Source organism: Nycticebus coucang, chromosome 8 (assembly GCF_027406575.1).
Source record: "Nycticebus coucang isolate mNycCou1 chromosome 8, mNycCou1.pri, whole genome shotgun sequence".
NCBI classification, from domain to species: Eukaryota; Metazoa; Chordata; class Mammalia; order Primates; family Lorisidae; genus Nycticebus; species Nycticebus coucang.
This window is the reverse complement of record NC_069787.1, coordinates 66,049,051-66,121,139: the sequence shown is the minus strand read 5'-3', so window position 1 is coordinate 66,121,139 and position 72,089 is coordinate 66,049,051.

Sequence of the window (72,089 nt, the reverse complement as noted above, 5' to 3'; positions counted from 1 at the left end):
TGTAACATTCCTAATATTGAATGATTCCAGTATTAATAAGGTATACTTCAAAATAGATGGGTGGAATTAGAATGTTCCTAACACAAATAAATGATAAATTCTTGTGGTGATGGATACCCCAATCACCCTGATTTGATTATAGGACTGTATCAAAACATCACATGCACCTTCTAAATATGTACAACTCTTATGTACCCCGTACTAATTAAAAATAAAATAAAAAAGAACATATAAAGAACCCAGAATTCAAAGAGTAAATATGAACATCCCCCAAAAGAAAAGTGAGCAAAACAAAGCACCAGGAAAGGAAACCAAATGACCATTATACATAAGATTAAAAATTCAGCCTCACTAGCAGTCAAGTAATACAAATTTAAAAAAAACAGTGAACTAGCATTCTTGTTACATTAATACTGGATTAGTAAAATTAAACCCTTCCTGTTAATGCAAGTAGTGCTGTGTATGTAAACAGTCCAGAGAATTTTGTGTATTATGCAAACACTTTTACCCATTTTGTGAATTGTTTTTCTCTCAACTGTGTAGTTTTAGTAAGAACAATTTTATAAAATGGAGTATGCTTAGCTGATGACTGTGGTTCACTAAATAATGACCTGGAAAAGATGTCCATCTTGTGAGTCTTGGGACTCTGAATATGTTACCTTGCATGGCAAAAGGGACTTTGCAGGAGTGATTAAGTTAAAGATCTCGTGATGGGGTAAGCATCCTGGGTTATCCAGGTGGCCTGCTTACAAAAGGGAGGAAAGAGGATCTGGGGCAAAGCCTGAAGGTGAAGTGAGGATAGGGCCGAGGGAGAAAAGGTGCTGTACTATGTGACCATGAGCCAAGAAATGCAAACAGTTTCTAGAAGCCAGGAAAGAAAAGGAATGATTTTCTCCTAGAGCCTTCTAAAGGAATGCAGCTCTGTCGACACCTTGATTTTAGCCCACGGAGACTGAGTTTGGACTTCATACCTGTAGAACTATAAAATAATATATTAATACTGTTTTAAGTTGCTAAATGTGTGGCAATTTGTTATAACAGCAATGGGAAGCTAGTAGAATACCTAAGTGAAGGACAGAATTTTTCCCACTATTCACCGTGAAATGATCAGCAGAAAATTCCCCAGCCATGTGAGGGTTCCATTCAGTTCTCTTGACCCCAGCAGAAGATTTGCTCCTCATTGTCCAGCCAATAAACTCCCAGGGAGAAGGATAGGGTTACAGCCAGAAGTACTGAGTTTCTCAAATGAAAGTAACCAAATATGTACTGCTTAGTTCTTTCCCAGTGACTCATACCCTGAGCAGGCTGTTTTCATGATATACCCTGCTGGGCCACGATGAGGAATAATAAAGGTGCAAGCCAGGCATGGGAAGGGTAGACCTGTGCCCTTCTCCCCTGCAGGCAGGGTACGAGGGTCAAGAGGAGCAGTGGCAGCCACATTAAATGCAAAAGCAGAGAATCACTTAAATTTAGTCAAGTTTATGTTATTTCTAGTCATGCTGATGAGATACTGACACTTAAAAATACCCTGACTTTTTCAGCTGTTGTAACCTGTGCTCCTCTAGCCTGGGCTCCCTGAGTCTGACTTACGGGGCTGTTTAAGGGGAAGGGAGGGCCGCAGAAGGTTTGGTTTCCAGCGCAGTGACTGGTTTCCATCTGTCCTTGTGTAGCTGTTGATCTGTGAAGTGATTGAAAGTGTCAAATGGCCTGAGAATGAATGGCTGCAATTTTCAGTGTACTTGCTAACAGACACTTTGTTCCTGTAAGGTGCAGGAGCCAGGCCAGCCCAATATAGCTGGTTTATTTTTAATATCTCCTTGTCTTCATGTGGGTGGCTGCCTACTTCTGTGGGAGGTGGTGCATGTGGGTTCAGATATAGGCACACTTATGTAATAGAATATGTTTATCACAGAGGTGGGACAAAAGAGATTGTCTGAAAAATGAAAAAGCCCCATAGTTGGCCCATGGTGTTGAATGATAACTTTGCCAAAGATGGGATGAAAAACAGAAAGAGAAGACAAGATAGTAGAAAAATACTCTGTTACACATCACCATACACTTTGTGTTTTTATCCTGGCATAGTGGGCATACAAGAGCCAGAATTTCTGGAAGAATTAATTTTTTTTGTAGGGTTTTGGAAGCTTGTAACTTGCCTAGTTAGATTTCAGTCAGCTGCATAATGTCCACTTAAAATACAGTACAAAAATAAAACTAAAATTCTAAGTAGAAGATCACAGTGTAAAAGACATGTTTGTAATTTATTCCAATCTCCTGGCTTGCTTTTAAGGGTAGGTAGTCACTTGTTTTGCTCAAGTTTGCCTAAAGTGTCTGGGAGGTCAATGATAAAACATGTCATAGGAGATGAAGGCTATACCCACAAAAAGGAAATGTTTTGTGTCTGCCTCAGGTGCAAGTCTGTTCCAACCCACCTTTTGGGGAGCTGGTTTCTACATTTTGTGAACCAAATGACATCTTCAGCTCTCAGTGAAACAAATCATTCTTACTTAGTAGCCTGTTGCTATAATATTCCTTTACATTTATCTTTCCATGTATTTAATTTCCTTCATCTTCACTGTCATGTTCGTCATGTAGATGAAAAAACTGAATCTCTAACATCCAGGAGACTTGCTTGAGGTTGCAAATCTGGTAAATGGCAGAGTCATTTTGTCTTGAGCTACTTTTTTTTTTTTTTTGAGCAGTTCATTCTTTATTTTTGGAGAAGATAAATCTATAGTGGTTAGTCACACAGTACTTCTATGGAATAATGAGGATTTATATTTTATTATTTGATTTGCATGAACTTGTCTGAAGGGAGACTATTAATTTAGGTAATTTTCCTTTAGACATGTTTGATTTTGCTATGGTCTAAATGTTTTTGTCCCCTCTTTACCCAAATGTATATGTTAAAATTCTACCCCTGAAGGTGATAAAAGGAGGTGTGGGATCTTTGAGGGGTGATTAGGTCACAAGGGCAGAATCCCCCAGATGGGATTAGTGCCCTCATACAATAGACCTTCCAGAGCTCCCTCACTCCTCTGCCACAATGAAACTGGAGTGAGGCGACAGCTGTCTCTGTGGCAGTAGCACATTAAATATGTTGTTTCCTTAATCTTAGACTTCCCAGTTTCCAGAACTATGAGAAGTAAATTTCTCTTGTTGATAAGCCACCAAATTTAACAGTATTTTGTTATAGCTCATGTCTGACTAACATAGTTTCATCTTTGCAGTCTTAGTTTTTGGGAATTGTATAATATAATGATTTTTGCATGAAGCTCTTATGTTTTGTGTAATTTGTTATTGTTATGCTTTCTTTCTTTTAAGCCACGAGATATTGTTGGTTCTCAATTTGGGCTCTTATTACCATTGGGTTTTACTAAGCACTAGATAATAACCAAAAGATTGAAAATCTTACTTTAAAAATTCAAGCCTTTTATTATGCATTTTCTAGCACATACATTTAAGCAGCTGTGGTATATTCGAATTACCATGGGTAGTGGGTGTGTTTACTTTTATTATTTTTCTCTGGGTTTATAATTACACCATGCCTCAATATATTTTTAATAATTTTTAAAAAGTTGTTTCAAAGGCACAAAGAACAGAGCAGCAGAGATTGGTCATATAATGGCATTAATTTCAGCATCCTTTTCCTATGGTTCATAACAGTTTCCAGGTTTAATCAAACTCTCCATCCCCAAGGAACTACTTGGTTTGAAATGATTTCAGACATAAAAGTTCCTTGATCTGAATGCTTGGCAGCCTGAAGTGGAGGAAAATAAGGATTATAGTTGGAAAGAAATAGTGTTGTCATCTTTTAAAATGGCAGAATGTATGTATATTCTATTAAGCTACCCTGGAGCACATTTATGAAGATTTTAATCTTCACTTTTGTGTGTGTGTGTGTATGTGGGGGTGGGGTGGGGGTTGTTGTTCATTTTCCCTCTGAACAGGTGCGAAGGCCATGTTTTGCCAGCAGGAGCTTGGGTGATTCATTAATTTCTTCTCACTTCATGCAAGGGAGCATTTTCTCACACTTAAGGTGCTTGCAATCTGACCCACACCAACTTTATCTAGAGCCAGTGAAACAGTCCTCAAAATAGTGAAAGTGAACATGCCAAAACATACCCCTATTGGGTTATGTGGGCTCCAGAACTTCCCCTATTAAAAGGGGCAGGACAAATTAAAAAGATCTGGGATCTGTATCCAAACCAAAGACTGCATTTGAATCCCAGGTCTACCACGTAGTGGTTGTGCTAAATTGGGAAAATTAACTGCTGTAAGAATAAATTTCCTTATCTGGAATATATTGTATAGTACCTGCCTTGCAAGATTGTTTTGAGAATTAAAAAAATCATGACATAGGGCAGTGCCTGTGGCTCAAAGGAGTGGGGCCCTGGCCCCATATGCTGGAGGTGGTGGGTTCAAACCCAGCCCCGGCCACAAATTGAGCAAAAAAAAAAAAAAAAAAAAATCATGACATACACCATGTGGAACATAGAAAGCTTTTGATCTATGGAAGCTGTTTATGTAGGCGGTATTGCCTTAACTTTTCTGTTAAATTCCAGTCAGTCTGGGCTACAGATGTCCCTTTCCTGTGAAATGGTGCTAATAGGATCTGGCTTGCTTTGAGAAGAAAAGTGGTATTTCCAGGATAGGGTCTACCTGAGGAAACAAATCTGGCTTCTTCTGTCTTTATTGAAGGAACCAAGGTTTTTAGCTTTTTATTGACATATAAATTATCAAGAAGAATTTGTACAAATCTTAAATTATAACCCATATTTTATATAAATATATGTACCTGTGTAGTCACCATCAAGTTCAAGATCTGGAATGATTTCAGTACCTTGGAAAGGTTCTTTATGCCTCTTTCCAGTCAATATCCTTCATCCCACTTAGAGGTAACCATACTGAAGTTTACAACCGTAGATGCCTTTTGTTTGTTCCTAAACATATAAATAGCATCATGGAGTCCATGGTCTTTGTGTCTGGCTTCTTCTGATCAACATCATGTTTGTGAAATTCGCCCATCTATCAGTACTTCATGCCTTTCTCCTTTTAATAGATGTTTGGGTTGTTTCCAGCTCTTGACTTATCAACAGACCTACTCGTAACTTTTATTTACAAGTTTATTTTTGTGAATACACCTGCCATTTATTTTGAATGCCTAGAATTGGAATTACTGGGTCTTAATAGAACAATACAGAGTGTCCATAGTTGACTATTTTAAATTGAACATGAACTTTATGAACACCCTGTAGTTAATTTTATTGGCAGCTACCAAATTATTTCGGAAAGTGATTAGTCCAACTTCTACTCCCACAAGTGGTGTATAAAAGTTCCAGTGCACCACATTCTTCTTAACACGTTGTCATTTGAATGTTAGCCATTTCTTGTGGATTTATGGTGATAGCTTATTGTGCAGCATCTCCCTGAGTACTCATGAAGATGTGTCTTTTTAGGTGCTCTTGGCCATTTAGATATCTCTGGATAGAACCAAAGACTGTTGTTGAACAATTGCAGTTTTGGGAGATGGGGAGGTGTCCCTTTCTGTCCAGGAGAGCTAAGTGCTTCCTTGGAAATAATTGATTAAAAAAAGAAATCAAACCAATACAAATACAGTTTTATTTCTGAGATTAAGGCTAATTGATCATAAAAACAAACAAACAAAAAAAAATGGCTTCTTTTAAAAAAAAAATAAACAGAGGTCTCCTTCAGTTGGTTCCCAGAAGATCCTGTGATAGGATGTTCCTACTGCTCACAGTCTGCTGGAACACAGACATCGTTGGGGATGCTGTGTCATTATGCTCTGCTTTGTGCCTAGGGCTGGATGGCTGATTGCACATGGTAGATATGATCAGGCAGTTTAGTGGAAGACAGCTCAGAAGGGAGCTGTCTGTCAGCTTCCCTTGCATCTGTTGCTCCACAGAGGTGTTCAGAGGCCCTCAGGGTGACATCTGGCGAAAGGAGAGATTTAAGCAGAAAGTGTTGGGATGTCTATTATTTGGTAGTTGTTACTGAAAATATCCTTCAGGAAGTAGAAAGTCATAAGCAGAAATGAACACATGCCTCAGAGGATTGTAGGATTTTAAAGTGAGAAGGGCCCCAAAGGTGATCTGGTCTAAAAGTCTCATATTAACAGAGGCAAAAATAAAGATCACATGATCCTCTCAATAGATGCAGAAAAAGCATTTGATAAAATCCAGCATCCTTTTCTAATTAGAACACTGAAGAGTATAGGCATAGGTGGCACATTTCTAAAACTGATTGAAGCTATCTATGACAAACCCACAGCTAATATTTTACTGAATGGAGTAAAACTGAAAGCTTTTCCTCTTAGAACTGGAACCAGACAAGGTTGTCCTCTGTCACCTTTACTATTCGACATAGTGCTGGAAGTTCTAGCCAATACAATTAGGCAAGACAAGGAAATAAAGGGAATCCAAATGGGAGCAGAGGAGGTCATACTCTCCCTCTTTGCTGACAACATGATCTTATACTTAGAGAACCCCAAAGACTCAACCACAAGACTCCTAGAAGTCATCAAAAAATACAGTAATGTTTCAGGATATAAAATCAATGTCCACAAGTCAGTAGCCTTTGTATACACCAATAACAGTCAAGATGAGAAGCTAATTAAGGACACAACTCCCTTCACCATAGTTTCAAAGAAAATGAAATACCTAGGAATACCTAGGAATATACCTAACGAAGGAGGTGAAGGACCTCTATAAAGAAAATTATGAAATCCTCATAAAGCAAATAGCAGAGGATATTAACAAATGGAAGAACATACCATGCTCATGGATGGGAAGAATCAACATTGTTAGAATGTCTATACTTCCCAAAGCAATCTACCTATTCAATGCCATTCCTATCAAAATACCAACATCGTACTTTCCAGATTTGGAGAAAATGATTCTGCGTTTTGTATGGAATCGGAAAAAAACCCCATATAGCTAAGGCAGTTCTTAGTAATAAAAATAAAGCTGGGGGCATCAGCATACCAGATTTAGTCTATACTACAAAGCCATAGTGGTCAAGACAACATGGTACTGGCACAAAAACAGGAGACATAGACACTTGGAATAGAATTGAAAACCAAGAAATGAAACTAACATCTTACAACCACCTAATCTTTGATAAACCAAACAAGAACATACCTTGGGGGAAAGACTCCCTATTCAATAAATGGTGTTGGGAGAACTGGATGTGTACATGTAAAAGACTAAAAGTGGACCCACACCTTTCCCCACTCACAAAAATTGATTCAAGATGGATAAAGGACTTTAAGGCATGAAACAATAAAAATCCTCCAAGAAAGCATAGGAAAAACACTGGAAGATATTGGCCTGGGGAAAGACTTCATGAAGAAGACTGCCATGGCAATTGCAACAACAACAAAAATAAACAAATGGGACTTCATTAAACTGAAAAGCTTCTGTACAGCCAAGGAGACAACAACCAAAGCAAAGAGACAACCTACACAATGGGAAAGGATAGTTGCATATTTTCAATCAGACAAAAGCTTGATAACTAGGATCTATAGAGAACTCAAATTAATCCACATGAAAAAAGCCGACAATCCCATATGTCAATGGGCAAGAGACATGAATAGAACCTTCTCTAAAGATGACAGACGAATGGCTAACAAACACATGAAAAAATGTTCATCATCTCTATATATTAGAGAAATGCAAATCAAAACAACCCTGAGATATCATCTAACCCCAGTGAGAATGGCCCACATCTCAAAATCTCAAAACTGCAGAGAAGGGAACACTTTTACACTGCTGGTGGGACTGCAAACTAGTACAATCTTTCTGGAAGGAAGTATGGAGAAACCTCAAAGCACTCAAGCTAGACCTCCCATTTGATCCTTCAATCCCATTACTGGGCATCTACCCAGAAGGAAAAAAATTCTTTTATCATAAGGATGCTTATACTAGACTGTTTATTGCAGTTCAATTTACAATCGCCAAAATGTGGAAACAGCCTAAATGCCCACCAACCCAGGAATGGATTAACAAGCTGTGGTATATGTATACCATGGAATACTATTCAGCTATTAAAAAAAATGGAGACTTTATATCCTTCGTATTAACCTGGATGGAAGTGGAAGACATTATTCTTAGTAAAGCATCCCAAGAATGGAGAAGCATGAATCCTATGTACTCAATTTTGATATAAGGACAATTAATGACAATTAAGGTTATGGGGGGGTGCGGAAAAGCAGAAAGAGGGACGGAGGGAGGGTTTGGGGCCTTGGTGTGTGTCACACTTTATGGGGGCAAGACATGATTGCAAGAGGGACGTTACCTAACAATTGCAATCAGTGTAACCTGGCTTATTGTACCCTCAATGAATCCCCAACAATAAAAAAAATAAAAAAATAAATAAAAATAGAATTATGCCTAAAGGATAGTTGTGAGGGATGGCTGAAGAAGTTTGTCATAACTTCTGTAAAAGTGTAGGAATGTCGAGAGCCTTGATGCAAATTTCAGTGTATTGAGTAAGTTGCTGACTGCTGCTAATCATGAAAATTTTAACAAAACTGGGCCTTTATGATCTTATAACAAGAAGCCTGGAGGTAGGTAATTTCAAGATAGGTTAATGTAGTGGATCAGAGTGGCATTCCTGAGGACTCAGACTTCTTCCTTCATTCCACATGGAGTTCTGGGTGGACTGCCTTTTATTCCACTGAAGACAGGGAGAAGTGCTGCCATGCCTCTCTTGTATCCCATTTGAAGAATTAGGAAATCACTCCCAGAAGCCATTGGTAGACTTCTCTTTTTCTTTCTTCTTTTTATTTTACTTTTAATTGATATATAATAATTGTACATATTTATGGAGACTATAACAATGTTTCTATACACATAGCTATAGTGATCGTAGAGATCAGATCAGGATAATTAGCACATGCATCCTCTCCAACATTTACCTCCTCTTTTGTTATCAGCTATAATTGTGTCACATGCCAACACCTAAGTCAGTTTGGAAAGTGAAGGACCCTCCTGTGGTTGTTGCAGACAAATAAAAAATCTCCGTCTTGGATGTGGGTTGTGTCTTCCCTTTAAATGCATGACTGTGCTGAGAACAGTGAAGAAAATTGGGGCTTTGGAAGAAAGAAGACGGATGGTAAAGAGAAGGGAGGGTAAAATGCTAAACTTGGTAGTCATAGAAAGTGACCACTTCATTGGGAATCTTAGAGTCAAAAGAGCCTGGTGTGAGCCCTGAAAGGCAAAAGGAGGAATGATAGGGTGAATGATAAGGAGACCTGATAGGCAAAAGGTGAATGATAGGGCAATAAAGAGTGAATGATATTCACCCTTATAATTCACCCTATGAAATTTGCCCTGAAATTCACCCCTCCATTCACCCTACCTATCAGGGCTCCTTATCATTTACCCTATGGTTGAAAAGAATGAATACATTCTTGTCAACAAATGTTTGTGAATTAGCGAGGACAGCCTTCATGATTTATTGTGGTTCCTTTTAGATCATGGTCTTAACTTGGCCTTTCTAAATGTTTCTTTTGTCCTAATCCTACACATATGATACTCTAATGTATATGTGCAGATTTTAATAAAAACAACTCAAAATTTGTGGGGAGATAGGCAGATACTTACATGCTCTTCTTTTGCCATGACATTTATAAAAAATAGTTGTAAGCACATGAATCACAAAATTAGTTATTTCAAATCCTCAAAATAGAAGTTTATGTGAAAAAAATATGGCTATGTGAATTTAAAAAAAAGCAATGAATTTTACTTTCCTTTGATAAAACTCAATTTTTTCTCAGATAATATTAGTGATGATGACAAGTATGTCCTAGAAAATATAGGCAAAATAATTAATCTTTTGTGGATAAAATGAGAATATTGAATTTGTAGGTTTTTAACACAACTATCAATATGAAGCATACTATGGTCAATTTCATTTGCATTGCTAATTTGCCTACTTTTGATTTGATTTATAAAATTGTTTTATCTTTATAGAAATATTCTAGCATTATTCTCCCTGAAAGGCAAAGTAAATATACATGCGCTAATTAATTACCCTGCCTTCATATATTTCTGCTTTCTTCCTGTTAGTTATTTATCCATGGGTAAAATGAAAATGAGTTTAGAAATAAATATATAATAGCAGGTAAAAGGCATAATAATAATTTAAAAACATCCCACTGCTACTCTGTATGCCTGTAGAGTTCTATCCCTACGATGGTTGGGTGAGTGAGACAGAAAGCAGATTGTATGCAGTTACAGCTGATAGATGCCATAACTCTTTCCTTTCTGTACCAGTCAAGAAAACATATTAAAATGCAAATATGTGAGTGATATTATGTTAAGACTAATCTTAACTCAATATGAATTTATACAAATGTGATTCTTCACAAATTTAATATTTTGACTACTACTTATTATAAAATGTTAGTGAAATACCTCCCAATATTTTATTTGGTGGGATGAGAACTGCTGCTATTATTAGAACACAGAATAGTATAACTCTGGGCACATTTTATTTTGGTGTATTTTTTTTTTTAATAGAAGTGAATTTCACCCAAGATTAAATGAACAGATAAATAAATGTATACAATTTTAGTGGCATTTGGTGCATTCATAATGTTTTGTGAGCCATTGTCTCTACCAAGTTCCAAAACACTTTCATCACCGAAAAATGTTACTGTTTTTTGATTCCTTATGCTAAATTTTACATAAATCTTTTCTTGGATAAAAGAGGGAATCATTGTTCCTCAATGTACAATCATTGTTTTGCTGTCACTGACATACAAACCTTTTCAAGATAAACTTTCTAGAGAGGAATTGAAGTATATCTAGTTCTACCTCAAATAGAGTTTTAACGAGTTGGGTTACTGGATATGAGAAATGTGTTGATTTTTAGAATTTTTGCAGAATTGGGAACTACTATCTGCAGAACTGGGAACTAGATGTAAGGAAAAGGCTAATGACTAACATGAGAATTCCATGGTAGCTAGACTCTTGGGTGGTGCAGGTGGGTATAGATGATTCCACGACCAAGTAGATCCATCTACAGGTTTCTATCCCTGTTCTCCTCAGAAAGTGGTTTTCCCACCTCCAGTTTATCTCCATGTAGATCTGGTTTTCCAGAATATCTGGGCATTTAAAATACACTAGGGAGCATGACCTGCTGGAAGCTATACTAATTTGTATAAGAAATGGGTGTCTTTTATATAGAAGCCCTTTTTTGGGGAAGGAGCCAGGTAGAGAAGGGGCCAGGCATAATAAATCTGGTGGACCCAGTAGTATGGTCTTCTTCAGAGAAAAATTCTAAATAGGTCATAATTTCTGAAGAAGCAACTTGTCCACCAGCTGTCCTTAATGTGCCCATGTCTAAAAGCCAGGTGGAAGAGAAACAAGAGTAAGAAAGGAAGCCGGAGGCACAACCAGAGGAAGTTACCCACTTAACACCCTGTAAGACTCTGGGACAGAAGCAGATCTGCCTTTGTTTTCCTGTAAAGGACCAAATCATTAGAAAAGAAGAGGCAGAATCCTCCTTATAACAGAACCCTGGATGTGCCAAGAGATCTATCTGAACATTCCCTGGCAGAAGAAGCAGCACTTGCAAACGAGGGCAGATTGCATAAGGATCCTGAGACAGAACAAAACTTTACTTAAGAACAGTGAAAATCTAAAGTGCAAATCAACACTACTTTGAGATATCATCTAACTCCAGTGAGACTAGCCTATATCACAAAATCCCAAGACCAGAAATGTTGGCGCGGATGTGGAGAAAAGGGAACACTTTTGCACTGCTGGTGGGAAGGCAAATTAATACATTCCTTTTGGAAAGAGACATGGAGAACGCTTAGAGATCTAAATATAAATCTGCCATTCAATCCTGTAGTCCCTCTACTGGGCATATACCCAGAAGACCAAAAAGCACATCATAACAAAGATATTTGTACCAGAATGTTTATTGCAGCCCTATTCATAATTGCTAAGTCATGGAAAAAGCCCAAGTGCCCGTCGATCCGGTATATGTACACCATGGAATATTATGCAGCCTTAAAGAAAGATGGAGACTTTACCTCTTTCATGTTTACATGGATGGAGTTGGAGCATATTCTTCTTAGTAAAGTATCTCAAGAATGGAAGAAAAAGTACCTAACGTACTTAGCCCTACTATGAAACTAATTTAGGGCTTTCACATGAAAGCTATAACCCAGTTATAACCTAAGAATAGGGGGAAGGGGGAAAGGGAGGGGAGGGAGGGGGGAGGTGGGTAGAGGGAAGGGGATTGGTGGGATTACACCAGCGGTGCATCTTACAAGGGTATATGTGAAACTTGGTAAATGTGGAATGTAAGTGTCGTGGCACAGTAACTGAGAGAATGCCAGGAAGGTGATGTTAACCAGTGTGATGAAAGTGTATCAAACGGTCTGTGAAGCTAGTGAATGATGCCCCATGATCATATCAAAATACACAGCTATGATTTAAAAAAAAAAAAAAACAGTGAAAGTCTCCCAGGATAGCTCCTGCACTCGGAAACTTTCAGGTATTGTGACCTGATGGACTATGTCTCTGGCTACCGGTTTAGCTAGCCGTTTTATTAATTATTACCTTTTCTCTTAGCATTTATTGGATTTATAGAAACTTCTAGGCATTCTTGTCAGTGAAGTTTATTATTTGTAACCATATTTATATCTTTTTCTGGATATAAAAATAAGTATTCTGGGTAAAGAAATTAGCCTCTTAGCAGAAGTCACAAAACACTACACATTGTATGGTGTCATTCATATGAAATGTCTAGAATGGGGAGATCTATAGAGACAGAAAACAGACTCCAGGGCAAATAGAGAGTGACTAGTAATGGGTGAAAGTTTTTTTTTTTTTTTTTAAGGATGATGAATATATTCTAAAATTAGGATATAGTGATGATTGCACTACTTTGTAAATGTATTAAAGAACACTGAATTATATTCTTAACAGGCGAACTTTCTGATGTTTAAATTGGGCCTCAAGAAAACTTTTTTAAGAAATAAACTGATTCTCAGTAGATAAATAAAACTAAAGTTAAAAGTATTTTTGTGCTGCCATTGTTGCAGTTTAGCTAAAAATCACAATTTTAAAAAACTAAAAATCCACAGTGACAGTGAGAAAAATATTTGAAATCATAAAGGATAGTATAAAATATAATTATGGAAATGTATATATTCAACCAGACATTTATTTCCTTTAGTTCTTATTATTTGTATATGATATTTAAAATATTTAATATATGTAGTATATAATATAAAATAATGTTATTTTTCTTTACAGTATAATTGTATCATCATCAGAAGTAATTATGATTTAAAATTTTAGAAAAGGAATTATTAGAATTGGCTTGTCCAATATAGTAACTTCCAGGCACATGTGACAATTTACAGTTACATTTAAATTTAAAAAAATTCAATTCCTTGATTCCACTAGCCATGGATGAAATGGTCCATGGCTAGATGGGACCGGAGGTTACAGTATTGGATAGTTCAGATCATAAAACATCTCTATCATTATAAAATTTTCTACTGGACAGCACCATCTTGGATTTGCAGTCTTGGGATCCAAAGCAGTCCTTTATAATTCCTACCATTTGAGGTATTTTAGTGATTGTTACTTGGATTTTTTACTACTTCTTGTAAAGAGATCTCATTTGAATGCAGAAAACCAAGATTCCTGGTCATGACTATTATAATCATTTTTAAATGAGATTGTTTTCAGAATTGACGTCAATAAAGATAACCCTAGGTCAAATTTCATGACCTTGACATCATCCTAGTCTATGAGTAGGTCAACGGCCATTGTAGTAAAGTAATTCCTATCTTACTTCATGTTTAAGAGGAGCTAGACCTTCCAAAAGAAAACAATCAAGGAGGGATCATTAGGGAAGAAACCAAAACTCACATTAGAGAATTGGTGAGGAAAACAAGGTGGAAACAGTGCAATGACCACTGGGTAAATTTAGGGTATCCTTGAAATTGTGACCCATAGTGTACTCACTAAAAAAGTGAAAAATAAATGTCTGTTGTCTTCTGTTAAATACCAGCGGGGCTTTCCAAAATAACTGGTGAATGCTGCCACCTCTGTAGGACCCATTGATCAATGGACTTCACTCATTCCTGAGTGTCCTTGTTGTTCCTGATTCCTGGAAGCTCTCCAGTACTTTTCTAGAGATAAACAGTATATTATGCCCATAGCAGAAAGCAGAATCTTGCAATTATTTCAACAATGCTTGAAGGGACACTCCACTAAGGTCTAAACTTCTATGTCTCCCTGACTTTCATGGCTCATAATGATGTGACTATAGCTGGATTTTTATTTTCTTTTTTACATTTTGTGTTACCATTACCCTCTTTATTTTAGGCCACAAATACAAAACACTGTTTACTCTGTTTTGTGAGTGCTCCTCCCTCATGAGTTAGTATTTCAAAGCACTTACAATGATGATTGGCTCATAAGGAGACACTGTGTAAAATAGATAAATAGGTAAGTAGATAGAAAGAAAGAAAAACAGACGTTATTAATTTCCCTTTGTGAATAAATACTCTGAGCAGTAGAACACTGTGATCCTTCCCCAGGTTTTCCAGCAATCCTTTTTTCTCTCCCCAATGAAGTAGGATCAAGGGCATTGAGATTTCGTATTCAGACAGAGGTGCGTATAACTCCTAGAAACCCTTTCTCTTTACTCCAACCACATAAGGATAACATAATATTTTATGACAGACTAACTAATATGAATAAATTCTCTCCAATGCCTATATACTTAGGAAAAACCAGGATCATTATTATTAAATAAGGTTACTAAATTGTCTCATCATAGACATCTGACTATTCAGCTGACAATATTTATATCTTGGCAAAGATTTTCAGGAACAACTCTCACTATTAGCAGGGATGTAAAAATAATCTCAAATAAAAGTTTTCCACTACAGAAAATATTATGATATTCAAGATATTTGAATCTAGTTTGACTAAACATCGCTGGCTACGTTGAGGCATTAATAATAAAACACACCAGAGATAACATGAAACTTTTGAAGTCCCTAAAACCAATTTCAAGACTTCATTTAGATACCCATCTTTGCCAGGACAAGAATAGTGGCATTTTAGATTATTTTGAGTTTCCCATATCTTCTAAAAGAATTTATCACTTCTTAGAAAAAACATTATAAACTAGAACATAATCTATAACATATAATAGATGAACGCCATTCTAGTGATTTTTATCATGGATTCTACATATTGGGTGAGAAGTTTCTTTGTATGTATTTAATTTTTTATCAATTTTACTTATAGTCTCCATAGACTTAGTCTAGCAAAAAAATCAAGCTGAGAGTTGTAAGTCCATAGATAATTTTTGTTGCCAAAATATGCACTGAACTTTCCAGGTTATATTCCTTTAACTCTTTGTACATTTACCAGAACAGATTGCCAAATAATTGTTCCCTTTAAAGCAGATGATGCTCTGGTGCACTTCAAAGGCCCATTAAGACCTTTGAGTTGATTCACAAATTGGCTTAAAGTTACAATTTGAATGTGTTTATTATAACTGTAAACTAATGTGGTATTAATAAGCTGGTTTATCTGTCCTTATGTCAAACTAAGCATAAAGAATGTAATCATCAGTTCTAACGGCTTCTAAAATTAAACCCAAATTGTAAATAGAGAAGCTAAGCAGAAGACAGCCAAAGAATAACTTCAGAGTACTGTGTTCCTGGGGTTGGTTTTGGAAAGAAGTGAGAATAGTTTTCTCAAGTCCATATTAAGTAAATCCTGTAGCAACTGTAATCTTGCTTTTAAGGAGGTGAAAGAGAAAAAAGGTCCCAGAAAATCTGAGGTCAGAGGACAGGAAGAGAAAGGTAATTCGAAAACAGCAATGGAGCATTAACCCTGGCAAGACACAGACTCACTGAACAGGAACTCATTGGGCAACTTTCTCAGTGAGAGCACGGCTCCCTCCTCCACTGAGTAGCTTCAGTCCCTGTTTCAGAGGTTACAGAGTATTTCTTTAAAATTGGGGAGATCTAAAGCTTGCTAAGGCCCATGTTACCAGAAAAATACAGAGTTTAATAGTCATACTCCTTATTGTCCTTCCCCAGGCAGCCAAATGCTCATGAATACTAGATAAGAAATCACAGTACAAGGATGTTTTATTCCTGTTCTGTTTAGTTGTCATATTTCCGAAGATTATAAAACATTGGATATTTATCATACATACATAATTACATGAAAAAGTTCATGGTATATTAAGTGAAAAAAGAAAATTATAAATTGTTAAACTATTGACAGGTAGCCTTGTAGTTTATAATTAGATTTCAAAAAAAAAAAAATTAGCATGTGCCTAAGGAAAAGGATTGGCACAGTAGACGAGAATATGGATGATTATTGTAGTAGCCTAAATGTCCACTTAGGGGCTCTTGGAGATGATTAGCTTATGAGGACAGAGCCCTCATGAATGGAATTAGCACCCTTATCAGAAGGATCCAGAGAGCTATTTCACTATTTGCCATGTGAGGATACAAGCAGAATTTCCCGGTAGCAATCCTGAAGTGTGCCCTCAACAGAACCTGATGCTGGTCTTGGGTATCTAGCTTCCAGACTGGGAGAAACAAATTTCTGTAGTTTATAGCCACCTAATCTATGATACTTCATTATAGCAGCCCAAAGAGACCAAGGCTACTATCCTTTCATATAATAAATATATTGTCCCTTTGGGATTTTAAGGAAAAGCAGTAAGTATTCTGGCCTGGCATTGCCCCTTTCTGAATTCTTAGCTCACTAATAGCTTTCTGGGAAAAGGGCAGGGATTAAGAAGCATTGACTCTTTCTGGATCTGAGAATCATATATTTCCCCCAAATTCCTGAGCATAACATTCTTTCCAGAGGGACGCAGGTCTCTTCAAAGACTATCATTTTATGGGGAAAAGGATATAAATATAGTCACATGCTCAAATAATGATGTGGCTATTTTTAACAGGGTGAGGGAGGCAGTGGGCAGGGCAGGAAAATGAAGGATTAGATTATACTCTATTAAATTAGCTCATAGATGTAATAAATTAATCGGTCACTGACATCTTCAGGGATGTCTGGACTTTAAGGCTTAATTCTTTCAAGAATTATTGATTATTAATATTTTTAATTTTCTTATTTTTAATTAATAATTTCAGAAATTGAGATAAGTACAGAGCCTAATAAAACATACAACTACCTATCCACCAGGCACACATATTTGACAAATGTTAACATCAATTAACCATATTTTAAAGTCATCTTTATTGAAACATAGCATGTTAAAAAGAAAGTGCATTAATCAAAAACATATAGCTAAGTGACAAACCATAAAATGAACATAGTCATGTTGTTATGGTAACCACCACCAGGCTCAAGAAATTGAACACTACCAGTGCCCCCAAAGTATTCCTTGTGCAAACATTGACCTACCCATTGTGTTCTTTAATGAATCCCTGTCCTGACTTCTGACACCATACAGGATGTTGACTCTTTTTAAAGTTTTGTATGAATGGCACTATTTGGAGTTATGGCTTGGATTATTTTTCTCAAAATTGTATAAGTGAAATGTATTGAAGTTCCTTCCAGTAACAATAGTTCGTTCATTTTAATTTACATATGTAGTTACATATACACACACACATAGGCACACACATATTTCCCCCCCCTTCATGATCAGGGGGGTAAAGGGTTGTGTCCTGGCTGTACAAGTTTGAGGTCTGGTCCATGTTGTGAATGTAACATTATTTTTTTTTTAGTCTTTTTATTTATTTTATTAAGTCACATACACATAGATTATGAATACAATTGTGCATATGTGGGGTACAATGTGTTGTTTTTTATACAATTTGGAGTGCTTACATCAAACTAATTAATATAGCTTTCTCCTCATTTATGATTTTTGTGTTAAGACATTTATATTCTATACTTGTTAAATTTGACTTTTTTATACTGTTTGTGCTGTTGATATACTTTTAATTGTGTCCAATTTTGAGGTAATATTACAATAAAACTTTAATGTGTCTTTTGGTCAACATATATACACATTTCTGGTGGATATATGCCAAGAAGTGAAATTACTGAGACATAGAGTAGACCTATGTTAAATGTTAGAGATATTTGTAAATAGTTTTTCTATAATGATACTAGTTTTTATACCAGAAAACATATAAGACTATATTAAAACTCCTAGCACTCTGGGAGGCCAAGGTGGGTGCATTGCTTGAGCTCAGGAGATCGAGACCAGCCTGAGCAAGAGTGAGACCCTGTCTCTAAAAATAGCCGGGTGTTATGGTGGGTGCCTGTAGTCCCAGCTGAGACAAGAGAATCACTTGAACACAAGAGTTTGAGGTTGGTGTGAACTGTGACACCATGGCACTCTACCAAGGGAAACAAAATGAGACTCTGTCTCAAAAAAACAAAAAAACAAAACTATGTTCAAACATTACAATTAAAATAAGAATTACAATATTTTTTTTGTAGAGACAGTTTCACTTTATTGCCCTTGGTAGAGTGCCGTGGTGTCACACGGCTCACAGCAACCTCCAACTCCTGGGCTTAGGCGATTCTCCTGCCTCAGCCTCCCGAGTAGCTGGGACTACAGGCGCCCGCCACAACGCCCGGCTATTTTTTTGTTGCAGTTTGGCCGGGGCTGGGTTTGAACCTGCCACCCTCGGCATATGGGGCCGGCGCCCTACTCACTGAGCCACAGGCGCCGCCCAAGAATTATAATATCTTGAAGAAGGTAAAAAAAAAAAAATGAAAGCATGTATCCTTACTACACATAATTTATAATGTACTTACATCCTGAATATGTAACCCCTACAAATCAATAAGAAAAAAATAGACAATTCAATAGAAAAATGGGCAAGAGACTTAAACAAATACTTATAAAAAAAGGATACCCAGGGCGGCGCCTGTGGCTCAGTGAGTAGGGCGCCGGCCCCATATGCCGAGGGTGGCGGGTTCGAACCCAGCCCCGGCCAAACTGCAACAACAACAACAACAAAAAATAGCCGGGCGTTGTGGCGGGCACCTGTAGTCCCAGCTGCTCGGGAGGCTGAGGCAAGAGAATCGCGTAAGCCCAAGAGTTAGAGGTTGCTGTGAGCTGTGTGAGGCCACGGCACTCTACCAGAAGGCCGTACAGTGAGACTCTGTCTCTACAAAAAAAAAAAAAAAAAAAAAAAAAAAAAAAAAAAAAGGATACCCAAAAGAGAAACCTAAGAAGATGTTCAATTAATACTAAATGAAATACCACTGAATACTGGCACAATGGAATAACAATTGTCAATACCAAATATGTTCTTGTGTTTAAAGTGTGGTTTACATAAATGGTATATAATTGATTTGAATAAAATGTTTTCTTGTTTTTCTCTATTTTTAAAAATCTAATTTTATAGACTCTGTTTTTTTTTTTTTTTTTTTTGTAGAGACAGAGTGTCACTTTATGGCCCTCGGTAGAGTGCCGTGGCCTCACACAGCTCACAGCAACCTCCAACTCCTGGGCCCAAGCGATTGTCTTGCCTCAGCCTCCCGAGTAGCTGGGACTACAGGCGCCCGCCACAACACCCGGCTATTTTTTGGTTGCAGTTTGGCCGGGGTCGGGTTTGAACCCGCCACCCTCGGTATATGGGGCCGGCGCCTTACCGACTGAGCCACAGGCGCCACCCTATATAGACTCTGTTTTAACTGGAGTTTAATCAATTCATATAAATATGGCTATGATCAAAATTTTTAGACTACTTTTTCTTTCTCCTTTAAGTCATTCCCAATAATCCTTCCCTGTATTTGTATGTTATAATCTCTCCATGATCTTCTTTAAGCATAAAACCCTTTGGAATATCTAATCTACTGTACTATTGAAGCAGGACACTATTATCTCCCATATGGTTGATCTATAAGTTGTTCTAAAATACTGGAGTTGCCCGCAATGCTAGGATGTATATACTTTTGTAGGTTTCCTGGTGATACATGTTAAAGTTCTCTAAATTATAACCAAGAGAAGAATAACTGAGTATGTAAGCATTCAGTTATATTTGATATTGCTGAATTATTCTCTAAGGTAATTAAATCAATTTATATTACCATCCATAGTATATATGAGAGTTTATATTTTTCAGCTTCTCCTCTGATACTTGATCTTGTGAATCAAGTATCAACTTCTGGTTTGAATTACTGTTAATTGCCCAATGCACATTTTTTTTTTTTTTTTTTTGAGACAGTCTCAAGCTGTGCCCTGGGTAGAGTGCTGTGGTGTCATAGCTCATAGCAACCTCCAACTCTTGGGGCTCAAGCGATCCTCTTGCTTCAATTTTTCTATTTTTAGTAGAGACGAGGTCTCAGTTTTGCTCAGCCTGGTCTCGGACTTGTGAGTGCAAGCAATCCAGCCCTCTTGGCCTCCCAGAGTGCTGGGATTACAGGAGTGACTGATTTGCCTTTAATTTGCATATGTTTATTAGTGATCCTCAGCTAATTATTGGTGTGTTTTGAATATTTGAAGGAATCCTTCTCTGACCTCTCATTTCCTATTTTTATAATTTTGAGACTTCCAGCACTCAGGTTAAATATGTGAAGGGATTTCCCACCAATAACACTTGTAATTACTCATAAAGATTGTTGGTCTGTTAGGAAATATATAACTCATTACAAAATTTCTTTGGTTTACTACAATAAATTTAAATATAACACAAAAAAGATAACATTTGAACTTAATGGAGATAAGAGATTCAAAATCAAGCCATATATGGATAAAAATGAAATACAAATAGAAAAGCACTAACAGAGCTTTTATCCCATTGAACATCTGTGATTTACTCACAATGGCACTAACCCATTTATGGAAATACCTGCCATAGAATAAGAGGTGATGAACAGCTGTGATAGTTCCCTCTGTCATTTTCCAACAATCATTATAACACATCAAAAACTGGAACCATTGACAGGTGATTGATGTAAGGTATTTCAGTAGTCAGCTTGCATCAATGATTGTCAGTTTAACTTATGGATACGTCATTCTTGTATGGCTATACCAAATACAGGGTGTCCCAAAAGTTTCCCATAAAGACTTTTTACTCTTTGTAAAATAAAATAGTCTTTTATTTGGGGCTGTATACAAATTTCCAGTCATTTTGCTACTCCCACAGTTTAAACTAATATCTCCACATTGTAGCAGCAGGAGACATGTCTGAAATGTGTGTTGAGTCCAGGTGCAGTGGCTCACGCCTGTAATCCCAGCAGCACTCTGGCATTTAAAAACCTTAAGACTGCTTTGCTAACCTCCCCTGTGCTAAGTCTTCCTGATATCACCAAACCTTTCCATCTATATGTGGATGAGAATAATGGAGTGGCAAAGGGGGTATTAACCCAGACTCTGGGACCTTGGACCCGCCCAGTAGCTTACTTGTCCAAAAGACTCGATCCAGTTGCCTCGGGGTGGCCCCCCTTGTCTACGTATTATAGCAGCTACTGCCCTCCTAGTGAAAGATGCCGATAAACTCACCTTGGGGCAGGAACTGTTAATAACAACCCCTCACACCATTGAGGGAGTTTTGAAGCAGCCCCTAGATCGGTGGATGAGCAATGCGCGACTGACTCATTACCAAGGTCTTCTGAATCCACCGAGGATTCAGTTCTTGCCCAGTACAGCTCTGAATCCTGCCACTCTTCTGCCCAACCCGGATGCAGAGGTGCCACTACATCACTGCCAAGATATACTGGTACAAGTCCACAGCCTCCACCAAGATTTGACTGATCAGCTGCTGCCGGAGGCCGAGGAAATCTGGTTCACGGACGGACGCAGCTTCGTGAAAGACGGACACAGGTATGCAGGGGCAGTGGTGGTTTCAGAGACTGAAACGCTGTGGGCTGAGCCCCTTCTGAGAGGAACTTCTGCCCAATGAGCAGAACTTATAGCCCTTACTAAGGCTTTGGTACTGGGAGAAGGGAAGAAGGTCAACATCTATACAGACAGCCATTATGCATTTGCCACAACCCATATCCATGGGACCATTTACTGGGAGAGGGGATTACTGATGGCAGAGGGAAAAATAATAAAGAATAAACAGGAAATAATAGACCTCCTGACAGCCATCTGGTTGCTGAAAAAGCTAGCCATTATTCACTGTCCGGGCCACCAGAAAGGAAGTTCCATGGTGGCCAGAGGGAATCGCCAAGCCAATGAAGCAGCCAAGGAAGTGGCCCTTAATATGGCCTAGGAGCTAGCTCTCCACCCGCCTGATCCAGGGGTGCCAGTGTTACCTGAAAAACCCAAATATTCCCCTGAGGATCTGGCTTGGCTCAGCATCATTCCTCCAGCCCATTGCCCAGAAAAATATAACAGCTAGTGGTGCACCGCAGATGGCAGAACTTTCTCCTGGCACAGTTAGGAATGGAAGTGCTCCAATGCATGCACCAGGCCTCTCACATGGGCAACAGAAAATTAAAAGATCTAGTTCATCATGCAAAAATTAAAATAGAGCACCTAGACACCAAGATAGACCAAATCGTTGGTACCTGTAAGGCCTGCCAGCTCATAAATGGCAGAGCGGGTCCTGCTGCTCCGGGAACCCGAGAATGAGGAGACAAGCCCGGTGCGAATTGGGAAGTGGACTTCACAGAAGTCAAACCAGGTCAGTATGGATATAAGTATCTTTTAGTCTTCATTGACACTTTTTCTGGTTGGGCTGAAGCATTTCCAACGAAGCACCAAACCGCCCAGGTAGTGCAAAGAAACTGCTGGAAGACGTCCTCCCCAGGTATGGACTACCAGCCCTGATTGTTTCAGACAATGGTCCTGCTTTCATGTCACAGGTAACGCAGGGGGTGGCTATAGCTCTGGGAACTACCTGGAAATTACATTGTGCTTACAGGGCCCAGAGTTCAGGGCAGGTAGAAAGAATGAATAGAACCTTAAAAGAGACCTTAACCAAATTAACTCTTGAGTCTGGCAGAGACTGGGTGGCTCTCCTTCCCTTTGCTTTGTATAGGGTGAGAAATTCTCCTTATAAGCTTGGGCTTACTCCCTATGAGATACTATATGGAAGACCATCTCCAATTATTCCTAACACTCATGTAGAATTAATAACTGAGGCGGATGATGAAAATTTCCTCCTTTCCCTTCGATGTTACCAGCAGGTATAGAAAGAGTGTTGGCGCCGCCTGCAGGCTACTTAGGAGGCTGGTCCCGTACCTGAGCCCCACAAGTTCTGACCTGGTGATTGGGTCTACCTAAAAAGGCATCGCTGAGAGACTTTGGAACCCCTGTGGAAGGGCCCATATGTCATGATCCTGGTGACACCCACTGCTCTCGAAGTAGATGGCATCGCCTCCTGGGTACACCACACCCACATAAAACTTGCAGACCTGTTTGCTATTCAAGAAGATTTCATTCTACAATGGAGAATCCAGCAGGCGGAAGACAACCCTTTAAAACTCAAACTGAAGAACTCCCCACCTATTCGCTGCTGATATTGTTTGTATGTACCCCTTTGTGTGCCTTTCCAAACTCTAGTCCTCATCAACCATATAATGTCACCGGGCGAATCTATGGGGAACCCATCCGTGGGTACAGAAATACCTTCATTTGGTTGGCAGACTGGACACTGTTAAATTCAACCTGGGGTATACACCCCCAAAACACTTGGTATACAGATTTGCATGTAGACCTAGATCAGATATTAGGTCTAAGTCATAGTACCTGGAGTCCCCAACATAGCACATACTACGTATGTCCAGGCCACAAAGTAGATAAATATGGTGGGAAAGAGTGTTTTTTTCTGTAAATACTGGAGCTGTGTTTCCACAGGACAAATCTGGTGGACGCTGCCAAATGTCCCAGACTTAATTGAGATGAAGAGAAGTCCTGGTCCTTGGTCATATAGAGATGGCAGGAATGACTGTCACCCAACAGGGGTTCTTGGGAAACAGAGATTATGTGGTCCAGTGCTCATACAATTTACCAGTCTGGGGAAAAATCTCTACACCACTTGGGAATTTGGGAAAGTTTGGGGACTCCGCCTGTATAGTCCCATCCAGTGGGGAACACAGGCTTTTCATACCTTAAATGAAAAAGGAGGACTTATTAAAATCAAGGTAGAATATAATCCTGTTTCTGACAAGCTCACGTGAGTGGGGCCCAACAGCATCTTTTCCCTACTGGCCGGCCCTCAGGTGCTTCCAAAGTATACAACTCAATCTCCAGTAGCCTCCCAATAACCTAATTCCAGTAAGGTTCAGTTTGGGTATCTGGACACCACTTGGGAGCTGCTCACAAACACATATCAGGTGTTAAATTTGACCAGGCCGGATCTGACAACAGCCTGTTGGCTCTATCTTAGTGTAAAACCCCCTTATTATGAAGCTGTTGCTATTCTCGGGCAGTATTCAACTGGTGAAGCCTCAGCCTGCCAATGGCATCAGAGTCACCCTAAACTCACTGTTCAAACAGTAGTAGGAAAGGGAATGTTGTGTCGGGACAGTACCCGAGTCTCACCAACACCTATATAATGTCACTGTTCCATGGAATGGAACCGGGTATTTGATACCTTCAAGTAATGCTTGGTGGGCCTGTTTGACAGGTCTGGCCCCCTGTATACATGTGGGGATCTTAAATCAGAATAATGATTACTGTGTCATGGTGCAGCTGATACCAAAAATAATCTATCATGAAGAAAGTACTATACTTCAGAGATTTTTGGGCACTTTGAGTCCAGTCCCACGCAAAAAGCGGGAGGTAATTATGGCTCTCACTATTGCCACTTTATTAGGACTAGGAATACCTGGGGTCGGGACTGCAATGTCAGCCCAAGTCCTGCAGGATAAGAACTATGGTGCCCTCTGGGATGCAATTGATTTGAATATTCAGCAATTAGAAAAATCTATAACTCTTCTCCAAGAATCCTTAACTTCCCTTTCTGAGGTAGTTTTACAGAACCAAAGGGGACTGGATTTGTTGTTCCTCCTGTGTGCCGCCCTAGGAGAAGAATGTTGTTTCCATGCTGATCATTCAGGTGTAGTAACAGAATCAATGGCTCTCATCCGAGAAAGCCTGCGCCAGCGCAAAATAGAAAGAGAAAATGGTCAGAGCTGGTATGAGTCCCTATTCAGTTGGTCCCCCTGGTTAACAACACTTATATCAGCATTGGCTGGACCTCTAGCAATATTACTGTTACTTCTAACTATAGGCCCCTGTGTTTTTAACAGGCTCATTACATTTGTGAGAGAATGTGTAGGGGCTGTACAATTGTTAGTTCTTAAAGGCCAGTACCGGCCCTTAGCAGAACAAGAAATGATGGAAACACAGGTATCGGGGTAAGGCCCATGATTGGGCCCTTCAATTTACAAGTGGAGGGGGAAATGAGAGAACAAGACCGACGCCATCTTAAGGGTTCAGCCATTTTGGTTTCTGTCAGCCATTTTGTTCAAAACTGATGAGTCACTGTGAATCACTGGTTTTCCACCTTGAGTCATTGGAGTCCAATCAGAAACTGCCTTCTGGAATAGGCCATATGGCAGGACCAGTGGCAGCCAATCTAGAAGTGGTCACTTTGTTTAACTTGTATAGGCCTACTTTGCTGTGCTATACTATAAAAACACCCCTGTTACAGAGCTCGGGGCTTCTGGCTTGGATCCCTTATAGCGGAGTCCCTGGGAGCCCAAGTTCGAACTTGCAATAAATGGCCCTTTTGCTTTTGCATCGGACTCGGCTCCCGGGTGGTCTTTGTGGGGGATTTCGGGATCTGGGCACAACAGTAGCTGTTTGGTGCTCCAGAAAGAAAGATGAATTAACTGGTTTCTACTTAAAAAAATTACTGAATTTTGTCGAATAAGTCTTTTGTGTGCTCCAAGCTACTTGCTGTGCTATATAACACTCTACATACGTATAAATTGAGCAAAATATTGCTAATTAATTTCACTGATAGCATGAAAAAAAACTTCTTGAAAAGCCTTTTAAGTCAGTATTTTTTTTAAAGTATTTTAAAGAATCCACTGTAAATCTAGCCTCATGGTAGACAAAAGTCTCTACTAATAATGCCTGCGGAGTGTAGTAGAATCTACTTCTGACATTGAGTTTTTTTAGATCTTTGGAACATTTACTATTTATCCACAACCTTTTAATTGTTTGGCCTCTAACCCTGTTGTATGGACAGATGTGATCAGCATACAAAAGATGATTCTGTTCTGGGCTAGGGCAAGGCAAAGAGTAATGGCTGAGTCTCTGTGGGGGAGTGAGTGGTCTGATTTCAGGGCAGCTGTGGTTATTTCTCTTGTTTCCAAAACTTGAGATTCCCCAGACTATATTTCTCTTCATTTCTTCACAGAGATGTTCTTTTAACCACATACATTCAAGATGACTCAAGACTTAAGCCTACTGTGTTCTTTGGTCACTTATTAATTCATTATACAAACGTGTACTGAGTTTGAAATGATTAGAAAGAGTTGGAGAGTTGTTAAAACAGAGAGTAATCGTGTACTTTGACACTAGGGAAAATAGAGGCAAAGTGTTTTTAGGTCTTAGAATCATGCACTATTGATCTGAAGGCAGAGAAGGCTGGTGCTGTTGCAAGAGCAGTAGAACCATACTCCGCCCAAGGTTCTGTTGTGGTCTGTGTCTCCTGGTATTGAGCAAAGCCATGTTTATTTGTTTTGCTTTGGTTTGGTTTAACCTGATAAATGCTCTAACTTCCTTGTGGTCTGGGGTGGGTTTTATCTGGAGGGAAGACTATAGCAAATCTTAATCTGTGATGACAGGTTTGGGAGGTCACCTTAGTACCCTAAAAAGCACTGGAGATAAAACAGGGCACTCTAACTATTCTGGAGGAAATTATGGTCTGGCGGTTAGCTGGACAATCACAGTATGGCATTACGTGTAGTAACAGAGAACGTGTGATTCTGAAGGCAGCCCAGGAAAAGGTACAACTAATTCAGTTTGGGGGGAGTTAAAAGGCATAATCCAATAGGTGGCATTTGTCCTTGAAGTATTGAAGAATAGCTAGGAATTTTCTAGGTAGCAAGAAGCAGAAAGGGAATAGCGTTACTAAAATAATTTTTCATGGGAGACACAGGCACAAAAAGCTTTCCATTTCCTTAATCCTTGGCTTTATTAGACCTTGAAATGTGACTGAGAGCCCTCTTTGGATTCTTATTTTCTTTTATGCTATTCTGTAAGTTGATGTATGTGTGGTACCAAATGGAGTTTGTGTTCAAAATTTCCTAACCCATTAATCTTCAGGTGTTTTTCACATATTCCATTTGAGTGACTACAGTAGACCCACTGACCTCTCAAAAGGTTGGCAAGCCAAAGAGAAAACCGCAGCAGACTCTGTGAATGGTGTTTATAGAAAAGTGGAGCTCACTTAGAGTAATTACTCAGGGAAATTAAGAGGAAAATATGGATTGAATGGCCATCATTTATTAGTTTAGAATAAAGCCCAGTGTAATCTATGGAGAATGGATAGAGATGACTTCTTAAAGTAAAACCTTTTGTCTTGTGATGCAAACCTCTGACCCCAGGACCTGCCTGTGTGCTGAATCATTCAAATTGTGGCTCAATGCCTGAAACTCAATTTTGTTGTTCGGTGCCCTCTGAAACTCAGCTTGTTCTGGAGGAACTGTGACTTATTGTATTTTGTCTGATCAAAGTTTCCTAGGCTTTTCAACACCCATTTGCTTCTGCTTCAAGAGAAGAGCTCGCTTAGTTAGCTAAGTTTGACTTTCCCTGTGGTTTATCCCTCATGTGTTTCTTTATTGCAAGACCCCTCACGGATGGAAATGTGACCTCATGAGTGGGGCCTAACAACAGACTTTGTTAACTGTCTAATAGGAGCTAACCCTTCAATAGCTTTGACTATTTGACTGTAAGGTACTAAATGCCTTCTGTTAATTTTCTCAGTCATCTTCACAAACGCTAAGGAGACAAGTATTATTATTACCCCCTTGTTTCAGATAAAGAAATAGAGGCACTAAGAGAATAAACATCTTGCCAAGGCTTTCAGAGTTAGTAGCTACTAGAGCTCTGGTCCCTTCCATCTTGTTTGTGCTTCTAATCAATATATTGTATGGCCTGTCATTAAAAAGCTGGGGACTTGGTATGAAGTAGCATTCTCATTGCTCACAGCCTTCACAGAAGATGGGTGCTTAACCCTCAATTTGCTTATTAGAAAGGTAAGGTTCATAAGGTTTATGTAACTGGCCCAAGGACAAACAACTGGTAGGTGGCTGAGACGTTTCAATTGCAAATGTCTCTAGTGTCAAATCCCTTGCCCTAAACCCCCACACTGGGCATAGCAAAGCTGTGATTTGATGCTCAGTTCTCAGATCTTTCCTCATTTTCTGAGTGATCTTATCTTGGCTCATGGCTTTAAATAGTTTCTATTCTGATGATTTCCAGCCTTGATTTTTTCTCGGAGTTTTACATTCATGTTTCCTGGGTGTCAGAGAATGTTTCCATACAGACCCAGCTAATAAATATTTTACAATTTTCAGGTCATATCTCCAACAGTGTGAGCTGCTTGAGGGCAAGAATTAGATCTTATTAATCTTTTCATTCTGGGTGGTTAGGACAAAATCTGACAAACATATTTTCAGAATTTACTTGTTAGATAAATTAATAAATGAACATGAAACATTATCTTTGAAAAAAAAATGAGGCTGAAAATCTTAGTTTTGTGGAAACCTTTTTCTGTCCTCCTTCCTGATGTACATTTATTCCTGAGTGTAAGGGGAGAAGTTTTTCTCAAAATCCTGATATCTTGGAAAGGAATGGGTTCTCTCTCCTCCTTCCTAAATTTGTTACTTTGAAAATAAAATTGTATAAGAATATGCATGGTTATTGTCACTGTCATTATAAACATTTATGTGCATAGTTCATTAGGATCGTATTTGAAGCCACAGAGTTGCACTCAAATTAACACTGCTCCTTATTAGTTCTGTGTGAATATCATTTAAGCTTTCTCAGCCTCAGTTTTCCCCTCTGTCAAAGATATATTCTATCATAAATAATATAAAAGATCAAAATATAGTGATGGTAAAATAATCTATTCAAAATAATGTAGTGCTTTATAGTTCTAGTTGTCCAATTAATAGTAGCCGTTGTTATCTTGTTCAATCAGCGTGGTTTTTTGTTTGCTTTTTTTTATTTTTTAAGTCTTTTTAATATTATTATTATTAAATCATAGCTGTGTACATTAATGTGATCACGGGGCACCATACACTGGTTTTATAGACCATTTGACACATTTTCATCACACTGGTTAACAGAGCCTTCCTGGCATTTTCTTAGTTATTGTGTTAAGGTATTTATATTCTACATTTACTAAGTTTCACATGTACCCTTGTAAGATGCACCACAGGTGTAATCCCACCAATCACCCTCCCTCCATCCATCCTCCCCCCTCCCTCCCCTCCCTCTCCCCCTTACCCCTATTCTTAGGTTATAACTGGGTTATAGCTTTCATGTGAAAGCCATAAATTAGTTTCATAATAGGCTGAGTACACTGGATACTTTTTCTTCCATTCTTGAGATGCTTTACTAAGAAGAGTATATTCCAGCTCCATCCATGTAAACATGAAAGAAGTAAAGTCTTCATCTTTCTTTAAGGCTGCATAATATTCCGTGGTGTACATGTACCACAATTTATTAATCCATTTGTGGATTGATGGGCACTTGGGCTTTTTCCGTGACAGCAATTATGAATTGGGCTGCAATAAACATTCTGGTACAAATATCTTTGTTATAATGTGATTTTTGGTCTTCTGGTCTATCTAGTAGAGGAATTATAGGATTGAATGGCAAATCTATTTTAGTTCTCTAAGTGTTCTCCAAACATCTTTCCAAAAGGAATGTATTAATTTGCATTCCTACCAGCAGTGTAGAAGTGTTCCCTTTTCTCCACATCCACGCCAACATCTCTGGTCTTGGGATTTTGTTATATGGGCTAATCTTACTGGAGTTAGATGATATCTCAAAGTAGTTTTGATTTGCATTTCTCTGATGATTAAAGATGATGAGCATTTTTTCATATGTTTGTAGGCTGTGTGCCTGTCTTCTTCAGAGAAGTTTCTCTTCAAGTCCCTTGCCCAGCCTGCAATAGGACCACTTGTTCTTTTCTTGCTTATACGTTTGAGTTCTCTGTGGATTCTGGTTATTAAACCTTTGTCGGAGACATAACCTGCAAACATCTTCTCCCATTTTGAGGGCTGTCTGCTTACTTTACTTACTGTGTTCTTGGCTGTGCAGAAGCTTTTTAGTTTGATCAAGTCCCAGTAGTGTATTTTTGAAGCTGCTTTAATTGTCCTGGGGGTCCTCCTCCTAAAATACTTGCCCAGCCCAATTTCATCAGGGGTTTTCCTTGCACTCTCATCTAGTATTTTTTATGGTTTCATGTCTTAAGTTTAAATCTTTAATCCAGTGAGAGTCTATCTTAGTTAATGGCGAAAGGTGTGGGTTCAGTTTCAGACTTCTACAGGTTGCCAGCCAGTTCACCCAGCACCATTTGTTAAATAGGGAATCTTTTCCCCATTGAATGTTTTTAATTGGCTTGTCAAAGATCAAATAATGGTAAGCAGCTGGATTCATCTCTTGGTTCTCTAATCTGTTCCAGATATCTGTGCCTCTGTTTTTGTGCCAGTACCATGCTGTTTTGATCACTATCGATTTATGTTATAGTCTGAGGTCTGGTAGTGTGATTCCTTCTGCTTTGTTTTTATGTAATGTCTTGGCTGTTCGAGGTTTTTTTCCGATTCTATATAAAACAAAGTATTATTTTTTTCAAGATCTTTAAAGTGAGACAGTGGAGCTTTAATAGGGATTGCATTAAAATTGTATATTGCTTTGGGTAGTATGGACATTTTAACAATGTTGATTCTTCCCAGCCATGAGCATAGTATGTTTTTCCATTTGTTAACATTTTCAGCTATTTTTTTCTTAGAGTTTCATAGTTCTCTTTATAGAGATCTTTCACGTCCTTTGTTAGATAAACTCCCAAATATTTCTTCTTCTTTGGCACTACTGTGAATGTAATAGAGTCCTTAGCTGTTTTTTCTGCTTGAGTATTGTTGGTATATATAAAGGCTACCGAGTTATGAATGTTGATTTTGTAACCTGAGAAACTGCTGTATTCCTTGATCACTTCTAAGAGTTTTGTAGTAGATTCCCTAGTGTTTTCCAGATATACAATCATATCATCTGCGAAGAGCGAAAGTTTGATCTCTTCTGACCCTGTATGGATACCCTTGATCGCCTTTTCTTCCCTAATTGCAGTGGCTAAAACTTCCATTACAATGTTAAAGAGCAGTGGAGACAATGGGCAGCCTTGTTTGGTTCCTGATCTGAGTGGAAATCAGCATTGTTTTTTAATCATCTAAGTTTAAGAAATTATAAACACCATACCAAAATAGTGGCACTAGCTATGAAGTTATTGTTCAAATGTTTACTTTGAAGACAATATCAAACATTGATGTGGTTGATATTGACTTATGCCAATGGCAGGTTTCTTATAGTTTGAAAGAGAAGGGAAAAGAATCCAGTTCAGATCAACCAACAAAGACATTTATTGAGTCAGGTGCTTTGTGAGGCACTCGGGCAAATGAAGAGAAAGTCTTTGTTTTGAGGAGCATATCATCTACTTATTAAATCAATATGCCCCAAAGAATAGAGAATATTGTGAATTCTTTTGTTTTTCTTTCACTCTTTCTAATTATTTAAGTGATAGTTATATCACTTTCTTATGAAAGAGAGAATATTGTGAATTCTACCCAAATTACTGGTTAAAAGAAATTGTGATCTAGTATTACAGAGGGCTAAAACTTACATATTAATAAAATCTTCAAAACTTATGTATTGTAAAACTTTCTTTACAATCCCCATCCTGTAGTCTTTGTTATGGCACAGGGAATATTTATTCCTCCTCTGTGTTTGCAGTACCAAACATAGTACGTGGCATAATCTACATGTTCAATAAAACAATGAACAAATAAATGAAGAAAGAAATGCTCAGTATAGAGCATGGAAGGGACACAGTATTGTAGTATATTGATTGACTCTCTTCTTCTCTGTATATTCAATACTTAATTTCATTATCCACGACTAATTCAGAGAAGAAGAAAAGCAGCCGCATTAGTCTTGTCTTTATCATAGCACAGATCCCAAGCCGGTACAGATCCAAGGTTAGGTTACCTTACCAAACCGAAAGGAACCTGAGAGTAGCTGAAATAGTTTGCTGAAGCCATCAATTCTTACTAGGTGCAAAGTTTCATTTGGAGGCAACATGATCTCTTTTAGCCCCTAATCCTAAAAGATAATTCTGTGCAAGTGGGTGCTGCTCAAATTTTAATGTGCTAAAGAATCACCTGGGGAGCTCATTGAAAGGAAAAGTCTGATTCCAGAGTTCTAGGGTGGCACCCAAGGTTCTGCGCTTCTCATAAGCTCTCAGGTGGTATTAACTTTGCTGGTTTGAGGACCACATTTTGAACATCAAGGGCTTGGCCTTCACCCAGGATATCTCAGGTGATTCTTTGCACAGAACTCACTGCTGAGTATTCTTGGTATTGCTAGCCCCATTTCTACTAGTCTTGGAACCAATCCAGTCGTAAGTTTGTGTACGTGCTACAAACAAATTTGTCATGAAGTCTGTTAGTCTATGGAGTTTGCTCTTTTTATCTGGAAAATACCACAGAATGGATACATTTTCTGCTTTTGTGTATATTATATTTACACAGCGTTTGACCACATCAATACCATAATTATTCATTGTAGATCATAATCCTCAGGGAATGATGAATGATCACTTGAAAACCATAGGGCATCTCAGAATGCTTATTAGACCCCAGACAGCAACTTAGCCACAATGAGGTCATATATAATCCTGTAACATTTTTGTATTGCATTAAGAATGAGTGGTATATAAAAAAATTAAGGAGGGTTACAAAGAAGTGTTTATGACAGGAATCTACATGCATTTAAATTGCAATTTTCTCAGAATTTCTTTGTATAAATCCGTAGCTATAGGCTAAGCAAGTTTATCTATTAATTTTTCAATTACTCTTAGAATATAATTTAAAATCTATATGTATTTAAAACATTAACAATTTACAAAAATCCTCTTGCATTTTTAATGAAAATATATTCCATATTGAATTTTTCCAGTTTTCTTCTTGGTATTATCCTTGGTATTTTACTTCATATTATCCTTACCATTGCAGATGCAGTGTGTCATTATTTTGAACATTTTGTCACTTGACAATGGGTTGATATTTTTTAGAAAATCTAATGCACAATGCCTAGCATTTTCTAGTGCTTGAAATAACTTGCATCATGGAGTATTGAAATGAAAGTACACGGTCAAGATGCTTTGGAGAGGATGAATACTTTCGTGTGCTCTATAGGTTATTTATTGTCTAACAATAATGTGTCCTTCCCAAATAAGGATTTTAACAAAGGATTTGCTGATGAATTTAACAGGAAAAGCAATTAGGTCCAGGCCACAGAAAAGATTCCAAAACATTGACTTCTTTCAAACCCAAAAGATCTCAGGTCACTAAGTGCCCAAGGGAAAGACAAAATATATTATAAAAATGTCAGGCTAAACTTGGAGCTGTGGTTTAAAGAAACTGAAAAAAAAAAAAAAAGGGAAGAGGGAAATGAGCTTTCTTTTTTTCCCTCTTCTTCAGGCTTTTCTAGGTCTGGTCCTGAAAATGTTTAAAGATTGTCTTACATCATAAATGAGAGATGCATAAAGAAAAATAGGAGAACACGTAGTACTTGATGCTAAAAGATCAGACATTTACAAAGGTTTATTTCACCTAGGGCATTGCAAAAAACCGTGCACACAGCTTTCTGAGAAGAAACAGGCAGTAGCTGAGCAGAGGAAAGACTAGCTGATGAGGCGGGGGAATTGTGGTGTTTATGTTCCTGGTGATACTTTGCCAAGATGTAAAATAATTCTTGACAAAATCTGCACCAGACAGGCTAGGCTAGGTTATGTTGCAGAAACTCTCTCTTCCTCTTTCCATTTTCTCCTTAAACAAAGTGGTTTAGCCTAACACAACATTGAACGGGTATCTGGGTGGCTCTCCTGATACCCATTTGAGACTGATAAAGAGTCCATATTCCAGGCTGTTTTTCTGCTGTAACTCTTGTAAAGAATGCATGCCTCCAGACTGATGAGGAGAGAGAGGACTGGAGAATCTTGCTCCAGTTCTCAAATGCTTTTAGCCGGAAGTTAGAAAATCATTTCTATCCAGTCTTTGAAGCATATTAGAGGGCCACATCTGCAAAAAGCAGTTGAGCACAGCCCTCTTGTGTTCCAGCAAGTGATGTCTCCCACAGAGTTCTAGGTATTCATGTGTCTCCTGATTGATTAATTCTTGTCCTTCTATTCATCACTTTGAGGCTTTTCTGACCTCTGAGTAAGACCACTGTTTCGGCCTCATCCATAAATATCTTCCTCTGTGCCACGTCCTCTCCCTTGTTCATATTGCACATAGTCACAGAACAAGTTTCCTGAAGTGAAAGAGATTTCTGTTCAACCTCGGACCCAAATCATCCATTTTTTCTCCTATTGGCTCATCTCCTAACGTATTATGACCCTGAGGAGTTAGATGTGCTGAGACCAGTAGTGGAGCAGACATCTGAAGTCAACCTCATCCGCTGTAACTGAGAAAACATTGCAGAGAAACATTCAGGAACAAGCTTGACCTCTCCATGAACATAATGATAAACAGAATGTGGTGTTCATCCAGACAAGAAGTTGGCATTGAACATGCTCAGTGAAGAGAGAGATGGGTCTCATTTCAGTTAGGCAGACCAGGAGTATGAGAAATTTATTTATATAAAACTGGGGCCCAGGAGTATACTTTGGTCACTGGGCAGTGTTGAGGGATTGGTATCTGTGCTGGGGCATCGAGGCATGACAGGTTATGAAGGTGAGGACACATGTTAGAGAAGACAGCTAGGACTTAGAGACACACAGTTATCTCTAAGGCAGTGGCTTTTAAAATCTTTTTCTGCCTTTTTATGCTATTTCAAATAAAACATTCATAACTTTAATATGTAAGTTAGATGACAGCGAGCTTCTCTGGTGGTAGATACCATTTCCATTCTTTCTTTCTATAGAGTAGCAACCCCTGAAGTAACTTCTCAGCACTCCTAGGGTTTCATTGGATGAGCTTATAAAGTTCTGATTTAGAGGAATGTGCAGATGTGTCCATGCCAAATCTGGTATCCTCAGAATGGAAGAGAAGCAGAGGGTCGGGTGAGTATCTGTGGTTCAGAAACTAACCAGTGCTATACTGAAACCCTTGTGTAATGAACCAGACCGAGCTTTTAACTGCATCTGACTGATGCAGTTTCAACTTAGATATAGGAGCAGAAAGGTCCTAGGAGGAGGTGAGAAGGGACCTGCATGGGGGCAACACCGATCTCTTCCTTCTTTCTGTCCCCATAGAAGAAGCGTCCTTCCTGCAAGAAAGGTGTCTGTGCTGTGGATCCCAGTCCCTGACATATTTTGAAGAACTTTGCTGCTGAACTTCTGCCTCTCTTGCATCACCAGTCTCTTCCTGTCTATAGAACCATTTCTTTTCTGAGCATGATTTGGGGTGTTCCAAAACAAGTACAATAATAACATCAAAGATCACTGATTGTAGCTCACCATAAGAGATACAATAATAATAAACATTTGAAATACAGGGAGAATTGCCAAAATGTGAGCTAAAGACATGAAGGAAGCACATCCTGTTGAAAGAATGTGCCAGGGTTGCCATACACCTTCAATTTACAGAAAATGAAATATCCCCAAAGTGAAATAAAGAGAAGTGCTATGAGAGAAGGCTCGCTTGGGTTTAGGCCTCGCATCCAAGCAAAAAGCCTAAGCCTCACCTTAGAGTTCCCCCTTTCTCTCTGCCTTCTCCCATCCGTGTCACCGCTGATAATTATTCTTGGTCGTATCACGTAAATAGACTTTAAATCTGTTTATTCCCTTCTACTCCCCACTTTCATCTTCCTGGTCTGGACTCTGGTGATTTCCCACCGGCCCAATAGTTTTCTGCCTGCCCTCCCAACTTTCATTCTTATTCAACACAAATCTAATCCTTCATGGTCTCGAGATGTAAAAATGTAACTTTTGAAAAAATCACATTAATCCTTTGCTTAAGAACCTAATTTCTTTCCGGAGGCCAGGGATGCGACCCTCCTGGCCCTTTGTGCAAGGCCTCAGTCACCAAGGTTTCACTTCTTTGCTCTCTGTGCTCTGGGCACGTTCCCCCTCAGACAGTATCTAAAACAGTCCTGGTTCTCCGCCACCTCCAGACTTTTGCAGCTGCCAGTCTCCTGTCTGGAATGCTTTTACCTCAGCTCTTCTCTCAGTCAAAATAACCCTCTTAGACATCTTTAAAATCCTCCAGCACTGACTGGGGGCTTTGCACATAGTAGGCATCCAGTGCATGATTGATGATTAACTGACTCTATCCAGTGGTGTAACCTTTAGGCTAGGTGTCCTAAAAATCAAAAGTGTTGTATAAAATAAGGTGCTGCCAGTCTTGTTATTATTATTGAATTACGTCAATATCCTTGATGGTACTTAATACAGTACATAATAATTTGGTTGTGACTATTTGCATGATGTCTGACTCCCCACTTGAATAAACTTTCTATAAGAGCCAGTTCTATTATTCTTCTCATATCTTTAAGTCCTAGAAACATTTTGAGAGTCTGTGAATATGTTTCGAGTGAATGAATGAAAGGAGTGAGGCACATATGCAACACAGGTCTTAAAACACATTGTTTTCAGAATAAAATTTCAAAGATTCCCTTAGAGAGACTACTTTTTTTTTCTAGCCACCTGTCGTCTATACTCACATCCTACCTCCTCTGTAAAGGTGCCCTTAATCTCTGCCGTGCTGAGCTCTAGTCACCATCACATATCATGCATTTATGCTATAGTACATATTCATGTTCATTGCATGTGTGCTTTTTTTGCCAGCCAACACCCATTTATTGGGCACCTGTCCTGTACCCACTGGTGCACTTGCAGCCTCTAATATTTGTTTTATTGATCTTGAGACGGTGAGACATCTTCAGAATTCTCCAGCATTGACCTAGGGGCTTTTCACATAGTATGCATCCAATAAATGATTGATGATTAATTGATTCTATCCTTGATGCATGGCTCCTATCCATTGGTATAACCTTCAAGGTGTTTTAAAAACAAAAAAAAGTTATTGCAGTTTTCTTTCAAAATGCAAAGTGATCCAATACTTTAAAAGGATTGTGAGAATCTCAGATGCTTATTTTTATCAATTATTCATTTACTTTCTAGACTTGCAACTTACTAATTATGTGACCTTAGATAAGTTTCATAACACCAGTTGTCTTCAATTTTATCATATATAGTGTGTGTGTATATATATATATTTTTTATTTTATTTTATATTATTTATTTTTTTGAGACAGAGTCTTACTATGTCATCCTCGGTAGAGTGCTGTGGCATCTCAGCTCACAGCAACTTCAAGCTCTTGGACTTAAGTGATTCTCTTGCCTCAGCATCCCAAGTAGCCAGGACTATAGGCGCCCGCCACAGCACCCAGCTATTTTTGTTGTTGTTGCAGTTGTCATTGTTGTTTAGTAGGCCTGGGCCAGATTTGAACCCACCAGCCCAAGTGTATGTGGCTGGCACCCTAACCACTGAGCTACAGGTGCTGAGCCTATATAGTGTATTTGGGGATATAATGATAACTACCCAATAGCATTATTATGGATTAACATATGTTTACTTGTGAGGACAGTTCCTGACATAGAGTATTCTCCATAAATACTGTTTATTTTGAGCACCTGCTGTATGCCAGTGATTAGTGAGGGATGAGATAGTCTTTTACCAATAGCTGCTCACACTGTGTTGAGACTGATGGTATTGTATGGTTGATTTCACAATATAGACCACTTCTAGGTTGTGAAGACATTTACTCATCTCTACCTCATGCTAGTTAGGGATGGTTAACATACCAAACACTGTCATCACACTGTTGTCTTTAGAAATATGAGATCACAACAATGACCCTAAATCTTTACCATCTCTGTATCTATGTCCTTTACTATGTAACCATGTAATGCCTCCCACTCTGACCTTAGACAAGACCAGGGGACTTGATTTGACCACTGGAGGCTGAAAAATAGTTGTGTGAGAGGCTTATCCTCTGTCCTGCCTCTGTCACTGCAAGACAGCATTCTTGAGAGTGGTGGGTGTGTTCACACTCTAGTCTCTGGAACCTGTGGATTTGTTTTGATACATAGCAAGAGGGATTTTGTTTTAGGCATAATCAAGGTTACAGACATTAAGAGGAGATTATCCTGAATTATATGGGTCGTGCTAATGTGATCCCAGTTTGATAACAGAGAATTGTCTTAGGCTGGAGTGTGGAGATGAGCAGAAGAGGAGATGAGAGGTACAGCAGAGGGAAAGTCAGGAGATGCCAGGCAGGGGAAGAATTCTGTGCACTGCTGCCAGCTCTGAGTTGTACAACCATAAGGAAAGAGATTCTGCCAGCAACCTGAATGAGCTTGGAGGTGAATTCTTTCCAGAAGCTCACAATAAGAGCCTGGTGGCTGACAGCTTGAGTTCAAAGTTGTGAAACCTGGAACAGAAAAACCAGCCAGGACAACCCAGACTTCTGACCTACAGAATTGTGAGATAACAAATTTGTGTGGTGTGGTAATGTGCTAAGACAGTAATAGAAAACTGATATACTGGCTTAGACCAGAACAGGGCTGAGTTGCCCTACTCTTTTTTGCCAAGCACTGTCTAGACGAGTTGATAGTAGCCAACTCCAAGATGTGTGAATGTGTCCAGCCAAGATCAGAGAGGCCACCTCGGCAGCCACCCCAGATGCCTCAGTGACACACAATTACTGTGTGCCTCTGACGTTTCGGGGTTGTTATGCAACACTGTGTGACATGGATAGCTGACAAGGAGGCCAAGGACAAAGACAGCTTGGTGGATGTTATACTTGAAATTCTCTCTGAGACTAGGGAATAAGAAAAATTTCCTGTTTGCTTAGTTATGTTCATGGATCAAGATTCTAAGGTGGGTTCCAACAGAAATACCCTATAAGGAAAAAGGGATGGATGGCCCATCTATATTATTGGTCATTTGTTTATGAGGATTGTTTGCATATCAGGGGAGATGGAAGGTACTAGAGCTGTACTTCTACTAGCTATCTTTTTTTGGTAACCAGGCAATTCTCTGCACACAGAACCATCTTTCATTTGGTTCTGTTTTCTGAGTGGCCTAATGCGCCCAAATGATCTTTACATTTTGGAAGATTTGAATTCATAAAAAGGAAACAAAAAGCATCAGCCAAACTGATGCTTTGCTGAACTATGAAGTAGACAAAAAATCCAAATGAAGCCATTTAATACTTAGATTTAAATGAGAGAGAAATTCCATAGAGTTAAATAAAGCATAAAATGGATATTTCTATTAAGGCTATCTTAGCTGAAGCAGCTATTTAAAAAAAAATCAAAATTAATGTAATTCTGGCTTAATTTAGTTTTGTTTTATCAAGTCAGCAGAGTTAATTTTATGTAAGTAAAAAAAGAAACTCAAGCTGTGCAAATCATTTTACACTCTATGTGAATTTCTGGAGGAAATACTAAAAACATATTTAAATTGCACGGCAAGAACTGTGAGTACATTTAATTTTACATTAAAAAAAAAGTCATTTGTGTTTCTTTGAGAATAAAGCATCCAAACAAAACAAACCTTTCTATAATTCAGTGTTTGGGACACAGTGGGTTACAAATTGAAGAAATCTCCTCCCAGGCTAACATAAACAACTGCCTACCATATTGTTCTTAAGATCAATACTAGACTCAGCAAGGCTGGGGTTTGTGCCTGCCTGTTTTTTCTCTCCAGCAGTTTAAGGTAAACGTCCACACTGTTTTACGAATGGAGATTTGGTTCCTGGTGGTGCAATCGCTCAGCTGTTATTGTGCACAACTAAAGGTGTGAGTTTTGACTTTCTGAGTGATGTAGTCTGGTCTTAAAGTTGAGGGCGGCGTTCACTGTGAACTTGTCCCTGTAAGTAAATAATAACTGTTTAAAAAAACTGTGAAAGAGATCTAAATAAATGTTACATGATCACTGTCCAGCCCAACTGTACCTTTGTAGTAGTGTCTAAAAATGAAAAAAGTCAATGAGAATTCATACACCACATGCTTCAAAAAGATGAAATTAAAGCCAGTCCTTTGCTTTACAGATCATTTTAATGGACTGAAATTTATCCTGGAGTGTGTGTGTGAGGAGGTGATGTGGCATGAGATTTGGTATCTGTTGAATATACCCGTAATGACCCACTTTTCATCTTATTTTGAGAAAGAAAGAATCGACCTAAGTCTTTCTAGGAGAAAGGTAACTTCACTGTTGTATCTGAGATGGAAAATAGAATTAGTATTAAAAACTTGATTTTATATGTTGATAGAAAATGTTTATAAGTATGTGTGTTTTCCTCAGCACAGAGACATGCCAGAAAACTCATAGACATTGCTGATACTTCAAACATATATTACCCGAGCAAAGGAGAAAGAAAAACATTAAAGAAAAAATACTTCACTGTGTTTCTGTGTGGCATCTACTATAGCTCCAGAGATCCTTGTCATCTGACAGAATTTCTGAATATTTTAAGGCAATTTCCTCAAAAAGTATGATTTATTTACTTCGAATGAGAATTAGATATGTTTTTGACATTATTTTTGGCATTTTTAGTTTATTATTCATTCATTACATTCATTAGACATTCATGAAGGCGTTGCCCTATTTAACATATTTCATACTTACAGCAGACCATTTTTGAATACCCTCCTCCCTATATTACAGCATCATTTTCTCTAATAATGATAAAGTGAAAGAAATATACATACATAAGATTTGCACTTCCCAACAAAAATATTATACTTTATGGTTTACATTCTGCTTCACTCTTTTAAACTTAAATATGAACTCCAGAGGGGTCAAGTAAAATGATAGAATTGAATTGACCCAAGTTATATTTCTTTTCCTTCACAATCACCGTATTGTTACTAATTTCAAATCTAACATTTAAATTTAGGAATCTTAGTACCACAGGGGTTGGAGACCCAAAGTGCACCTGAAGTGTGTCTGGGTGATTCCTAATTGCTATGAACTTACTCTCAAAAATAAGAATGTATAGCTAAGTCCAAGTCATGTGGGAGACTGAATGTATAACTAGGATTTCTGCAAATTAACTTCCATATACTAGTGAAAAGTTTATTAAAAATAACAAATGCTACTTTGAAGTGCACAAATTGTACACTCACGTAAAATATAATTACATAATTATATATAATTATATGCACATTCATTTCTATATCCTCTAGCACGTCTCTAGTGATCTACTTAAATAGAAACAGAAACTGCACCAGTTTCTTTAGAACTTGAAAAATTTGGGGTGGGGGTGAAGTATTCTTTGACATTGTTTAAAATTGCTGAAATGTGCTAATAAAAACAGATCATTTCACCCTTTTAATTGCTAGATATATTTCACATAATTTAATAGTTCTAAGCATACACTTTTGTGCATTAAACAGATTCCTGTTGTGCAACCATCACCACTATTCCTCTCTTAGACTTTTGCATCATCTGGTACTGAAACTTCATACCCATTAAACAACAATGCTCTGTTCCCTCTTACCCCTTCAGTCATGGGTCTACTTTCTGCCTCTATAAATATGAATATCCTAGGTACCTCGTATTAAGAGGAATCATACAACATTTGTCCTTTGTGTCTGGCATATTTCACTTGGTGTATTGTCATCAAGGTTCAGTCTTATTGTACATTCATTTATCAGAATTTCATTCCTTTTTAATGCTAGTTTTCCATTGATTGCACATACCATATTTTTTTATTCATTCATTTGTCAGTGGATATTTGGGTTGTTTCCACCTTTTGGCTATTGTGAATAATGCTACTATGAACATTGGTGTACAAATGGTAGAGTGTCTAAAGAGGACTTTTTTTTTATTATTTGGTTTTGTTATTACCTTTAAATCTTTAGAATATCCATGCTTATTTTCTTCACTACCCCAGCACCCACACTTAGTGCCCCACTGGATGAGATGCTGTGATACAGGAGAAATAGGACTGTTGTGGTTGGCAGGAGGCTCAAATTTTAGCACCAACTCTGTGGCTGTATGATCCTGGGTGTTCTCATAGCTAAGTCTTGGTTTCCTTATCTCCATAGTGAGATTGATGAGATCTTTTATAACCATCACACTCCAGCTTATAATCCTATCAGTGCAAATAATAATAACCTACATTAGTAGAACACCACCCTGTTTATAAAGTATTTTGTGCTTTAAACATATTTTTTAATTTCATAATAATCCTATGATTTAGGTTTTATGGTTATTCCCATCCCACAAGGATAGTGAGTCTTATCTGTTTTGTTTATTAATATTCCCCAAGATCCTAGAATAGTGTATGGCTTATAGAAATCTCAAATACTTGATGAATGAATGAATTTCTTAGATGATACAAATGGAGTTCAGAGAGTGACTTACTTTGAATCCTTTACCCAGTAAACAGTGACAGTTAATTCCAATTTGTATGCAATCTCAGCATGCCATTTTGATGTACACCATTGTAGGAGCAAATATTTATTAGTGTCTTGAGAAGGGCTTTTATATTCATTATCTCGTAAGTGTTTACCTCCCCCTTAAGGATATGCCTTTGTTCATGTTTTCTAGATGAGGGAACTGAAATTCAGAGCGCTAAAATTGCTTGTCCTAATAGATGAGGAGCAGAGCAGATCCCAGACTTCCAATTCCAGATGGAGGTCCCATAAAGAAATGACCAGAATGAGCAGACGCTGCTATTTGCATAAAATAAATTTGAATTTAGCCTTAATAGAATTGCAAGATAACTTTAAAAAAGTTATGGAAACACTGAGAAATAAGTAAGATTTTGGCAGGAAATGAATGTCTCTAGCGGATGGGAAACATAAGAAAGGAGACTGGAGCTGCTGCAAAATTTCAAGGCTGATGCAGGAAGTATGGAGACGTGGATGCTAGAAGGAGAGTTTCTGGACTGTTTCTGGCCAGGCTGGCAGTTGCTCTTCGGTTTAGGTGTCTTTACTCAGGTTTACAGAATAAGGCATTCAATTCCACAAATTCCCCATGGTGTAATCAGTCCCTGAAAGCTAATACACACTAAAAAAAGTCATAACAGAGTGACTGATAGATCAGGGTTATTTCAAAGAGGGAATCCACTTCACCTGAGATCTGCTCAGACGTGCTAGGTGATGGAGGTGCAGAGGGCATTGTGGGTGAGGGGTTGGTGAGCAGCAGCAATGAAGGCTGTGTAAGCTCAGGAGATAAACCATATGATTTCTCCCCACATATTAAATCTCATCAGAGAGAATTGAAATCCTTTTTGGCTACAGTGAGCTGATAAATTTCTATTCCAAACTCTAGAACTATAGTATCTATCTAAAGATCTGAAGCCAAACTGTTAAAAATATCATCATCTCCTATAGCTTCTATTGGAGGGGTATTCATTCTTACCCTCCTTTTTTAACACCAGGATGGTATCTTCCTCTGAACATGTTTTCTTACAGTCTTAATATTTATAGTTGTAAAGCCATTTTAGACCACTGGGTTGGGAGTCAAGAAGTTCACGTTTCAATATTGGCTTTGTTAACTAGAGAAAGGCACTTCCACTGAGAAGCTCAAATTGCCTCATCCTTACCCACACGTGTTGGAGTAAATGATAATGAAGATCTTGTTCAGCGTAAATCAATTCTAATATCCTTAAAATTGCCCTTAGTGCATACGTGTTTGTACAGTGGAGTTCTCATAGTGGATCTCCATCTGATTTTGCCCATCCAATGTATATCCCCTTTGTTGTTTAGCTTAGTTGAGAGTGTGGAGCAGACCTAGAGGAGTCTCATAGTTCCTGATGGAGTTTTTTTTTTTTTGAGGGCAAGTCTCACTCTGTCACTCTAGATAGAGTGTCATGGCATCATAATGCATACCAACTTCCAACTCTTGGGCTTAAGACATCCTCTTGCCTCAGCCTCCTGAGTGGCTGGGATTGTAGGCACAGCCACATTGCCCAGCTAGTTTTTCTATTTTTAGTAGAGATAGGATCTTGGTTTTGGTCAGGCTGGTCTCAAATTTCTGACCTCAGGCAATCCACCTGCTTCGGCCTCCCAGAGTGCTGGGATTACACCTGTGAGCCACTGCACCCGGACCCTTATGTAGATTTTTAAAAAGTCTCCTTGTTTTCAACCTAATCACCCATTTATGCTTTTGACTGTTCCTGGTGGTTCATCTCCCTCCTGCAATCCAGGGCTTAGGCACTCTGCTGTGTTAAGTAAGATGATACTCCCGTCTCTTCTTTCCCATTTACCTGAACTGGCAGACATCTTTCTTCTGCTCCATTTTCCCTCCTGCCTTTCGTCCCTGCTAGAAGTCAACATAGATAGGGGAAATGAGAAATTGTAGATAAGTTTTACAAAGAGGTAGTCAACATATAGAGAATATTTTGTAAATAAAGGTACAGTTAGTTACAGTTTCCCATTTCCCTACGTGTGGGGACTTAAGGGGCAACCTTTGGGACACACTATATTTTCTGAAATGTCTTTACTCTCATTTTAGTGGGGTTTTAGGACATATGGTGATAAACACATGTGTTCAACTTGCCACCTTTAACCAGAAATTACCTCTGTAATTAATTAAAAAAATGAAATGGAAAAGGTTTGGGGAAATTATTTTGGCAACCATATCTGAATAATGGAGCAGAATAGGTCAGAAGTCAGAGACAGGGAATCAAAGAAGTTCGTTTCTGTAAGGGGATGAGGACAGGGGTTTCCTGATGAGAAAAGCCTGAATCAGAAAGTTGTATTTGGAGGGAGAATACAGTAGAGTTTAATACCTTTTAAGATGCTGAATAAACATGGATTTAGAGGTAGTTGAGTGCTGTTGATTAAAGTCAGGGTGCCAACTGTGTTGGTGTTGAATAAAGCCAAGCTCATGAGTTGTTGAAAAGCTTCATTCTGAAAGGTGAGAGAATTAGGGCAAGAGTTAAAGGCTTAAGAATTCAGAGAAGGCATTTACTTTTTTTTTTTAGGTAGGTAAGGCCTGACTTGAGCATAAAACCATCAAAGAGATGGAAGATTTTGGTATGTAGGAGAAATTGGCTATGTGTGGGAAGACTCCGGGCTAGTTAACCCAGAGCTCTTCCCAGAGCAGGTATTTTGGTGCAGTGAGGAGTGGTTTGCCTACAGGATACATTCTGCATTTGATGGTTGTATGCTTGTAACAGCCTTGACACAGAAAAACCAATGAAAACATTTGGAATAATATTTCCTTTTCCTGGCCAGTCACCTTTGAGTGTGTCATGATAGTTTTAAGTCACCTGCCCACTTTCCCAGCAATGAGTACCTCTTGTTAAAAGGATCGGCACGCTTTTGTTAGGTTCTTACAGATGGTTATGTATTTCTTGCATGTGAACTCTGTTTCTCTCTGTGTATTTTTAGTAGAACACTTACTGATTTTCCTTCCTTCTCAATGAATCCAAACTCAGGATTTGTATCATATGTGACATCTACCTCATCCCTGAGCACAGTGGTTTCAAGGTTATAAGTTCCAACTGTTTGCTTCCCATTCTCCCCAGCTTCTGCATGTTTACCTGATTGCTTTCACAGCCCCGACTAAGTTTTTTTTTTTGTGGTTTTTGGCCGGGGCTGGGTTTGAACCCACCACCTCTGGCATATGGGACTGGCGCCCTACTCCTTGAGCCACAGGTGCCGCCCCCGACTAAGTTTTTTTATAGTTTAGAATCATAAATATTTAGCACTTTATTTTGTGTCTTGACAATTCACTCATATCTTAGGTTCTTGCTCCATCATTTTAAACATCACTTGAACACTTTTTCATAAAGTTATAGCAGATTTTCGAGGGTGTGGTTACAGTTACATTCTGGCTGCTTCCAGCTTTGAGGAATACTCCTTCACCTTTGTCCTGATTCCTGTGAAAGAGTATCTTTCTCTGGACATCAATGTAGTTTATCTTTAGAGTTTTTTTTTTTTTTTATGGCTATTTCTCAGCTGTTCCAGTGGGAGCAAGGTGTTTTGGTAGTGTCATTCTTATTATTTTAAGGAACTTTGCACTTTGCAGAATCCTGTTTTGTCAGCTGCTGCTGTGTGGATATTCACAAGAGCACTGCATAGGCAGGGTCAGAACATTGGCATAGAAGAAATTAAGAAATAATTTCTGAGGGGGATTTGGGGCATATAAAAAGAAAGTATACTTATCATGGGAGTTGTTAAAAAATGAAGAAATATTATCAATCTAAGAGAATTCAGTACCATGTATATAGTAGCAAAAGCTGTTTATAATCCCGATGGGAAAAACATCTACAGTTTGTGACGGAGTGGTTGGGAAGGACAGAAGTGAAACACATTTTATTCAAGAAATTGATTGGGGATGATAAATAAATATGAGAGTGTGTAGTGGTTTGAACTGAATAGATTATTAATATAAACAGGGGACAAATAAGTATCTGAGTTAGAGTACAAGAAAAAAAGGGGTGAAATAGGTGGCACATTGGTTCACATACTATTGCTTTTCACCCTTGGAATTTTTAAGGAGTGAATTTCTTCTTATTGGTGGATAGTTATAGTTGAAAAATATTGAATTCTAGATTGTTTACATAAGGGATAGAAAAGAGAAATATAAATATGTTATCTTCTGAATATGAAGGAGACTATATATATGGTGTGGTTTGAGAGCAAACCAAGAGACTTCTGGAGCATGTTTTCAAAGTATATTTAAGGGAATTTCAAAGTAAGATTAAATGACCAGACTCGGAGGGATTCATCATTTTCTAAGTTTTCTGTCAATTAAGAAGTCTTGAATAATTTATTTCTAATGTATGTGATATTTTGAAAAATGGTGTCCATGAAGCAAAAAAATGTTAAAAAGTAACAATTCATCTCTTTCCACTTTATAGTAAATCTATGGACACGTGACATAGTGGCCAGAATTACTAATGGCCAAGAGGGAAATTGAATGACTACCTGGGGTTAATGTATTATATAGCCCATGGTGGTGTTAGTCCGTTTATATATCCCAGTCTTAAAATAATTGGCAATTTTCATTAAGTTCTCTAAATAATGAAAATCAATTCTTGGGCCCTGATGCTTCCTTTAAAACCATCTGGATACCTGACCAAGTAGACTTGGATTCCTTCATATCCTTTCCATGTTGTACTGGATGGAAAGGACGCTTTGAAAATGATGTAAAATTTAAAGATGAAAATGAAGACTCTCTTCTCTGTATGTCTGATCATAAGTGGTTAGAAGTTTTTATAGGAAATCTTTCAAACAGAAGCTTGGAAGAAACCTGAGTTGTTGGCTAGGTTTCTTACCTAAAAACTTACAAAGGCCCAGTAGGTTTTATTTTTTTTCCTTTTAACCTAATTTTGAGAGTGTGTGTGTTTTGACAAGATTTTTGAAGTACCTCGTTCTTCTTTCAAAGTTCATTTTTATAAAGTGCCCTGTCTGTTAAGCTAGAGGTAACAAAGAAAAGAGGTGGAGAGATATTATCTCTGCCAGATAATAAAATGACTCTGTTGAGTTGGAAAAAAAAAAATGATAGGAAAGCTAGTGGATCAGAAATCATCCATGTCTGGAGGAATCAAGGGAGAGAAGCTATCAGGTATAATCTAAAAGGAAACTGGATCCGTCAGATGAAAGTAAGTGTCCAGAAAAGATGTGACAAGAAAAGACTCCCCGCTGTAAGTAGATCCCTGAAGTATCTTATGTTAGTTCTGCCATAATGCAATGAATACATGTGTGTATGCTTAAGGACATAAAATAAATGGACAAAATAAGCTTAATTATATTCTAAGAAAACAAAGTAACAACAATATAGGATTCCTTTCAGGTGGAATAATACTTACAAATCATTATATGTTGGGATTGAAGAATATCATGGTTCCCTTAGCTAAATTTTAGTAATTAGTGTGAGTTAGTTAGCATATAAACAGTTGTTCATAAGCTCTTTTGACACTAAGTCTAGAGCAGCGGTTCTCAACCTGTGGGCCGCGACCTCAGAAAACACATCCTGCATATCAGATATTTACATTATGATTCATAACAGTAGCAAAATCACAGTTATGAAGTAGCGATGAAAATAATTTTATGGTTGGGTGTCACCACGACATGAGGAACTGTATTAAAGGGTTGCGGCATCAGGAAGGTTGAGAATCACTGGTCTGGAGGCTTCATTCCTCAGCTGGGCCAGTTAGCTTCAACATACAGATTACAGAGTAAACTGCTTTGTAGAGTGGCTCCATACTATAGCCAGACAAGAGCGTTGGATAACCAAGATGTAACCATCCCATGCAAGCATCTCAGAAGGCCCACCCTGTTGATACATCTTGAGCCCAGACAATTACTCTGCCATAAATGTATGACTATTTACACTTCTCTTTCCTCCTCCTCACGTAAGAGGAGCTATCTTTGGACAACGGTACATGTAAAGTCCCATTGTAAGCTAAATATTGTTTTGTCAAGAAATTACTTCCCACAGAGTATATATAACTTGTAACAGAAGCAAATGGTGCTTAGCTTTGGTAAAACACCATTGTATAATAGGTGCTGCTTGCTTATTTGCTTAGTCTGCCATATGCAACTGTCAAAGTCCAATCATACGTATTTCTATTTCCCTGTTATAAGCACAGACTTTTAGAAGGAATTGATGAATCTCCACAAAGGATAGAGTGCTGTTGAAGCTTCCTGTACAATCAGTGAACACACACAACAGTGCATTTTATCAGTTCCGAATATTGAGAGTCAGTCTCTGAAAAGTCTAGTGCTAAGTCCAGAGGCCTCAATGCCTGCAATTCTAGTCACAGCTATTAAGAAGATGTGTATTTATAAAGTGTAAGACAATTCAGCTTCAACATGCTTAGAAACCCTGATAGTATTGCTAAGGATTTATAAAGAAGACTTTATGTGGCTTCTCAGTTCTTTGACTTTCTTTAATCTTGACAAAATCTACAGGACACTTCTCTGCTTCAGGATGAAGAATAGCTTTAAAAGCTGAAATTTTGCTTAATAGAAGACCTCAGATTAAACAAACCTAAAAGACCCTGTACCTCCCACCTGTTCCTTGTCTGTTCTCAAGTTGGTTTAATATGTTTCTTCTTACCTGGATTCTTTTGTTCCTGACTCTCCAGAAGGGGCACATACTCACTGCTGGTTCTCAGAGCCCCATTTAATAAGCCCAAGGTGCATGGCATCCAAGTGTGTACAGACCATTCATTTAGTTTTCTTTGTTTTTTCCGTAGCAAGCACCTTGTAATAAAGCCTATATATTTCTTGAGAAAAGATTGGGAGAGAGGTAGAAAAATAATCATCTCTTAAAATTTCAGTATACTTTATGGCTCACATGTTTGATATTTGGTGGTTCTCTCCACAGCCCTGTGAAATCAACAGACAACTATTATTGACACTATTTTACTTGAAAAAGGAATCACCATTCAGAGACCCATCTAAATTAGGAAGCAATCAAAACAAGAACTTAAAACTAAAGTCCTTCCCTTTTTCTATAGTATAACTAGAAACCATCTTACCAAATGTTGCTTTCCTAGGAACCTTTTTATGTGCTTTTAAGTAGAATACCTCCAAATACCCCTGATACAATGTGTAATCACTCTAAGAGGGAGGGGAAGAATGGGTCCAAAAGCCCTTGCCCATAATCTCCTATTAAGGATCACCCAGGGCTGAAAAGGTGAGGCCTGCAATTACACTTCTTCAGGACTGTCACATTGTCAAGTGTTCATTACCTCAGTGTTGCTGAGGCCCTGAGTTATTTCTCACACAGTTGAAGCTGCAGAGAGTAGACAACGATGCTGCCATATGCAGGGTGGACATAAAGTTTGTGTGCAACTTAAAATAGTTTTACAGAGTAAATTGCACACAAACTTTATGTCCACCCTGTATTTAAAGGTATAAGGTTCTGTCTTTGGATAGCAGTACAAATAAAATCCCATTGCAATTTGTACATTGTTTTGGTTAAGAAATTACTTTCTGTACAGTGTAATTTTCTGTTTGCCTGTTAGTATCAGCAGAAAAATATTGAATTATGTTTTAGGTTCATACCAAAGATGTGGATTGAAGGAAGATAGGAGAGACATGGAAAGCAGATATATGTATATGTAGCTATAGTAAATAAATTCCTAATGAATAAATACGGCGTAGAATATAAGCAATGACAGGCGATCTTAAGTGCCTGACATGTACTTGGGTGCTTCAAAGTACATCCAGCATTTTAAATTCAAAATAGCGCTGACCTTGTCCTCCATGTGTGTTTGAAACCAGTGGAGACTTTGAAAGCAAGGCCTTTCAATGAGATGTAGCCTAATGCAGTAAAGGGGCAGAACCTATAGACTGTCTTCCAGGGAGTGGCCTATTCAAGGACTTAGTGCTCATTCATCTCAGGAGTCTTAAGATCCAGAGAACTTTCTACTATTTGTTGCACTGAGTTTTTAAATTGTAAGCGAAGGCTTATGTCAACTTTGTAAGCATGGTATGCAAATCAGAGGAGAAATTGAGATCATGAGATCTGTTTCTGAGACGGTGATAAATATACACCCGTACTTAGGTATACCACTGCAATGACACATTGGCCACCTGTAGACATACATCATGATGAATAATGGCCTTTCATCCTTTTGCTACATCATAGTGCTCACTCACCAGCCCTTCTCTCATTTAGTGTCTTGAGCTACAGTCCTCTCAATGAACACGATGTTCAAAGGGTGAAAAATGGGCTCCAGCCACTGTCCCCAGTGTACAACCCACACGTTGTCAGCCCTGTTATCAGCAATAGCAAAAAGAGTGTAGCATTTAGATCAACTTGATTTTTTGGTGGAGTCATGAGGTTTTCATTGGAGAACAGGGAATGAAGATAACTAGAATTTTTATCTCATATTAAGATAGATAGAATAATTCTTTTCTAAAAATGGTTTGGAGATAACAACCCAGTAGTGGCTTTACAACTATCTGCAGAGTAGAAAAGCAGGTGCTGTAATCTTTATGATTGTTATCTTAATAAAAGTCATAATTTGTCAAAAGGCATGGGTATCTACTCTCTTTTGTCACTGTTCCATTTCCCAATATTTATACAAACTTAATGCTTTTCAAAATACTTTCACTACAGTATTTTATCCAAAGGCATGTTTTTCAGCTCCCAAAAAGAACAGCAGCAACAATAAACCTTTCATAAATAAATAAACAACTTCTGAAAATGAAAGGACTACTAAATCTAGTTGAAGCTGAAAATAAGGACCGCAAGTTTTCTGTCCCCGTAGTTCTCTATATCTGCAGTCCCCAGTCCCCGGGCTCACAGACGGGTATCAGTCTGTGGCTTGTTAGGAACTGGGCCACACTGGAGGAGGTGAGCAGCGGGCAAGCCAGCAAAGCTTCCTCTGTATTTTCAGCTGCTCCCCATCACTCCCATCGCCATCTGAGCGCCACCTACTGGCAGATCAGAAGTGGCATTAGATTCCCATGGAAGCAGGAACCCTGCTGTAAATTGCGCATGCTGGCAATCTAGGTTGTACGCACCTTATGATCTGAGGTGGGGATACAATTCGCTTGAATCATAGTAAAACCATTCCGCCTGGTCCGTGCAAAAAGGGTCTTCGGCCTCTGATGCCAAAATGCTTGGGGACTGCTGCTCTAGATCACTGCTGCTGTAATTTACATGAGTTTTAAGTCATTTCCTCATCAAAACAACATTATGAAGTAGGTAGTATCATAGTTTTTATTGTATAGAGGAAGAAACTGAATATCATTTCAGAGAAATTTCGTAGCTTGCTTAAGTTGTATAGCTAGTAAGCTAGAATTTTAACCCAAGGGACCTGTCACTTGAGTCTACATTGTCATGAATGACGTATCCAAAAAAAATTGGAGTAGAAGATTCATTCTGAGAAAAAAAAATCTCAAATAGTGAAACTATACTTGTTCTCAATTACCTTCAATCTTTCTTTCCAGTCTTCTCCATTCTAAGCAGCACTATGGAATGTTAATAAGCTTATTATTTTGTTCATGCTCAGTTATTTGGGGCTAATTTATCTGAGTTTTATACATACAGTCTCTCTTTCAAGAAGTTAAGTTTGAGAAAGGCATATTTCCACCACTGGGTGTTTGCTTCCACTTGCAGAGGTGAATAAGCTGCAGATAGTCGATTTCTATTCTTCTGTCCTTGTTACTGGATTTGGTAGTGAAGAGGAATTGTGAATCAGCGCATAGCAATTCATTTTAGCAATGGATGTGGGAAACCAGAAACTCACACACACCTAAACCTATTAACAAAAGATAAACAGAGCCTGTGATTTGCACAACTGACACGTGTGCACTGGCCATTCTGTGGCACAGTGGTATTCAAACAGAAAATGGTTATCAAGCCACATTGCTCTGTCAAGAATGACCAGCATAAGTATTAAGTGTAAAAACAGAATGAAGCTGGGCACAGTGGTGCACACCTGCAATCATGGCTACTTGGAAGGCTGAGGCTGAAGGAGAAGCATTGCTTGAGTCCAGAAGTTTGAGGACATCTTGGGCAACATAGCAAGATCAGGCCTTAAATTTGGGATAACCTGCATATGTGTATGTTTATATGTACATGTTTGTTCATTTATTATGTAAGTAACTGCCTTCTTCAATTATGGAGGTGAGAAATCCTCCATCTGCAGTTGGCAAGCTGGAGACCCAAGAGAACCCTGGTGTGGTTCCACCCTAAGACTGAGGGCCTGAGAAGCAGAAGTACCAATGGCCTGAGTTCCAAGTCTGAGAGCCCGATACTCAGAGAGCCAAAGACACATGTTCCAGTCAGAGGGCAGAGATTGATGCCTCTTTTCAGGCAGGCAGTCCGAGAATAACTTCTCCCTTCTTCTGGCTTTTCTTAAACTCAAGCCCTCGCTGGAGTGGATGACATCCACCCACACTGGGGAGGACAGTCTGCTTTACTCAGTCTCCTGGTTCAAATGTTAATGTCATCCAGAGAGACCCTCGCAGGAAACACAGGATTAACTTCTAACAAAATGGCTAAGCCTCCCAGGCCCCCCCAGGTTGACACATTAAATTAATCCTTACAAGGAGGTATGGCTTGGGTTTAGGGAAGAGATATGCTCAGCATTTGTCTAAGTCTTTGGGAAAATTTACAGTAGAGGGCTGTGTTTTGAGTGAGGGTGGTCACATGACAATCCCCTGTGGATTAAAATGTGTGTGTGCATTTGTGTGTGTACAACTCAGCTTTGCTTTCTATTTTCTACCTTCAGCCAGCCCTCCAGGAGTGTTGGGGGAGGGCCAGAGGGAGAGGCAAATCTGTGATGGCCTATGACTTTTACCCTCTTGTAATCCTTGCACATGTTGTATAAAGAAGTACAACATGATACCCTGTTTCCTGGAAAATAAGACAGTGTCTTATATTAATTTTTGCTCCCAAAGATGCGCTAGGTCTTATTTTCAGGGGATGTCTTATTTTTCCATGAAGAAGAATATGGTACACATTTATTGTTTACCGGGACCCATCCACTCTGATCCTTCTGTTCTTCTACATGCATCTGCGAAAGTCTCCTCTCTCCTGCCCCGCGCTCACGGCTCACTCCGACCTGTGCTCTGCCTCCACACAGCAGTGATGTCAGGACTCCACTAACATCACTGGTTGCTAGACCCCAGTCGGGGCAGCCCTAGCAACCAGTTTACAGTAAATTAATTTTCGTTCTGAGACAGAGCCTGGGGGAACTTATTTTCGGGGGGATGCCTTATATTTCACCCAGAAGGAAACCTGTAAGTAGGTCTTATTTTCGGAGGATGTTGTATTTTCGGGGAAACATGGTAGAATAAAAATTGCAAAAGCTTTGGAGCCAGATAGTAAACTATAACCCAGCAATTTACTCCTTGTCGGTCAGCAGACAGGCTGCTTTTCCTTTCTAAGTCTTATTTCACTCACTGGGAAAGGTGAATGACATCGTCTAATTTTCAGTATTGTTCTAGGGATTAAATGAGATTATGTATTTAAAGGGATAAACCAGAAGCTTGTTCTTGGCAGGTACAAAATTCATGGAAGCAAATATTAGCATTTTGAAATAATACCTATTAAGCAGCAGTTCATCAATGGATTCCTTACTAGAACTAATTGAATTAACTAGAAAATCAGATCTGATTTTGACCAAATTTAACTGATTTTCCCCTCCATGTAACAGATTGAAATTGTTTATTTGACTAGAAATTATTTTGATTTCCTACTGAGCTGGCCTTAACAGACAACAAACATTCTTATGACCACCTAGCCAGGGAGTATATTGGCTGGTAAAAACCTAGTTTCTAAAGTATTGGCTAACAAGGTTTACTTTCTCATCTGTTTTTATAAAATGTATTGTGTGAAGGAACCTTCTGAATGAGAAAGGGAGAACATATTCTGGGCAGTATGAAGTTAACATCAAGAACTAAACACAGAACAGGTGTCTGTACCTTTGTTTCTATTAAGGCAGAACAACATAGGAAAATTGGCAAAAATTATAGAATATAATGATTAGAAAAAAATAAGTGGGCTTTCTCATCCCCTTCCAGGATTACTAGGATACCTGAAATGTTCTTCTTATCTGGAGCATGCATGTGTTTTTAAATTACAAAATAAAGATGGAAGTATATGAAACACTCAAATGATCTCCTTCATGAGTAATTCAAAGGAATCAGACAGGTCTCTGTGCATCTCTGTTGTGTGGAATTCACTGCACTGATAATGATTGCACTTAGTGTCAGCTCATTTAGAAACATCTGCCTTAGAAACTGCCACCAGGCTAAATTATGTTTGTCTTGAAGGATATCTTTGGTACAGATAATTTATATATGTTAAGAGAGTTTATGGGTTAACTTAACAGGTGTCGTATACTTCAGTGCTGTTGAAACAATTTATTGTTCAAGAACATTTGATCCAACTTCAGTTTATTATGATTATCCCATTGACTTTAAATTCTTATCCATAAAGTCAGTCAAAACCATTTTTGTCAGAATGATTTAAAAATATTTATTAATGGGGGAGGAGACAAGATGGCTGACTGAAGCCAGCTTTCCACAGAGGCTCCCATCCAGAAGGAGAGTTAAAGGACAAAAATTCAACAAGTAACCTGGTGGATTTGAGTTGCACTAAGAGAGAAGGTTGTAGAACGCACGTCAACCCCGCTGAGACGAGCTGCGACCACAAGGATACAAACAAAAGCTGAGACTTCAATCCAAAGTATCTGTTTCAGTAGGGTGGAACAGAAACCAGCTGAAAACAAGACAGAACCATTTAGCCCCACCACACAGACAGGGCCCCAGTTTCTCAGGCCACAACACTGTACAGGCCCTCGACAAAGCCCCAGGGGAAAAAATCAGAGGGAGTAAAATAACCATGGGCGGAATCAGCGGAAAAGCTCTGGTAACATGAATAACCAGAATAGATCAACCCGAACCCCCCCCAAGGAAAGATATGGCAGATGCAATTGAAGATCCCATTCATAAACAACTGGCTGAGATGTCAGAAATCAAATTCAGAATTTGGATTGCAGACAAGATTAACAACGTGGAATTAGGAATTCGAGGAGAAATTCAAAAGTCATCTCAAGAATTTAACGAATTTAAAGACAAAACCACCAAAGACATAGACACACTGAAGCAAGAATTTGCAGCCCTCAAAGATATGAAAAATACAGTAGAATCCCTCAGCAACAGAATGGAGCAAGCAGAAGAAAGGATTTCTGACATCGAAGATAAAGCCTTTGAATGCTCCCAAACTCTCAAAGAGGAAGAGAAATGGAGAGCAAAAACGGATCACTCTCTCAGAGAGCTCTGGGATAATTTGAATAAGGTGAATATCCCAATCATTGGAGTTCCAGAAACAGATGAAGTGGCCTTGCTGGGCACAGAGGCCCTTCTGCATGAAACTATGAAAGAGACTTTTCCAGACATGCCTAGAGATTCTGAAATTCAGATAGTGGACAGCTTCAGAACCCCAGCATGACTCAACCCCAATAAGACATCCCCCAGGCATATCATAATTAACTTCACTAAAGTTAATATGAAGGAGAAAATCCTCAAAGCTGCCAGGAGAAAGAAAACCATTACCTTCAAAGGGAAGAATATTAGAATGACTGCAGATCTCTCTGCTGAAACTTTTCAAGCCAGAAGAGGGTGGTCACGACTTTTAATCTCCTAAAGCAAAATAACTTTCAACCCCGGATCTTGTATCCAGCTAAACTGAGTTTCATTTATGATGGAGAAATTAAATACTTTAATGACATTCATATGTTGAAGAAATTTGCCATAACCAAAACAGCTCTTAAGGATATTCTCAGACCTATCCTCCATAATGACCAACCCAATCCTATACCACAAAAGTAAACTCAGAAACTTCAGATCAAACTCCAATTTCCACACTGGCGAAAGGATTAAAAATGGCCACTGGACTTTTGAAAAACTCGATACCCAAAACTTCACCAGACTTATCAATATTCTCCATTAATGTGAATGGCTTAAACTGTCCTCTAAAGAGGCATAGGTTAGCTGACTGGATACAAAAACTCAGGCCAGATATCTGTTGCATACAAGAGTCACATCTTAACCTAAAAGACAAATACAGACTCAGGGTGAAAGGATGGTCGTCCATATTTCAGGCAAATGGTAATCAGAATAAAGCAGGTGTTGCAATTTTATTTGCAAATACATTAGGCTTTAAACCAACAAAAGTAAGGAAGGACAACAACGGTCACTTCATATTTGTTAAGGGTAATACTCACTATGATGAGATCTCAATTATTAATATCTATGCACCCAACCAGAATGCACCTCAATTTATAAGAGAAACTCTAACAGACATGAGCAACTTGATCTCCTCCAGCTCCATAATAGTCGGAGATTTCAACACTCCTGTGGAAGTGTTGGATCGATCCTCCAACAAGAAGCTGAGCAAAGAAATCTTAGATTTAAACCTAACCATCCAACATTTGGATTTAGCAGACATCTACAGAACATTTCATCCCAACAAAACTGAATACACATACTTCTCATCAGCCCACGGAACTTACTCCAAAATTGATCACATCTTAGGTCACAAGTCTAACTTCAGTAAATTTAAAGGAATAGAAATTATTCCTTGCATCTTCTCGGACCACCATGGAATAAAATGAGCTGAGTAACAACAGGAATCTGCATACTCATACAAAAACATGGAAGTTAAATAACCTTATGCTGAATGATAGCTGGGTCAGAGATGAGATTAAGAAAGAAATAGCCAATTTCTTGGAACAAACAACAATGAAGACACAAACTATCAGAACCTCTGGGACACCGCAAAGGCAGTTCTAAGAGGGAAATTTATAGCACTGCAAGCCTTCCTCAAGAGAACGGAAAGAGAGGAAGTTAACAACTTAATGGGACATCTCACGCAACTGGAAAACGAAGAACATTCCAACCCCAAACCCAGTAGAAGAAAAGCAATAACCAAAATTAGAGCAGAATTAAATGAAATTGAAAACAAAAGAATAATACAACAGATCAATAAATCAAAAAGCTGGTTTTTCAAAAAGGTCAATAAAATAGATAAACCTTTGGCCAACCTAATCAGGAAAAAAAGAGTAAAATCTCTAATCTCATCAATCAGAAACAACAAAGACGAAATAACAACAGACTCCTCAGAAATCCAAAAAATCCTTAATGAATATTACAAGAAACTTTATTCTCAGAAATATGAAAATCTGAAGGAAATTGACCAATACTTGGAAGCACGTCACCTTCCAAGACTTAGCCAGAATCAAGTGGAAATGTTGAACAGGCCCATATCAAGTTCGGAAATAGCATCAACCATACAAAACCTCCCTAAAAAGAAAAGCCTGGGACCAGATGGTTTCACGTCTGAATTCTACCAAACCTTTAAAGAGGAATTAGTACCTATATTACTCAACCTTTTCCAAAAGGTAGAAAAAGAAGGAAGACTACCCAACACGTTCTATGAAGCAAACATCACCCTGATCCCCAAACCAGGAAAAGACCCAACAAGAAAAGAAAATTATAGACCAATATCACTAATGAATATGATGCAAAAATATTCAACAAGATCCTAACAAACAGAATCCAGCAACACATCAAACAAATTATACATCATGACCAAGTTGGTTTTATCCCAGGATCTCAAGGCTGGTTCAATATAAAAATCTATAAATGTAATCCAGCACATAAACAAATTAAAAAACAAAGACCATATGATTCTCTCAATCGATGCAGAAAAAGCTTTTGATAATATCCAGTATCTCTTCATGATCAGAACACTTAAGAAAATCAGTATAGAAGGGACATTTCTTAAACTGATAGAGGCCATCTACAGCAAACCCACAGCCAATATCATATTGAATGGAGTTAAATTGGAATCATTTCCACTCAGATCAGGAACCAGACAAGGCTGCCCATTGTCTCCATTGCTTTTTAACATTGTAATGGAAGTTTTAGCCACCGCAATTAGGGAGGAAAAGGCGATCAAGGGTATCCATATAGGGTCAGAAGAGATCAAACTTTCACTCTTCACGGATGAGATGATAGTATATCTGGAAAACACTAGGGACTCTACTACAAAACTCTTAGAAGTGATCAAGGAATACAGCAGCATCTCAGGTTACAAAATCAACATTCATAAATCGGTAGCCTTTATATATACCAACAACAGTCAAGTTGAAAAAACAGTTAAGGACTCTATCCTATTCACAGTAGTGCCAAAGAAGATGAAATATTTGGGAATTTATCTAACAAAGGACGTGAAAGATCTCTATAAAGAGAACTATGAAACTCTAAGAAAAGAAATAGCTGAAAATATTAACAAATGGAAAAACATACCATGCTCATAGCTGGGAAGAATCAACATAGTTAAAATGTCTATACTACCCAAAGCAATATATAATTTCAATACAATCCCTATTAAAGCTCCACTGTCATACTTTAAAGATCTTGAAAAAACAATACTTCGTTTTGTATGGAATCAGAAAAAACCTTGAATAGCCAAGACATTACTCAGAAATAAAAACAAAGCAGGAGGAATTATGCTACCAGACCTCAGACTATACTACAAATCAATGGTGATCAAAACAGCATGATATTAGCACAAAAACAGAGAAGTAGATGTCTGGAAAAGAATAGAGAACCAAGAGATGAATCTAGCTAATTACCGTTATTTAATCTTTGTCAAGCCAATTAAAAACATTCAGTGGGGAAAAGATTCCCTATAACAAATGGTACTGGGTGAACTGGCTGGCAACCTGTAAAAGACTGAAAGTGGACCCACACCTTTCACCATTAACTAAGATAGAGTCTCACTGGATCAAAGATTTAAACTTAAGACATGAAACTATAAAAATACTAGAGGAGAATGCAGGGAAAACCGTTGAAGATATTGGGCTGGGTGAGTATTTTATGAGGAGGACCCTCCGGGCAATTGAAGCAGCTTCAAAAATATACTACTGGGACTTGATCAAACTAAAAAGCTTCTGCACAGCCAAGAACACAGTAAGTAAAGCAAGCAAACAGCCCTCAGAACGGGAGAAGATATTTGTAGGTTATGTCTCCGACAAAGGTTTAATAACCAGAATCCACAGAGAACTCAAATGCATTATCACGAATAGAGCAAGTGATCCCATTGCAGGTTGGGCAAGGGAATTGAAAGAAACTTCTCTGAAGAAGACAGGTAAGCGGCCTTCAGACATATGAAAAAATGCTCATCATCTTTAATCATCAGAGAAATGCAAATCAAAACTACTTTGAGATACCATCTAACTCCAGTGAGACTAGCCTATATCACAAAATCCCAAGACCAGAGATGTTGGCGCGGATGTGGAGAAAAGGGAACACTTTTGCACTGCTGGTGGGAACGCAAATTAATACATTCCTTTTGGAAAGAGATATGGAGAACACGTAGAGATCTAAAAATAGATCTGCCATTCAATCCTGTAATCCCTCTACTGGGCATATACCCAGAAGACCAAAAATCACATCATAACAAAGATATTTGTACCAGAATGTTTATTGCAGCCCTATTCATTCATAATTGCTAAGTCATGGAAGAAGCCCAAGTGCCCATCGATCCACAAATGGATTAATAAATTGTGGTATATGTACACCATGGAATATTATGCAGCCTTAAAGAAAGATGGAGACTTTACCTCTTTCGTGTTTACATGGATAGAGCTGGAACATATTCTTCTTAGTAAAGTATCTCAAGAATGGAAGAAAAAGTACCCAGTGTACTCAGCCCTACTATGAAACTAATCTAGGGTTTTCACATGAAAGCTATAACCCAGTTATAACCTAAGAATAGGGGGAAGGGGGAAAGGGAGGGGAGGGAGGGGGGAGGTGGGTAGAGGGAAGGAGATTGGTGGGATTACACCAGTGGTGCATCTTACAAAGGTATATGTGAAACTTGGTAAACGGTCTGTGAAGCTAGTGAATGATGCCCCATGATCATATCAATGTACACAGCTATGATTTAATAAAAAAAAAAAAAGCAAGAACTCAAACAAAACAAAACAAAAAAAGGATGTGGGGAAACAGGTTTTTCCATACACTAATGGAAATAAACTGGTACAAAAAAAAAAAAGATGTTGAGGTTGGATTTATAAACAACACTACTGGGACTTCAATACTACATCATTTCTAAATGGGCTTCCACGATTTTCTTTTGAAGAAAATAAGACTCTAAATTTCTTATTTGATAATCTTGCAATTCTAATCTTTCTTGGCAATTGTTTTCAAAAATGAAATACTATGGGAGCAAATTCTGACCCCTAAAATTACTTCAAATAAAAGAAGTAATCTGGTTTTCATTTATTTTGTATTCTTTCCAATTTATAAAATGTATCATTTTAATATAAATTATATAATATCAATGTTTGTTTTAAACTTTTCAGTTATCCCCTTCAAATTATTATGCACCAAATTAGAAACATTAAATTCAAAACAATAAAAAGTTGTCAGTTAAAAAAAAAGAAAAAAATTTATTAAAATGAATCTTCAGTTTTTTAAAAATCTGTTTTCTTAGTACCTTTTAATAATCTTCATGAGGTGGCTTTGAGAACTATGTTAATCTGAAGTTTATAGTGTCACTTATCAAGCTTTGTAAAATGCTTGGAAAAAACATCTCCAATGGGCGGCACCTGTGGCTCAAATGAGTAGGGCGCTGGCCCCATATACTGGAGGTGGTGGGTTCAAACCTGGCCAAAAACTGCAGAAAAAAAAAAAAATAAAATAAACCACAACCATCTTCAAAACCTGCTAGATTATCATATTGTTAGTGACTATTGGGGCCTACATTTACATTAAAATAGTATCTTCTGAACCAGACATAGTATTTTTCTTTATTCTTTTATTCCAAAGACTACACTGATAAATGTAAATGAAGAGATTGTTTTAACTTTCACTACATTTGTGTATAACTTTGTTACTATTGGTAAAAACCATATAGAAAGCAAATGGATTTATTAAAAGCACATGAGTTTGTGTATTATGGCATCATGTTATGTGTCATTGTCCTATGATTCTGTGAGGACAAATGCTGGGATTATTTTTCCAGACACTCTAATGCTTTCTCAATTGCACGTTGCCTATTGTGACTAAAATTACTTGTTTCACACTACTGCTGCTTTGCATAATTTATGAGGTGGGTTTTCAAGGACAGTTTTGGTATTTACATGACCTTATTTCTCAGAGAAGGTATTCTTCAGATATCACCATCAATATTACAGAATTATGGAATATTAGTTTATAAAAGGCCCTTAGAGGAAACTGTTGTTGAGGGGGATTTTTTTTTTTAAATTTTTGATTGACACTTATTCAATGTGATAAAATCTCCAAAATAGAAATAGCTAAACAAATAATCACCAGGTTGAAAATGGAAGTGTCAGTTTAGATAGATATACTCTACTAATTAAGCTGATTGTTGGTGGAGAGTAGCCGGTCATAACTGTCAGCAGCTCTGCTTTTAACATGAGAGTCATTCTGTGCTATTAGAGATCATACTCAAAGGAAACAGTTTCTATACATATTTAAGATTGACTTTTTCACAATGAAACAATTAAGTTCACATTTCTATACTCTTCTTCATCTTCATAAATACCATCTTCATCGTGGCTAATATTGATTAAATTCTTACTATGTCAGAGTGTTTTGGGTCAGTCTTTCCTAACGTAGACTCTATGAAGAAGATTTCCATTTAGGAAGTTAAATGGGGCTGGGATCAACACCTGAAAGAATGAGGAAAGCAGGACTCAACAGAAGAAGTTGAGTTCCATGTAGTCATAGGGAAGGTCTTTGTCTCTCCCCAAAGCAGCTCCAGACCTGGCCTTGCAGAGGTGTCCTGAGCAGGCTGTGACTTTATACCCTCATTGATCAAGCATTGGATGAACAATCACAGTAATAACACTATAGCTAAAATGGTTATCTCGTTATTCACACGAGGATATACAGGCTTAGATAATTAACTTGTTCAAGGTCACATAGCCGTATATAGGTGTGTCCAAATTCTTAGAATTCTCTGACCAAAGTCTGAGCTTTTCCTTCTATCTTCTAAAGATAAGACTATCTAGATAATGTTCCCTTGAAATTATCATGCTATCTAGAACTAGGTAATGGCTTTGTGTTAGTTCCAAATGCATGCCAATACCATACCAATGTTATAACAATATCAGATACAGATCCATCATCTTAAACAACTACTTTCCATCCATGTTATGAATCTTACATAATATGGCATAGTAGGTACGGTAAGTAGTGGTCTTACGTTATAAGGTAAATTATGCCACATCCAACATTCAGCTTGTATACACATTTTGCTAAAATACAGTTCTTCCACTGTGTTCCATAATCCCTGAATGTCAACGTCTTCATTAATAGAATTTGGAAGGTAGTGCATGGGTGAATGGGCACGACGGTTTGGTGTGGAGTGTATATAATATACATCTTATATTTTTTATATTTTTAAATAGTCTGAAACAATATATTACACACAAAACTTATTAAATACTAACATATTGGGTATATGTTTTATATTATTACAAAATATTTGGTAAAAAATTATTGAGAGAGTCAGTGTTCAAAAAGTTAAAACTAGTTCAATTCTTCTTTTAACTGGGTAAAATATTTAAATAAAATAACATTTTAAGTTTTAATTTTTCTATAGAAAATATCTTTACATATTCTCTAATGGTTTTACTTCCACCCAATTTGAGGTCATAACTAACATGTGAGTCTAAATGACACTAAAAAAGAGTGCTTGACTTTTAAATAAGTAATTGAAAAGACTTTTGACCTATATACATAAATCTGTAAAAAGGAGTAATCTTCAAAGGTAATTATCTTTCCATGTTCTCTACATATTGGTAACTGAGAATATTCCTTGGTCTTGTACATTATGACAAGGATTATGTTTTGGGGGCATGCTTGTTCTCTCCATCCTAGCCTCGCTTAACATAATGCATTAGTTAGTATTCCTCTTGATTGCAGGCAGAAAACCCAACTTAAGCTTCCTTAATCAAAAATTGAATTTATTGATCCAGGTAATTAAAAAGTCAGCAAAAGGGCTTGTGTCAGGCCAGGAGCTCAGGCAAATCTCAAGCTCCCTCCCCATGTCTCACTTCCACTTTCTCTTTCTTGATTGAATTCTCAGACTTGCTTTCCTCTCTGACAGCAAGATGGCTGAGGCAAGAAAAGCCTGTAACTTCTCATATTCAAGAGCAGGAAAGAATCCCTGCCTCTCGGCCAGTAGTCTAGCAGAAGTCTCATTTAAAAAAAATGCTCTGAACCAATCACAGTGGTCAGGTCAAGCCTGCACCAAATGCTGATCCCTGGAGCTGGCAATAGAGTTAAGAATAGCCAGATTAACCCATGGCTTCACAAACAGGGCAGAGGCAGCCCTTTCTCAGGGAGTAATTGGGAATATTTTTCCCCAAATGAATACTAGGAAATGAATACTGGACAGCCCCCAAATCCGGAAAATATCAGTCATTGCTATTTAAATCTATAAAGTTTGAAAATAGTTGTGAACACATTTATAGCTTAGATTTTATTTTGTGTGCCCTCAGAGGTTTTGATTGAAAATAAAGAAAGAGCAAAAATAACCAAAAACTAAGAAATCAACTCTCTTGAACAATATCATGAAGCTTCACAAGAAAGGAAAAGTCATGCACAAAATAAGGCCCGTTCTAAGAGCAGGCCTGAGTTACAAAAAAACCATGTTTTAATTGTTCATGAACATTGAATTTCCATGAACCCCAGGAGATCCTGTTTTTATTAGGATGAGAAACTTCCCTGCAAGTTCACTGTGAGCTGATAATTTTGCAAACTGTCTTTTAATGTTGCTGGAAAGATGTAGAATATCCCTATCAGTTTAGAAAGTATTGGTGAGTAGCAGTTTGTCAAGGCTACTCTTGTCAAGTGGAAGAGTCATGTTTAAACATGAGCGCATTATTCTCAATGTTTGATTTTGTCATGATTTTTAATAGCTTTTGTGATTGTTCCTGGGGGGATGAAAAACATATTTAGCAGATGGCTTTTTCCATTAGCCTTGCCAGAGTATAATCTTATAATCCAACTACAAGTAACAAAGCTGATGGGTTCCTTTTCCTAGCATGGTTTCAGAATTCATATACCCAGTGCATCTAAAAGTTATAAGGATGATTATAATTAGTAGATTAGGAAAAAATATAAGCATTGTTTTAGAGTTTTGAATATACAAGTTTACATAAATTTCATGTTTGTAGATGGGGAATCAATTTTAAGTAAGGCATCTGGTTACTAATAAGAATATTATTATATGTATATCTTTGATGGGGTTGAATATCTTTCTTCCAAAATGGAAACATTCTTTCTTGCCACAAATATTGCTATGGATTGAATGTATCCCCTAAGTTTCATGTATTGGAAACTTAAGTTCCAATGCAGCAGTGTTGAGAGGTTAGACCTTTAAGAGGAGATTATGTCACGAGTTTCTGCCCTTGATAGTAGATTAATGCCCTTATCATGAGAGTAGGTTCTTTATCTCAGAGGTGAGTTCCTTGAAAAAGAGTGAGTTCTCACTCTCTTTCTCTCCTCCACGTGATGCCTTCACTATGTTATAACACAGCAAGAAGGTACTCACAAGATGCTAGCCCCTTGACCTTGAACTTCCCAGCCTCCATAGTCATAAGCCAATAAATTTCTATTCATTATAATTTACCTAGTCTGTGGTATTCTATTGCAGTAGCACAAAACTATTAAGACAAATGGATGTGAAAGCATTAGCTGACAAGAAGGTGAGAAAGGGATTATAGAGAAGGATCTAGGCCTAAAACTACCCACTGGGGCTTAGGAAACCCTGAAAAGACAAATGTAGATGTTAGGCAATTGGAAGATATTCTATTGGGCAGGTCCACACAGTGCCAAGACAGGTAACCAGTCTACTCCAGGTGAGCAGGCAGTGTCCAGGTTAGTCTAAAAGAGGTGAAGATAGGCATAACAAGAAAATCAGAGGTAACACAGCAACATAGATTAAGAATCACACATTCCTTAGGGATACAAACCGGAAATCAGTCTGAGGCATTGAAGCAAGAGGAATAACTTCTATGCTGAAGCTCAGGAAGAAGATTTCAGACTATGAAGACTGCTGGTAGTTTGTGTCCAGGGCCTCAGTTCTAGAGGGATTGAAACTTTGGGAGAATTATCTAGCTACAAACTCAGAATGGAAGAATAGATAGAAATTAAACATCCAAAAGACAGCACAATTGGAAGTTCAGTCTTAGAGCAGAAGTAAGGGCTTGCTGTCCAACGTATGGTCTGTGAACCAGTACCTTTAGCAACACCCAGAAGCTTGGTAGAAACGTAGAATCTTGGCTCTCCCCAAGATTAACTAACTTAGCATCTATGTGTAAGGTCTCCAAGTGTTTCATTTGTTCATTCAGATTTGAGAGGACATAGCACACATGCTACAGATGGCCAGTGAGGGGAGAGGAAGTTCATGTAGACTAGAAATTAGACCCAAAGATCCTTTCTGATAAAGGGACCCCTTAGCTAATATAAGTCTAGATGAGCCCATAAGTTTCTTGCTTCCAGAAATTCATTTGTCAGTTGAAAGACATTTGTGAGCATCTGTGGTATGGTGAGCTCCATGCCCAGTGACCTAGTCTACAAGCCCGCCGTGTTATGCCACCTGCTGCCCCTCCCACTCTCTATCCTCTTTGCTCACCATACCTCATTCACACTGGGGAAGGGGGCAGTTTTTCAAATGGTCATTTGACTCATAAGGTTATTAAATGTAGTGTTTCTTCTGTCTGGAATATTTTTTCACTTCACAAATGAATTCCAGTTTCTTTATCAAATCTCAACATAAATCTTCCTCGGAACAGCTGTCCTTGACCACCCTTCTTCCCACCTCCCACCACCATATACAAACATAGACAAAGGTGTGGGTTAGGCTATGAACTCATCCCATTTATTAATTATCACAGCCTGGGTGCAGAGCTCTGAGAAATAGTGCCTGGGTCTGTCTTATTTGTCATAATGGCCATGGCCTGCATAAGACTAGCTCTACAGGAATAGGGCAGACAAAATATGAGTGCTTGGGTACTCTCATTCTGTCCTTAATTCATTGACAAAAGAGGAGTCTGGCGCTGGTGTTTTTCCTCTTTCTTCTTCTCCACTGTTCCTCAGGGAGGGTTCTGCCAGACCAGCTCTTGAGGAATTTTGTGATACACAATTCTTGGACAAGGAGTGAGCTTCTTAGAGAAATGGAAGGAAATTTCACAGGAAATTTTGGAGAAACTGTGGGGTCTAAGGGAAACTAATAACTCCTACAACTTGCTCGATGCTTTTAGCATTTATTTCCATTTAATTTTCACATCAATCCTTTCAGGTACTTAAAATCATGCCACAGTCAGTTGACTGTCCTTAGTGATGAAATGGCAACTTATCCTTTATTTCTGTCACCCTCTTGACAAGCTCTGTCTGCCTGAAACTTGGTTAACAAGGGAAGAAGATATATGAGAAATAGCTGAAGGTACTCTAGAAACAGAGATAGCAGTAAAAGTATATGTCCAGATATTATACTAATTATGCATGGGCTCCATGCTGCCCTGTTCAGTGATTGTAATATTGAATATATGTAGAATGGGAAACCAGACTTGCACTGAGTTCCTACACTGGGACAGAGGTTTTTATATAATTTAGAAAGTGATGGGGCACCACGGATTTATTTTCCATTCAATTCTAAGCAGGAAGGACCATGGTTCTCAAGTCTAGAAACACCCTGAATACTTCTAAGCGGTCCTGATATTAGCATGCGTCTTTCACTGCTGGCAAAACTTCTGCAGCAGTGTATCCCTACCCCTCCATAAAACCACTAGTGAGTAAATTGGTGGTGGTAAATCTTATTTATAATATCTTAGGGTAGAAAAAAGCGGGCACTTTTTCTAACCAAATTCAATATACGCTTGCTATAGATATAGAACGTGAGGAATGTTAAAGGTAGGCGGGGCTAGAGAGACAGCCACATCATCTCTGTTGTTACTGCACTTAGCAAATCAGTCACTCAGCCAGTATTTTAATCTTTCCTTGAAAGCCAGTAAGCCATTGACACTTAAGATCTCAGTATGAAGCACAGTAATGTCTTCCATTGACCAAATTTATTCTCTGAGGCATGTATTTAAGGGTATGTAGAAGTTCTATGTTAAATAATTAGAAACATTTAAATCTATTTTTTAAGTTCATTTTATATGATCACATGTATAAAGTCTCATAGTTTATTCCAAAAGGTAGATTGGTCATTTTCCACATGTCCTCTTGCCATTTTCAGATGTTCCTCATATAAAATACTATAAAATATAATACTATGTGTTATATATGGTTATAAACAGTGCCCGATTGGCTCTTTCTTAGCAATTAGTCATGATGGTGGTACCTACAGTTGGAAAAATCAGATGAGCCTTATTTGCTTTTTTATTGTACTTTGTTTTCAGAATAAAGTGTCACTATCTGTTAAAAAAAATTCCCTTTATGTACAGCCATTCTGTTGGAATTATTGACCACTATAGTTAGAAACATTTATAACATGTGATTATTGTGTGTGTTCAGCCACACTGTGCTTCCAGATCTAGAGCAAACACAGGGAGCCACTTTATCAACTTATCTCACGTATGCATGCATACAGTGGCTTATTGAGATGGATGGAAATTTGTGCAGATCTACAAGATGCTGCTGGTTTTGAATTAGTTTTTGAGACTTCTAAAAATTCCAAATGAATATTTCTGTCAGCAGAATGTAATGACCAAGGCATATTGTGACTCGAGTGGCTCCATTCCATTTAAAATACAGTCTCCTTTAGATACTCTGTTTCCCTGAAAATAAGACAGTGTCTTATTTTAAGGTGTGCTCCCAAAGATGCGCTAGGTCTTATTTTCAGGGGACGTCTTATCTTTCTTGTAAGTAGGTCTTATTTTCGGGGAAATAGGGTATGATGGGGGTGAACCATCATAGATATCAATTGCATTTTTTTTGTTTACACTTTGGAGTCTATTGTACCAAAATTAACTATGCTCTGTACCCAACTTTTAAAATCTTTCAGGAACAGATTGGCATAAACCATCTGACAATACAAGCATCTCTAGATTCTTATTTGAACATACAAAAGCTGTGTGTTGTTTCCTTGTAGAGTTAATGTGAGAGAGTCCTTTCCTGGTCTTTTGTCCATGAGGCTAAAATTTCCCAATGAGTAAGTTTTAGGGCATTATCCTCCTAGGATGTATTTCTCAATCATGCATTAATTTTTATTATTTGTCTTTAAACCATCTCAATGTTTCCTCTTTCTTACTTCAAGTGGAGGTTCCCTAAACAGAATACAGTCTTGTTTATGAGAACAATTTTCCCTGAGCAAGAGATATTTTCATTACCCAGTGGAATTGGTTACCTGACTGGGTTTGGAGTTAGGAATGTGGTCTCCCGAGCTAGTTCCCTCACTGATTTGCTTGGCCTTGAACAAGCCCTTTAATTATCACTTTTAGAAGCAGTTTGCACAATGGTAGATGGAAATTGTTATTCCCTCCATGGCTACTTAACATAGGTAGTGTAAGGATATCATAGGGTGGAAGTTATGAAAGTACTTTGGAAAAGTTAAAGGCAAGCAGTTATTAATGAAAAAGTGTTTTAAAAACTCAGATAATCTGCCTAACCTTCATTTCTTCAGGGCTAACTAAGAATGCACTTTGAAATTATGCTTTCACTTTATTTCATAGGATCTCTTTAATCACCACATTAAAGGATTTCATTAGGGCTGTCAGTATTAATTTCATAACAGTATGCTGTACCAGGTCAGCCTTTAAAATTTTGATTGCCCCCTTTTGACTAAAGACTGCTGGAGATGTTTACAATTTGTTCTTCCATATTTGCAAGGCACAGACTGAAGCATGTCAGGAAGCCACGCTCTTAATTAAAAGACTTCTAGTGGGCCTGATAAGTACTTATTATTTAATTACTGGAAGAAATTATGTGTGAATATTATATTTAAGCACTTATCCTTTTGTGTACATCCTAAACCTAGATCACCAAATCAAATATATTGAGGCTTGTGTTAGGTGATTTCTAAGATCTCACATAGCTCAAAAAATTTTAGTGCATAACTCGTGCCCATAAAAGTCTGATCCTGTCACTCTACCGTCTTTCCTAAAATATTCTATCTTTTTTATTTAATTTTTATATATACATGTGTTAATTAGGTTTCCATTTTTTTTTTTTTTTGCATTCACAAAATTAAAAAGACTTAAAGTCCAACAACAATAACAATGTTTAAGATAAGGACTAGAAACAAAAACCTCATAAAGAACGAACGAACATAAATTCCTTCAGGAAAGGAATCAGACAATTGTTACATTGAAATGTTAAGCAATAATAATAATAATAATGCAAAGAAAGTAACATTCACATTGTCAAATAAGAGTATGTCTATTATAGAATGCTTTGACTGAGATTCAGTATGGAGTCATCAGTTAACTTCTTATTTTTTTTTTTTAAGGATCAAAAATAGACAACTAATATTTATAAATAAAAGTAAAAGATAATTTCAAAAAACAGATCATGCTAAATCTTATGGACAATAGAGAAAGAAGAAATACATCAAAATCATTCTATTTGATCTGGGTACACCTGATATTACAGTTGGAGAAAATATATTATTATAAAGGAGAAATTACAAACATATGTCACTTATAAATGAGGATACAATATCCTAAACAACATATTAACATGTTGAGTTAAAAATTAATGTTTAAGTAATATACTTTGGTCAAAATTAAAACCAATTTATGTGAAAATTAGTCGCTATTTTCTTTTCTTGTTCTTTTTTTTCTTCTTTTCCTTTCCCTCACCCCTTCCTTCCTTCTCTGTCTCCTCTGCCCTTCCCCCATGCCCCACCATGTCATTAATTGTCTTCAAATCAAAATTGAGTACATAGGATTCATACTTCTCCAAAATTGGAAAAAAGGAAAATATTCTTTCTTTATGCAAGCCCTTTCTTTTGTCTTCTTGCCATGTTAACATTGTTTAATTGATGTAAAAATCTTCATCTAGAAAGAGTCACCCTTCGTAGTACGCAGTTCAGTGAGGTGCCTCTCTTTGTCTTGTGGATTTCACTGCCAGCCATGGCTTTACAAGGAACGTGGAGCCCAATACAAGCCCACTGCTTTTGTCTCTTCCTCAAGGGCAGTGTCAATAAGGGGGAATTGATTATCATTCATTTCAGGCGCCTCTTATTAGTGCTTGTCTCTTCGCACAGATTTTTCAAATAATTACACAAAATTAGTGTGGTTGAGATATCTGGTGGTAACCAAATCACACATGAGCAGAGGGTAGAGTGGAGGGATGGTCTCCATTCCTCACAGTAGGTGGAAATGGGTTCTTCATCTCAGCACATGGTCTGCTTTGAAACTGTTTAGGGTTGAGGACTCTGGAGACACGTTTTGATCTGTGCTAGCCTCCTCTTCTACTGAACACTTTAAAAATGCTTGATTCGCAGACCATCATCAGGATGGCATTCACTGTTTTAAATGTAATGAATGATGAAGCCTCTGTTAATCAGAATTCATTACGTTATACTGTGGACACAATCAACTCCAAAATAACCGTGATCGCATGCCAACAAAAGCTTGTTTCTCACACAGGCTAGATGTTGATGGATGAAGCTCTGCTCCCTGTGAACGTGCAGGAGCCGGCATGACGCGGTTTCCATCTTCCCTGTGCCTTGAAGATAATCCTGATGAGGTGAAGGGAACACCACAATCCTGTGCTGCTTTTAAAACTTCTCAGAAGTCACATATGACTTATTTTTCATTCAATCACAAAAGTCCCATAGTTATGTCTAACTCCAAAGAGGTAAAGGAAATATAGTCTCCCCATGAGTCTGGAGCAAAGATGAATGGAGAATACATGAAGGACCTTCTCAGGGGGCATGATAACAACCACCAATTAAACAAAGATGTACAGAGGGGTCATCAGCTTGAAATATTCACCACTCATCCTGACAGGCCATCATTCAGAAGTCTAAAAATATCATCAAGATTGCAGTCTTATTTCTGGAAAAGAAACCTATGTTTAAAATGATACGTCCTATAGTTATTTCTTTTCACTATATTTTTTCTTGCAACATGATTTGCTTAGCCAAGAATTTTTTGCGCCTTGTCCATGTTGGTTCCTTTTAATTATTTGACAATGAAGCTGCTTATGAAGTTTTAGTCCATTACTGAGTATGTTACACAGCTGTGGCCCGACACAGACTATGATGAACTTCAATAACACATCTCCATTTTCTGATAAATTCTCTAGCAGCCGTAAGCCAGTAATAGCAGTTGCAACTAGAAGGACCTTGGATATCCACGTGGAGATGTTTGTAGACTCACCAACTCATGAGGCAGCATCTGGATTGAAGAGAAAGCAGAAAGACTGGGCCTTGTTG